The following is a 72,089-nucleotide window of genomic DNA, read 5'->3' on the forward strand; positions in this document are numbered from 1 at the left end:
CTGCATGATCCTACAAGCTTTATAGGATGGCCACCTCATTCTCTATGTCCTCCTTCCACACCAAGGTATCATAGAGCACCGTCTTCAATGCCAATGGGCATCCTGAGGTGGGGTCCATGGCTAGGTGCACCGTGCCGCATCCACCGAGTACATTTTGTAAGCCTGTATATGCTTGAGAATCCCCAACTAACTCATGCACAAGATATCTTGGTGCATAAACGCAAGCAGGTTCTCTCTCTCTCTCTCTCTCTCACACACACACACACACATCATAAATGCAAGCAGGTTCTCTCTCTCTCTCTCTCTCTCTCTCTCTCTCTCACACACACACACACACACACACACACACACACACACACACACACACACACACACACATGCACACACACACACACACACACACACATCATCATCATCATCATCATCATCAAAACCAGGTACACTCCATACTCTAAAGCTTGCAAAACAAAATTATTTTTTTAAAATTGTTTTTACCAGGTTTTGTGTGAGTGCTTGGGTAGCATACTTTGTGTAATGTACATCATATTTGAAATGCTCGAATGAACATGAATTTGAAAGCATACTTGGAAGCAATGCTAGACTAACATCCGCAAAATAATCGATGAGCTTGAAGCCTATTCTTATGTTCGATGGGGATTCAAAAGTACCTCACAAATTAAAAAATTACAAATTCATTACATTTGAAAATGAGTATTGTATCATGAATCAATACGTAGGAGTCACCTTCAACACTGAAGGTGTTTTGGCCCATTTTCGATATTGAAAGTGCTATTTGGGAAATAGGAGAAGGGCACCTTCTTTTATGTTTATAAAATTTCGGGGAAGACTGTGCCAACTCCCTGCCATACTTTATGTATGGTTTTTTGTTAACTTCACTCACACAAACGAGCACGAAAATCCTATGACTTGATGAATGACGTGTAACTTAGATTCAAATGTGGTAAATGAATTTGGAATTATCAACCTTGCAATGTACCTTGAGATCTTCATTGATGTCCATTGATTCCTCATGTCGAATATAATCATAGCCTTGATGTTCATGCTCGTTCAAGCTCTATAAGCCCTTCATATGAACTTGAGAAAGACATGCATACAAAGAGGACGTGCTGCAAAAATGGTATGGGTTGCAATGTCCATCTTCATTCAAGCACTATATGTGAAGAACGGAAGGACACACATTCTTTCAAAGTACGTTGACAACGCACATGTGCAAGTAGTCATCAAGAGGATAAGGGTACCCAAGCATTCTAGTTTTAATTTTGTAGAAAAAGGGGTTTTGGGGGGTTGTATGTGTTGGCTTTAGCTCTTCATTAATCAAGGAGTTTTTAATTCACATGTAAGTTTAGTATCACTAATTTAAGAAGACATGAAGGTAATTTATTACCTACATGTCAATTCTTTCTTATAAATAAGTCAAGGCAACGTCGCGTTGGTTTTGATACGTCATTGCATTTTGAATAATGTAAGGATTTAAATGAACATTATAGATCTACAGAAAATATAAGTTGAGGACAAATAGTAGGAAAAAATAAAAAGCAAGGAAACATTTTTAATTGCTGAAAGCTATGGATGAGGCTTTTTTGGTAGCTAAAATTATTCATTGAAAAGAAAAGTTGACTGGTCTTAATATTTTAAACTTTTTTTAGTAGCTAAAATTATTCATTGGAAAGAAAAGTTGACTGGTCTTAATATTTTAAACTTTTTTTTTCTATATTCAATATCTAGTGCACTCATGCACTACACACGTACACGTGAGATACCACTTGAACATCTCTTTACTTCATTCATGTTTTTAATTTTGTAGAAAAAGGGGTTTTGGGGGGTTGCATGTGTTTGCTTAGCTCTTCATTAATCAAGGAGTTTTTAATTCGCATAGTTGTCTATATAAGTTTGGCATCACTAATCTAACAAGACATGTAGGTAATTGATTACCTCTTTTAACCTCTACGACATTAGATGGTCCATACTAAAATCTCTCTACCTCTCTCTTGGAAAGACAAACAAAAAGTTAAGGTGTCTAAAACCTCTCTACCTTTGTGATTCATACTAATCATTTTGATTAACCCTTTGCCTTTGCAAGGCTTGCCAATTTAATCCATTGCAATTCCTTATACGAATCATTTTTAATAACCCTAAGGCTCGCTTATTTAACCCGAATCACCTTTGCAATTAATCCAGCGATTAGTATTATGAGTGGAGGATTAGCAAAACGCATGCTCCTTCTCTCTCTCTCTCTCTCTCTCTCTCTCTCACACACACACACACACACACACACACACACACACCCACACACACACTCACTCATACACACATGCACAACCTCTCTCTCTTTCTCTCTCTCACGCCAAGCTTGCATGACACAAAGCTGGTCCTACACACTCTCTCTCTTTCTCTGTCTCTCACACACACGCATACAAAAAAAGAGCACAGAACGCGCCACACATACACATGCACACACATAACTCCTCTCTCTCTCTCTCTCTCTCTCTCTCACACACACACACACACACACGTGCGTGCAGATTGACCGAGTGAAGCTTGCATGGCGCAAAGCTGCTCCTTCTCTTTCTCTCTTTCTCTCTCTCACACACACACACATACAAAAAAAGAGAGCATAGAACGCGGCGCAAACACACACATGCATAGCACAACTCCTCTCTCTCTCTCTCTCATGCACAAACAGACTGAGCGTTTGCTTTAAAGCTCTTGTGCCAATCATGCATGTGGGAGGGAGCAGTGTAGCAGAGCTGCTATCCAGTTGTTGGCACCACCACCAACAAAGTATACATGGTGCTTTTCTCTCTCTCTCTCTCTCTCACTCACGCACGCACACACACACACACACACACACACACACACACACACACACACACATGCATACGCCGGAGTCAACAAAGGACTGGATTCTTGCAGACTTACTTTAAGATGGCGCAAGAAGTAGAACGTCATTGGTGAACACCTCCTACTCGTCTCGGCAACCTGCCATACAAAGAGGACATTAGAACTTGAGAGAGAGAGAGAGAGAGAGAGAGAGAGAGAGAGAGAGAGAGAGAGAGAGAGAGAGAGAGAGAGAGAGAGAGAAATAGACCGTAGTACGAAGGGCGAAGAGACTGATGAGGAGCCACCAAGTGGAAAACGTAGGGGACTGCTTAACCAGGGTGTGCGCAACTTTGAACAAATGAGGAAGAGAAGAACGCGTGCCTGCATGATATTCAAAAAACTCTGCATGCCTCATTGACAAAGGGCGGTTGCATGCAGGTTTTCAGCTCTACAACCTGCAAGACAGGAGGCGGCGCTGCTGTAGAGAGGGGCGACACGTGCAAAGAGGGAAAGCTGGCCCATGCGCCTAAAAAAGCTACCACGTTTCAAGAGGAAAAGCAAGCCCTTTATCTTATAGATGATAGAGTGTATATATATATATATATATATTATATGTATTCTATACACTATTCTAGAATCTAATACCTTTTGTTTTCAAAGGTTCCCTTGAAATACCTTTTTCCCCACCTCACCCAAATGATAAAACCTTCTACTTATGTATTGAAAGGTTAAAAACCTTTGAAGCCCTACAACTTGGAGGGTATTAAAACCTTTGATTTTTTGGAAAAAGGTAAAATTAAAAATCCACGGGTGGGATTAGACTATACTCGATTTTTTTCGAGCGCTGCTCATAACTTGTTCATGTCATCGTGATTGTGACTCTTCTATAGATTGCAGATTGTAGTGTTACCCTTTAATTTTGGCCTAGTATAAAAGATAAAATTATATTTTTAGCGACACACACACACACACGCACATATCTTACCTTTTCTTCTAGTTCTTAATTTTTTAAGATAAAAATAATATAATAATATATTTATCATGATAAAAGCAATTGATATTGTACTTTAATAGGTATGCTATATCATAATAGTGTGATTTAATACTTAATAAAGAAGTAAACATAAAAGTACTTTAATAAGTATGCTATATCATAATAGTGTAATTTAATACTTAATGAAGAACTAAACATGAAAGTTGTTAATATGATGAATAATAATAAGATAATTAAATGATAATAATAGATTTCTTTTATTAATTATGAAGAAGCAGATTGTCGTTAAGCACAGTATGTACGATGATCGATGCATATATATATCTGTTATTAATCAACCAAACGTGAGCGCCTTGATTATGTTTTAACACTGCAAGTAGATCGAGGCAGAACGATCAGTTGCCGGGATCAACGATCCTTCCACAAACAGTAAGAATCTCCAAAAGTCTTAAAAGAGAAGTATAATAATTGTGTAGAATCCTTACATAATTTGCATGTGAAATTGTTTTTTTTCCCAAGATTTCTTTAAAAAACAAATAATATGTTGCCGGTAGAAATGAAAATCAAAATTTTGTTCTGCAGGTAGAAATAGGAGGTCCATAGCACCTCCATCTTATCACATTGCATACCCATGTTATCATATGGCCACTTGGATCATACATCACGTAGCATACCCATGTCATCATATATATCCATGTAACTGGTCACATACTTACACTGAGTCTATAGACACTTCAGAAGATAGTTGACTGCCATGCCAGGCCCTGACTCTTGGTTAGTGTACAAGATTGTGATTGGTGTGGTTGGTCTCATAACTTGTTCATGTCATGGTGATTGTGACTCTTCTGTAGATTGTAGTGTTGCTCGGCGGTTGCGGTTGGTTATCTGAAGGTGCCAGATTTAATGAAAGATGTCATAGTTGTTTTTTTGATGACGTGCTAGTGGCTCTCGTCTTGTATACTGTCGGAAAGCGAGTAGAGAGTTGTTGTGGCATTGGTGTTACCCTTGGTCAGGGATGCAGTTGCTCTGCGTGGCTCCCCATTGTACCATTATCTGGTGCAATTCAGTTCTTTCAGGCTTATTTGTGTCACAATTCCTAGTGTGTAGTTTTACACTACATGGCAATACACATGGTTGTTGCATTTTCTGAGGTACTACCATGGTCTCATAGACCCCTCTCCCTCCCTCTCTCCCTCCCTCCCTCCTTCCCTCCCTCCCTCTCTCTCTCTCTCTCTCTCTCTCTCTCTCTCTCACCGGCTGGCTTTGTTTGAGTTGTTTCATCTTCAGAACACTTGTTCAAGATAGGCATGCAAGTGGAGGGTCATATCATTTTCTCCCATACTGTAAGAGCAGGTCTGGTGTAGCATCTCTTTCTCTCTGTGTGCGTGTACGAGTGCGTGTGTGTGTTCTAAGTGATGGTCTTTCTCTTGTAGCCAAGGCTCTTTCCAACTCTCTGCTGGGCGCATTCCCAACCCACTGATTTGATCTTCCCTATCTCACAAAGCTAACAAATGCTCCATGAATATGGATCACCATAGATCCTTGTCTCAATTCGCTGATGGTGTGCACGTAGTCAATGGAAATCCTCATAGAGTGTGACATGTGCCTTTGAGGATAACTGGGCCTGTGGATGAAACCAAATGGTGAAATATACAGGAATTGTGTTTGTAAAAGTTCATCTTCTGTGGAGAGTTGCACAGGCTCAATCCATGCTAAAGGTAGAGCTATAGTATATTGTGCATACAATCTACAACAGAAGATGCCTAGAGCATCCCCGAATGGCAAAAAAATAAAAACTTGGGGATCTACCGCCTCATTGCAGTCTGATACATGTGCATCACCTTGAGCTTTTAAAATCTCTAATAAGGACTCACCCTTCACAGTCCATGGGCCACTTTCCAGCTTTCCAGATTGCCCAAAAGGTGGTCTAAAGCAGGTCTCACAAATGAGATTCTATGGGTCTTAGTGGATGCTACACCTGCCATTCACTGGGACTTTGGAAGCTATCTACTCCACTAGAATAAAAAGTGGCCGTGGTGTTCTCACCATTGTCACAAGGGAACAACGACTAGCAAAGAAACCAGCAGAGTTGGCGAAGGTCATGGCTGGAACCTAGCACTTTGATATTCAGTGCTAACACTTTCCTTTGCTTTTGGTCCTGCCCTACTTTGTTGCCAATTCCTATTTTAGGGTTCTAATGGGTGGTTTCTGTGGAGAGGTAAGGATGCCCAAAAAGGAGGGCTTTGCCTCTTATCCATAGTTTAAGTCCTGAAAAATGTGAAACCCCAAAGATAAGGCCAAAGAAATACCCGTGGCCACAGTCTGCTCAGCGAATGCAGCAAGCCTCTGCCCCAGGTGTCGAGATAAGACTCCGGCTGGTTTGGAAATCTGGATTGGGTCTGGAAAAGAAGAAGCCGGAAGAGCTGCTACTCTGGGCTGGGGCAGCACCTGGAGGAGCTGCCACAGTACCTAAAGCAGTCACGATGGCTGCTAATGTCGGCTGGGGGGAGCATTACCTTTTCAGTTACCTGCTCTATTATGAGATCAGAGGTACATACCAGTGATTTTTTCAGGATGGTTTTGGGTTTTTTTCTCTTTTCATTCAGTATCCCGATCAGAAATGCCTAGGTCTCCTCCACCTGTGTTCAAGCTGTATTTCAAAACCCCTGTGAATTTTGATGTTTTTGTATCAGCTACAAGTTTTATCTGCATGTAGGACTTTCCTACATCGTTTCAACTTTTCATTTCTGTTAGTTTTGCTGTAGCAAACTTGGTTGCCCAGGCATGCTAAAGTGGAACACCACAACTGCAAGTGTCCCAAGGGTTCTACACTGGGCAGTCTACCCACAGGAGCCGTGACACCGGACTACGGAGATGCAAGGCTACTCCACCTCTCTCCACTAGTCTCACACTAACGAAGTTAACCGCACTTACACCCACTCATACACTGAGAACACTTGAATGAGAACAGTGGAAGATTTCATTGACAGAGCGGTACAATGGCCACAATCAAGAAGTACAAGATCAGTGATAATTCCTGGCATTCCCATGGTCTAGCCAGAAGTACAGGGGACCTTTGGCCTTTGGTACTCGGCGGGGGTCACCACCCAATACGGAATACGGCTAATTGATGGTGCCTGCTGTGAGACATTTAATGCGCTGCACAGTGACCAGGTGACACTGCCACACCACTGCAACCAAGAGTGGCATCATAACACTACTGCAACCAAGGTGCTCCAACTGGCCAGACACCCATGGCAGCTACAGGTCGTCCACCACTAGGTATTTCACCATCCTCAATGAATCACCTGGAGATAAATGTGCTTGTCAAGGAACGGTGGAGCTAGATGAAATGGAACCTGCTGACAGAAACTCAGTACGAAGGGCTGTGTGTGAATATATACTCTTTTGTGTGTGTGTGTGTGTGTGTGTGTTGCGTGTGTGAGAGCATATCTTGATACAGAGTTCTACACCCGGGTTGACGATTCATCTAGGTATATATATATATATATACAATGATGAAAACCATGAAAGTATTCGTGGGGAAATCCATGAATATGTATAATGAACACTCTGCGAACAGAATTAAAAATCCTAGGAGAACTATTCAGGGGCCGATGGTGTAGATCCTGAGGCTGGAAATTTGGGGTGTAGTGTCCTGCAAACAGAATTAAAAATTCCTAGGACAACTATTCAGGGAGCCGATGATGTAGATCCCGAGCCTGGAAATCCGGTGGAGTGTCCCCGGGCATATGCCGATGCAGAGCCCGGAACAGCAAGCCTTCAAAAGCAATGTGAAGAGTTTGACAGAGGCGGTCCCTCTCTGCAGCCTGTGCTCAAAGAGAAGAAAGCTCCTCTGACTCCTGGTTGAGCGGAAGTGTGGAGAGTTGCGAGCGCAGCCTCAACTTGTGCAAGTTGCGATTGGGTAGCCTTTCCTTGGAGGTAGAGAGGGCAGTGTGGAGAGTGGCCAACTTGGAGCGGAGGACACTGATGGTGGCATGCGCCTAGTCCAGTGAGCTTCCCATCTCCACCCGAGTTCCTTCCATTGTCACCTCCACCACTCCACTGGCTAATCCACAGTTTTCTTTCAACCTGGAGGAGTTGGCCTTCCTGGAGGATGAGCCTTTAGTTGCCTCCATAACTTCCCACCTCACTGTCACTTCACTACCTCTTCCTCGCCCAGCCTCTCCAACTGCTATCACCGATTACCACATTCCCTTGCCGGTGGTGCCCGATCAACACATTCATTGGGCTTTCCACCAACCCACAGAGGTCAATGGTGGCCATGATGTAGGAGAAGAAAGGTTAAGTGGCAGGCCAGGTGAATTGGGAAATGGAAGGGGTGTTATGATGTGAATGGAAGTGGTGGCATTTTTGACGGAGGGCTTCATGAATAAACTGACCAAAGGCCAATGAGGTGGTATTTCAATGGTGAAGTGTTTGTCTTGGGACCGGGAGGTCCTGGGTTCAAACCCCCGCTAAGTGCTCCATTGGTGCGGGAAAAAAACACCTACAGGCAGTGAAATGCACCTACGGGCGGTGAAAAAACGGTAACTGTGGGAGCATCTTGGGCCTAAGGCCAGTTGGAAAAAATTAAAATTAAAATTTAGAAAGAAATAAGCTGACAATAGAAGACTTCGGTGGCATGCATTGATTTGAGAGGACAAGGGGATGTGGAGATCTCACGGAAAATAAAACGTGCTTCCCCCCCGTTTTCGTGCAGCTTGGTTCTTGCAGGACCCTCTATCTGCGCTTTCCCCTCGACTCAGCTTCAGACTCTGATGGAGGCCCCTCCCGCCTCACCTCAGAGGGACTCTTCCGCAGCCCCCTCGCCCGCCCCTAAGGATACCCCCATCAGGCTTTCTCTTTCGCGAGAAGAGGAAGCGAGCCTCGTCCGCAGAGGTGGAACGCCTCCAGGTACATTCCACTATTTGCCGTATAGTTGGCACCCGCCCCAGCAGAGGGGAGATCCGGGGTCTTCTCCAGACCTGCCTTCTTGGAGATGTGGGCAAGATCTTGGACGTTCAGTTACTGGGCCGCGGACACTACCAGATTGAGTTCGAGACAGCCGAGAGCGTGGCCCAGGTCCTAGCCATGAGTCCCCTTGACATCAGGGGCGCTTGGGCCTTCTTCAGACATTGGCAGCATGGTTTCGACCCAGCACAGCGGCCGAGCAGGGAGAGTGCCTATTCCATGTCACAGTTTGCTTTCCTGGACTTCGCCGCAAGTACCTTCCGCTCCTTTCCAGGATAGGATCATTGGTGGGCTTGGTGCTTGAGACTGGCCCCACAGCAGCTTCAGTGGTGGCTAGAGTAGCTGGCCTTCCTTTGGTCAGAGTTTTGGTTCCTGACATCTCCTCCCTTTCGAAGGTCATTCAGTTACCTAGGATAGGGGGGGGATGGATCGATCAGAGAGTGGAGTTTTCGGGGCTCCCGAACCAGTGTTTTACATGCAGGCAGGTCGGCCACCTGGCCAAGGCCTGCCCTCACAGGAGACCCCGACCTTCATCGTAGCAGCAGACCTCCGATGGCCCGTCCACAGATGCGGCTCGGCAGGCAGCCTCCGGGACACGTGCTCAGTCCACAGAGACCTCTGATTGGCAGCCTGGACAGGGGCGTTGTAGAGGGAGACAGCCACAACAACATGCCCAGAGATCGACGTAGGAGCAGACACAGCCTCAGCATCATTGGGTTCCAGTGAGGAACAGCTTTGCTCCCCTCCAGGAGGAGACCCCAGTGCAGACTGAGGATCAGGAGATGCCAGCGCCCCCCCCCCCCCCCCTTCACCTCCACCCCCCCTCCCCCGTCCCCCGTCCCCCGTCCCCCCCTCCCGCCTCGCTTCCACCCTCGCCTCCTCCCGTTCCCGCTCCCACATTTTCAGCGTCTCCTTCCCCACCCCCTCCTCCCCCTCCGCTCGTCTCAGCTTCCCGGGAGGCACTGGCAGTGCCCTGGCGCTCACCTGCAGTCCGGCGGGCACTGAGCACCGACCTTGCTCGTGTACCGCAGAGGAGACCTACCATGCCGATTCGTGCTTCACGGATATCCTCTATCCGCAGTCGGCTGAGTAGTCTCGAAACTAGACAGTGCTCGGAGGCTTTCGACTACTCCTTTACACGCCTATTTGGAGCGGAGGGCCCCCATGAGCCAGCACCTATCAGAGTTCATGTGGTGATACTTCCGGCCCGAGGGGAGGAGGCACTTGATTCAGCGGTGGCCTTCTCCTTCCCTCTTTGCGGCACTCGCGACCGGGAGTGGACGATCTTGCTCTTAGTATTTTGCAGACACAGGCAGTTGAGTTTTCTCACCATGTGAGCGACTTGGAGATTACAGACATGGTAGGCCGACTCTGGGAGTTGGCACATTTCTTTGATACTGGGAGTGCGGATGCCTCCGGGAATCGACACTTGGTGGTTCGCATAGTGGCAGACCTAGTGCGAGACCGTGGCTATGTATGCATACATGAGGATTCTTTCTCCGAGCGGGAGACAGTCGCTATGGGACACAGCCACACTGGCGCCTGGTCTGAGACTCTTGTAGCACACCGGGTGGGCAGATTCGTAGTCGCTCGGATGGGCATTACTCTCCATCCAAGCCGCTTGCGAAGGCCCGCCGTATGGCTGAGACAACCATACTCTCCATCCAAGCCACTTGCTTGCGAAGGCCCGCCGTATGGCTGAGACAGCCTCCACCTCAGCAGGTCATCCATGAGGATCATCTCATGGAATGTACAAGGCCTTGGCGGTGCACACTATGTACGTTATCGTGGCTGCTAGAGATGCCTGGTTGGGGGCAGTATTGATATTCTGATGATGCAGGAGCACCATTTGAGTGAGAGCAGGATTTGGGGATATGGTTCGGTGATGCCTGGTAGATGGGACACTTTTTGGTCTGCAGGTTTTGGCCCCTTGGGTGGGCAGGGAGGAGTATGTATGGTCATTGCGGATGCATGGCGGCAGGCCATTGTGGATCGCGGGGTCAGTGTGCCTGGTAGAGCGCAGTATGTTATTCTGAGGATGCACGATGAGCACATTGGTGTGCTCAATGTCTATGTGCCCAATCATGCTAGTGCCAGAGCAGAGTTTTGGACCCTTGTTACAGATGCATTGCCCGAGGCCGCACATTGGTGTGTTGGGGGAGACTTCAACATGCTTGAGGACCCGGCCGATAGGGTGGGAGGCAGTCATGTTACAGTGCACGGCACGGAGCTTGCAGCTTGGGAGCGATTTTGTATGACACTGCGGATCACTGATGCATGGCAGCATGAGGCTTTCTCCCGTTCTCAGGACAGTCTTAGTTTTTCTCGGTCGGATCGCCGGCAGGGAGGGACTAATCTATCACGGATTGATTGCTTCTATGTGGGCGACAGGTTCGGGGAGCGTGGTGGCTCCGTTGGCATTCTCGCTAGCACCTCTTTCTCAGACCATGCGCTAGTTATTTTGACTCTTGAGGATAGGACACGGGAGACTAGCTTGCAGTTGAGGATCCCAGAGAGGATACGTACAGACCCTAGTCTGTTTGAGGACATTGAGAGGATATGGCAGGATTGCCAGAGCTCTGACCTGGATGCAGCAGGCCAGTGTGCCCAGGGGCTCATCGAGCTCAGCTCTTTTTTGCACGCTATAGCCTTGACACGGCTGGGAGAGACACGAGAGCGGGAGCGTCGCTTGAGACGTAGCCTTGCTTCGCTCGAGCGCCTTCAGGAGCAGCAGCCTACATGTGAGTGGGTGGCATCCCAGCTGAGCCAGGCACGCCAGGAGGTTAGAGAGGCAGAGGAGCAGAGACACGAGTTTTACTATCATCGCCAGGCCTCTCAGTGGACTCAGCTTGGTGATAGAGTGACTGGGGGGTTTTTTGAGATCACCGGACCCCGCCATGCTCGAGCAAGAGTACGCTAGCTCAGGCAGGACCTGCTTTAGCCACTGAGCTCGAGGAGATTAGAGCTATTGCCACTGAGTTCTACAGAGACCTGCTTTCAGCGGAGCCAGCCACCACGGAGGCACGTGATGCTTGCAGACAGACTGTGTGGGCCCATGTGCAGAGGAGGGTCACAGATCGTATGCGCATAGCTTTGGGTGAGCCCCTTTCAGCAGAGGATGAGCTTGGTGAGGCATTGAGGGCCCTCCCGCGTCATAGTTGCCCTAGGGAGGATGGATTGATGCCTGCCTTTTTTATGCGCTATTGGGACCTTTTGGGGCCAGGCCTCCGCAGGGGTTTTCAGCATGTTTTGGACACTGGGGTGATGCCACAGAGTTTTTCAGAGGGCTTGATTTTTCTTATCCCCAAGGGGGAGGGAGTGTCAGATGATATTCGGCAGTGGAGGCCTATTACGATCCTCAATACTGTCTACAAGGTCCTAGCCAAGGCCTTGAGTTTGAGGATCCAGCCCTTCCTTGGGGATTTGATTCATGCTACCCAAACAGGATTTGTCAAGGAGCGCAGTATCCTTGACAACATTTTCACCTTCTGGGAGGCGACGACCCGAGCTAGATTTCTCGGCGAGGGCTTGGTCGTTATGCTTCTCGATTTTGAGAAGGCATACGATAGAGTCGACTGGGTTTTTCTGGAGGGCACTATGCTTCGCCTGGGTTTTGAGCCAGACTGGACTCGAGGGGTGGCGGCTTTATATTCCAAAGCTCGTAGCCAGGTGTTGATGGCAGGAGGACGGGGGCCGAGTTTTGAGCTGACCAGATCAGTCCGTCAGGGATGCCCTCTCGCTCCGTTCCTTTTTCTTTTCTTTGCAGAGGCTATGAGCATGTATCTGACAGCAGAGGAGGTTGGTTTGAGAGGACTTCAGCTTCCAGTCTGGGGTGAGGACTTGCTTGATTCTGAGTTTGCTGATGACACGGGATTGTTTTTGCATGGCCAGGAGGCCAATCTACAGAGGGCAGAGCAATCTCTACAGGTTTTTGGTGTGGCTTCGGGAGCATTGATCAATTGGCACAAGACAGTGGCTTTTTGGATCAGTATCGCCCCCGCTCCGGCATGGAGCCCAGACCCGGGTTTTAGATGGATTCCTCCTGGCACAGCAGTGCGGTATCTGGGATGCCAGATTGGACTTGATTTGTCACCTGAGCAGTAGATCGCTCCGCTTCTTCTGAGCATTCGGAAGAAGCTTTTATATTGGAGTACAGCTCGGCTTTCCTTGGCTGGGAGGGTTGTGGTGACAAATCAGGTGCTTTTAGGGATTATGTGGTATATCACGTCTTGTTGGATTTTCTCGAGCTCTTGCATCAGCTAGGTACAGAGGCTGATCAGGAACTTTCTTTGGTCTGGGCGGGATGGTCAGCCGGCCCGGGCTAAGGTTGCTTGGGCAGTTATTACTCTTCCGCTGGCCCAGGGGGGCTTGGGCATTATAGATCCAGTTGATCAGAGTAGAGCCTTGTCGGGGAAGCTTATTGGTCGGGGGCTGCTTCCAGGCGCTGAGCCTTGGAAGGAGCTTCTTTTTTAGCGGCTGCAGGCTAGAGCTCCCCCAGCAGGGGACACTTGGGCACCAAAGATACGGTGGATCTTCACAGAGATGAGGAGGACAGGCCTCAGTAGAGGATGGGAGGACAAATTTGCCTTGAGTATCCTGCGAGCTTGGGAGTTGCTGAGACCGGGGCTTTCTCAGAGACCTCCCACTTGTGAGGAGGAGTGGGCCAGACAGCCGCTCATCTGGAGCCCCGCGGTACGCACAGAGTAGGGTCATATGCTGGGTTCTCGGCCTCGTCTAGCCTGGGGACCATTGGCGGCAGGCCCAGCACGCAGTTTTGGACATTGGCAGGTCTTTTGCAGTCTCCCGGAGGAGATCTAGGCGGAGAGGTTGAGTCACTTCAGAGGGGGGTTGATTATGAGGGATGACATTCAGGAGGCTCTCACTGAGGAGTGGTTCACGCCTTTTGAGCCAGCGGCCCCACGGTGGATGGGAGCCTTTACACAGTTGGAGATCCTGATTGCTGTCAGAGCTTGCACTGAGGATGGTAGATGCCTCTACTATGAGATACAGGATGAGGGCAGACTTCAGAGAGTGGAGGCAGAGTCGCCTTTGGTTTTAAAGGATAAAGTATAAATTATTAATGATATTTTAGTATAGAAGATCCATTATAATAGGCATTTCCTTGCTAAGGATAAATAATATTTTACTATAGATGTCTCATTATAGTATAAATTTTATATAGAAGTCTTATTATAATAAACGATATTTTAGTATATAAATCTCAATATAGTATACATTTCCTTGCCAAGAAAAAAAAAAGTATTGCATGATCAAGTGTACGAAAATAAGCTAGCTATCATAGTTTTTCACGTAAAGTAAAATCAAATCTTTTACTATCATCTTAGGTTGCATATTACTAGTTAAAGGTCAGAAATTCAACAACCATGATCAAGTGTATAAATAAGCCAGGTGTCACATTTTTGTGTATAATAAAATCAAGGTACCACAGTTTTCCATGTACCATTAACTATAGTTTTTTATGTATAGTAAAATCAAGTCTCTTTTTCTCATATTAGATTTCATATTATCAATCAAATGTTAGAAACACCACAACCTTACATAGTTTTCAGAAGTTGCCCGTGTGTTGATGAATGAGAAAGGAATGCCTCATTACTTTTGGACTGAAGCAGTAGCAACCGCGGTTTACATTATGAACAGGACTCCCATTGTAGCAATAGTTCATGGCATGATGCCTGAACAGGAGTTTACTGATAAAAAACTAGATTTGGCATACTTGAAAGTGTTTAGCTGCATAGCCTATGTACATGTGCTAGATGAAGTGAGAAGCAAACTAGATCTCAAACCAGAAAAATGTAACTTCATTGGATACTCCCTCGAGCAAAAAGGTTCTAGATGCTTTAACCCCACTACTCGTGAGATGCGAGTGAGTAGGGATGTTGTTTATGATGACATGAATAGCTGGTATAGTCCAATGAAGGGTTCCATAGAGATTGATGTAAACAACAACATACAGCCCATCATTATGCTTATATGGTCAAAGTAATACAACATATAGAACCCATCTACTTTGAGGAGTCACCTGGACATAAGCCTTGGGAAGATGCCATAGATGAAGAGATGGCTGCATTGGATGCAAATGAGACATGGGAGTTGGTGTCTTTGACTAAGGAGAATAAGACAATTGGATGCAAGTGGATCTATAAAGTAAAGCAGAATTCAGATGGGTCTGTGAATAGATACAAGGCAAGATTGGTAGCCAAGGATATGCACAGACCTATGGCATTGATTATGAGGAGAACTTCAGTCCGGTTGCTAGGATGGCAATTGTGAGAGCAGTCATTGCTATGGCTGCAACTAAGAAATGGTTTACATTAGATGGATGCATTTCTACATGGCAATTTACAGGAGGAGGTCTACACGGTGCAGCCACCAGGATACGAGGACCATGCACACCTAGAGTTTGTTTGCAGGTTGCATAAAGCCTTGTATGACTTGAAACAAGTACCTAGAGCATGGTCAGACTAGATAGGAGAGTATATTGTCACTATTGGGTTTCATATATCTATAGCAGATTTTTCACTTTATGTGAAAAGACGGACAGGGACATTGTTTTAGTAGTCATCTATGTTGATGACTTGATTGTTAAAGAGAACAATGATGGTGACATTCATGAGGTGAAGATGCTTCTTAAGAGGAAGTTTAAAATGAAGGATTTGGGTGAGCTGCGGTACTTCTTGGGTATAGAGGTGATTAGATCTCCTCAAGGGATTTGACTTTTGTTGTAGAGGCAGTATGCTTTGGACATGTTGTCCAAGTATGGGATGACAGGTTGTAAGCCAATCTCAACGCCATTGGAGCAGAACATGAAATTGACCGGAGATATAGGTGATCTTTCGGAGGACCCTACTATGTACATGCGCATTGTAGAGAGTTTGATTTACATGACTATTCACCAGGCCAGATTTGAGCTATGCTGTTGGGTTGGTGAGTTAGTTTATGCAGTCCCCGAGGAAGCCACACTTGAATGTGGCTAGGAAGATACTTAGATATATGAAGTGTCACCATTTGGCCATCCGAATGGTTCACTCTTGCTTTCACACTATGTACATATTGGATTGGTGTCCATGGCTTATGGAATGTGCCTATGCATGTGATTGACACGTGTCATGCTGTATAGTTGGATATGATATTCCGCTGGGACTTGATGTTATCATGCCCGGAATATCCGGAGGACTTGGCTTTCCGCTGGGACTTGTGCCTTTGTGTACATGCCCGGAAACACCTGGAGGACTTGGCTTTCCGCTGGGACTTGTGCCTTTGTGTACATGCCTTTGCTCATGCCAATGCTGCATTGCATAGCATCTTTATGTGCTTGCTTGCAATTGAAATTGCATGCTGTTTTCATGCTTGCTTGACCAATGTGTAGTTCCGGGTAAGGGGACGCCCGCCCGTGAACCGTGCGTGTGAAACTGTCTGCTGACATGGTTGTGTGGCATGTGAACAGGTGGTAAGTATTACCCAATCTAGGCTCAAATAGCCCTTAGGACTTAGCCAATATTTATAAGTGAGTGCGTTCCCACTTCATTAAAGTTTGGGCGCCGAAAAGTCACTTATAAATTATGACCGCTTCCAAGTTCACACTCACTGAAGTCCTGAGGCGGACAAGACTCAATGTCCAAGACCTGATCCTCCCTTTGTACTCATAAATGGGCATCTCCCCATGTCCCTTCACCTGATTGGACCCCAATTCACTTACTTATTAAGAGAAATTCGTGTTTTCTCTTCATGAGGATTTTTGGAGGCTGAAAACTCTTTTTCCACCATTTCTCTCCATTTCCAAGCTCTCCATAGCCATACCCAACTTGCTAGGGTGTTTTCCAAGCTTCCAAGAGTGTTTCCAAGTGCTAATCACTCTCCTACTCACTCCCAATGACTGAAATTCAGCAAAACAGCTCTCATTTTTGCTGTAATTTTTGGTCTTTTTGCTGAAAACCCTAATTTCAGCCTTCCTTTCTCAAATTGAACCATAGGGGAAGCTTTCCCAGGCTTCCCTTCATCCTCTTGAAGACTTTTGTCGCGAAGGATTGCGGCAAATCGAAGATATCAACACTTCTAAAGCTTCCAACGCGAAGGCTTCCGCTTGCAACAACTTCTATGAAGACTGGTAAGCTAATTGGACAATGTGTTGTCATTACTTACTCAGTAGAAGGGCAGGACTCCTTGTTTAGCCGCCCTGTGTAGTATTTCTCTTGTCCTATGTGCTCTTGAAGATGTTGCTACTTTGCTTGGTAGAACATAGAGCCAATGGTAGAGAATATGGGCACTGAAGTTGGGCCGGGCATCAAGGCAGCTCCTTGGTGATCTACATCGACACACCATTGTTTTCTAAATGCTGAATTTCATATGCATTGGCATGGAGGATTTGGCAATGGATGCCCGTGAAGCTATGTATTGAATTTCTCCAATAGTAATACAATTTACTCAAGGGAGGGGTCGGCCGTTCCGGCTCATTGTGTGTCTCTTGTCAAATTCAGCAATTTTACTTCTTGTATTTGAGCAAGTGTCCTTCAAATCTTAGTGTATTTAAGTGTATTGATTAGCATTGTGTTCAACCAAGTTACATTGGTATCAGAGCATACGGTTCTCTTTTACTTCTATCGTGAGAGACGATCACCGTGAACACTAGCTATCTCTACACTTAGAACGTTATGGACAGCCATACAATGAATGTTGGAGATGCTAATACAAGAGGCAGGGACAATGAAATGCATGCCTCCAATGCTTTACAGGATGAGCAAACTCATGTGGTGCACAATAGGGAACATGAATATGTGGGACAGCCGTCTCGTGGCAAAGAGAAGATGCAAGAAGAAGAGTCGATAGTCTTGAGGGCTGAACTTACTCGTATGCAGGCTCTTCTCCAAGCACAACAAGAAGAATTGAATCTCTATCGCCGCGAGGATCCATTGGTACATGACCGTTTGAAGACCAAGAAAGCTGAATCTTATATGGATCATGCAATGGCAATGATTGCTCAAGAGTTGCACATGCAACCAAGGGATGCAGCACGTGCATACTTGGCTCGTACCGAGGGTGCCTATGCAGAAAAGGCAACCACCCTACATGTCTTGGAATCCCCACAAGTGCCCGAACAAGAAGTTATGTCTAAGAGGATGAATCTCCATGCTATGGGAGAGGAACAATCAGTGACTTCACGCCATGCAGGAATATCTCATGTAGCCCGTGAAGGATACAATGTTTATGGCAGTGGTCAAAATGTATGTCAAATGCCATTGCCGGCTGAAAATGTACATGCACAACACATGCAACATGGGCCGCAATTTTCTGTTGGTGCAGGTATTCCGCGTATCTCTCATGCCACTCATGCCTTCGAGTGTGCTCGTGAGGGAGAAGCTATGGCTGAAAATGTATCAATGCATGTTGAGGGGCCAGCTATGCCTCATGCTTACAGGGCACATGTATCTATACCTTATGCATCACCTTTTGGTCCAAAAATGATGCCAATTACAGGGACTGTCCCAATGGATAAACATGGGGGAAAACATGTTGAGATGCACACACATGCATCAAAGTCTCGTGACTTCAAAGCCGGAGACAAATCTGTTATCATGGGGAATACGATGCATCAAAGGCACTTGCTTTTATTGCCCAGTTTGATATTGCTTTCAGTGATGAGGATTTCACTCAGAAATCCATGATCCGGCATGTAAGCATGTTCATGAAAGGCACTGCTGCCCATTGGTGGCTCACGGAGAAGCTCTCACCGAATCCCGTTAGATCGTGGGAAGAGTTCAAGGAAAGGTTTTATGCTCAATTCTTGCCTCCCAATGCATTGAATGAGATAACAATGAAGTGGGATTGGGTAAAGCAAAATGAGGGGGAATCGGTAAATGCATATGTACAAAAGTTTTGGAAAGTGCTTTTGGAGGTGTCTCCATTTATGCATGTCACTGAGGCGGAAAGGAAGAGAAGGTTTCAATCGGGATTGCAACCCGTGTACAAAGCGGGATTACAAATGTATCCTGGTCATACCTTACACCAATTAATCGCAGCCGCCATCGCCACCGAGCAATTGGAACTCAAATTGAGTCAATCCAATAAGGCTAAACCCTCATTTCAAGGCAAAGAGAGGGCTGTCCAAAACCTGCAAAATGATGGACAGCCACCTAAAAGGGACCAAAACCAAGCCAAATTAGGTCCAAAAGCTGAAAATAAGTTTGCTAAAAAGCGCCCTTATAAGCCGGCAAACTTTGGTCTTAGTACTGAGAAGAAGGAGCAATATATGCGTGAAGGCAAATGCTTTACTTGTGGCAGCACTGAGCACATGGCAAAAGCATGCCCAAATAAGAAGAACAAAGCTGAAAATGCTAATGTACCGAAGCCTAATGTGCATATGGTTCCGGATGTGCAGGGCAACACTTCACATGATAGCAAAGATAGGGTTGTATGTAAAGCTTGGGGACAGCTCAAAGATCAGCCCGCTTTGTTCATGTTTGATGATTGTGCATCTGAAAATTTCATATCCACTCAGATGGCAGCTGCTTTGGGTATTGAAGTGGAGGACATGGGTCCTCAAATTGAAGTAGGGGCTGCCTTTGTTGGTAGAGAAGTGCAGGTCATGCCTATTTTTGGCAAGTTGCGCATACACATTCAAGGCTATGTGGATCATGAGGATTTTCTTGTGGCGCCTTTGAATGGCTGTGATGTATTGCTTGGAAAACCTTGGCATACACGTATTGATCCGTGCAAGGCTTACAAGACTAACAGGATCACCTTCATACATAAAGGCCGAGAACATGTAATTGATGCTGGTGAAGAGGGTGATACCATTCCCCTTGTATCTCATGTACAAATTAAGAAAGTAATGAAAAAGAGTATTTTTGCGTACTTGATTTTTGTACGAGATCCTATTGAGAAAACTAATGTACATGTAAACACTCTTTGTAATGATAGGCTGAAATTTTTGCAAGAGCACAATGATTGTTTTGCTGATGAGTTACCAAATGAGTTACCACCTGTACGACCGGAAGATCATCGCATTGATCTTGTGCCGGGTAGCTCACCACCTAATAGGCCAGCCTATCGTGTAAGTGCATCCCAAAAAGAGGAGATCATGAAGTAAGTAAATGAGCTTCTTGAGAAGGGTTTGGTTTAGCCAAGCTCTTCCCCATATTGTTCACCCGTCTTCTTGGTTCAAAAGAAGGATGGATCCTTTCGTATGTGTGTGGATTATAGAGCTTTGAATAAGCTTACCATCAAGAATCGGTTTCCGATTCCACGCATAGACGACATCCTTGACAAGTTGGATGGATCGGCATGCTTTAGCCGAATTGATCTCAAGAGTGGATATCATCAAGTGCGTGTAGTGCCTTAGGATGTACACAAAACTGCTTTCAGGACAGCATTTGGGCTTTATGAGTATCTTGTTATGCCTTTTGGTCTTACAAATGCCCCGACTACATTCAATAGAATGATAGATCGCATATTCCGTGGGTACAGGAAATTTACAGGTGTCTTCTTTGATGACATACTAGTCTTCTCGAAGACCGAAGAAGAGCATAAAGCTCATTTGGCTATTGTTTTTGAAGAGCTCCATAAGCATAAACTCTTCATAAATGCAAAGAAGAGTGAGTTCTTCTTGTCAGAGATACATTATCTTGGGTATATTGTGTCCAAAGGTGGAGTGCGGATGGATCCTGCAAAGATTGATGCAATTCGGAATTGGCCCGAATTGAGTTCGGTGCCTGAGATCCGTAGTTTTCTTGGATTATGCTCTTACTACCGCAAGTTCATTCGGCACTTTGCATGGATTGCTTCTCCTTTGCATGATTTGACAAAGAAAAAGGCCGTGTTCAAATGGACTAATGTAGAGAGAGATGCATTCCTCAAATTGAAAGATGCAACTACTCATGGTCCAGTGTTGATCGTTCCGGATTTGCAAAAGCCTTTTTGTGTGGAATGTGATGCATCTGGAAATTGCATAGGGGCTGTCCTTAATCAAGAGGGACATGCCGTGGCTTATGAGAGTCGTAGATTGCATGATGCAGAGCTATCTCTTGGCATTTATGAGAGAGAGCTCTTGGCTGTAATTCATGCACTTACTATATGGAAACATTACCTTCTTGGGGCTGATTTCACTGTGAAGAGAGATCACCAGAGTTTGAGATATTTTCTTACTCAAACTAAATTGTCAGAGAAGCATATGAGGATGGCCAATTTCCTCTCTATGTTTCATTTTCAGATCTTGCACACCCCGGGAAAGAAGAATGTAGTGGCCGATGCATTGTCACGAAAGCCGTATGTAGCAGCTATCTCGGTTGCCTCTCATGGGGACTTGTCTACCATGCGTGATTTGTATCATATGGATGCTGATTTTGCCACTATTTGGGCTGATTTGATGGCTGGTCATGCACATGCCTCATATGTGATCAAAGAGGGTTATCTCATGAAAGATAATTGCCTATGTGTGGTGTCTGACATGAGGCAAAAGGTTTTGGATGAGTGCCATGCTCCTCCATATGCTGGTCATAGAGGCATAATGCCTACTACGCACATGATTGAGCGGTATTTCTTTTGGCCAGGTATGTGGAAGGACATAGAGGCACATGTACGTGCATGTATCACCTGTCAAAAGGTCAAATTTGATAGGCAAAAGGCACCAGGTTTGCTTCAGCCATTGCCTATTCCCACGCAGCCATGGGAAAGTATTACAATGGATTTCATTATGGACTTGCCACGTACCCAACAGGGTAATGATGCAATTTGGACAATTGTGGACAGGTTTAGCAAGCAAGCTCATTTCTTGCCGGTCAAAAAGACCATCAAAGCTGAGCATATGGTTAAAATATATCTTGCACAAGTGTTCAAACATCATGGAATGCCGAAGTCCATTGTGGGGGATAGAGATCCCAGGACTACAAGTCTCTTTTGGCGGGCCTTATTTGATAATATGGGCACCAAATTGGACTTCTCATCAGCTTATCACCCTCAAACGGATGGGCAAAGTGAGGCTGCAAATTCAGCCGTGTTGGATCTCTTGAAATGTTATGTGTCGGATCAGAAGTCTTCTTGGGAGAAGTACTTACCGCTTGTGGAATTTGCATACAACAACACGGTGTATGCATCTACGGGAAAGGCCCCGTTTGAGATTGTTTATGGTAAGGTGGTTTTGCCACCCATCCTTCGCACAAAGAATGAGGTATTTCCAGCTGATGAGTATGTAAGAGACTTGGATATTGCTTTTGCTCAGGTGCGGACAGCCATTGCAAGGTCACAAGTCAAGCATAAAAAGGCTGCCGACAAGCATAGAAGGCAATTGGATGTTAAAGAGAATGATTGGGTATTGCTGAAATTTGAGAAAGCAAGACTTGCAAAGAGGCCTGGCAAAGAGGGTGCATATCCTAAGCTTGCAACCAGGTACTATGGACCTTTTCGAGTAATCGAGAAGATCAATGAAGTGGCTTTCAGATTGGCATTACCTAGTCATTGGCACATACACAATGCTTTTCATGTGAGTCTTCTTCGCAAGTATGTAGGGCCGGAGCCCAGTGAAATGGTCATTGAGGATCCACCAGAAGTGGATGAGCTTGAGGAGATCTTGCAGCCAGAGCAGATTGTGTATCACAAGGAACGCAAGCTTGCTACAGGCAAAGTTGTGAGGTGTTACCTTGTGAAGTTTAAGAACTATCTTCCCATTGATGCTAAATGGGTAGATGAAGAGTTCTTTGGAGATTGCCCGCAGTTACTACAGGCATATTTGGATGCATTTCAGTTGCGGACAACTGTTTAGAAGCGGGGGAGAATGTCACCATTTGGCCATCCGAATGGTTCACTCTTGCTTTCACACTATGTACATATTGGATTGGTGTCCATGGCTTATGGAATGTGCCTATGCATGTGATTGACACGTGTCATGATGTATAGTTGGATATGATATTCCGCTGGGACTTGATGTTATCATGTCCGGAATATCCGGAGGACTTGGCTTTCCGCTGGGACTTGTGCCTTTGTGTACATGCCCGGAAACGCCTGGAGGACTTGGCTTTCCGCTGGGACTTGTGCCTTTGTGTACATGCCCGGAAACGCCTGGAGGATTGGCTTTCCACTGGGTCTGGTATCGCATATACTTGCCTGGAAACGCCTGGTCTTATATGGTTTCATGAACGGAAATTGCTCATGCCAATGCTGCATTGCATAGCATCTTTATGTGCTTGCTTGCAATTGAAATTGCGTGCTGTTTTCATGCTTGCTTGACCAATGTGTAGTTCCGGGTAAGGGGCCGCCCGCCCGTGAACCGTGCGTGTGAAACTGTCTGCTGACATGGTTGTGTGGCATGTGAACAGGTGGTAAGTATTACCCAATCTAGGCTCAAATAGCCCTTAGGACTTAGCCAATATTTATAAGTGAGTGCGTTCGTCCTGAGGCGGACAAGACTCAATGTCCAGGACCTGATCCTCCCTTTTTACTCATAAATGGGCATCTCCCCATGTCCCTTCACCTGATTGGATCCCAATTCACTTACTTATTAAGAGAAATTCGTGTTTTCTCTTCATGAGGATTTTTGGAGGCTGAAAACTCTTTTTCCACCATTTCTCTCCATTTCCAAGCTCTCCATAGCCATACCCGACTTGCTAGGGTGTTTTCCAAGCTTCCAAGAGTGTTTCCAAGTGCTAATCACTCTCCTACTCACTCCCAATGACTGAAATTCAGCAAAACAGCTCTCATTTTTGCTGTAATTTCTGGTCTTTTTGCTGAAAACCCTAATTTCAGCCTTCCTTTCTCAAATTGAACCATAGGGGAAGCTTTCCCAGGCTTCCCTTCATCCTCTTGAAGACTTTTGTCGCGAAGGATTGCGGCAAATCGAAGATATCAACACTTCTAAAGCTTCCAACGCGAAGGCTTCCGCTTGCAACAACTTCTATGAAGACTGGTAAGCTAATTGGACAATGTGTTGTCATTACTTACTCAGTAGAAGGGCAGGACTCCTTGTTTAGCCGCCCTATGTAGTATTTCTCTTGTCCTATGTGCTCTTGAAGATGTTGCTACTTTGCTTGGTAGAACATAGAGCCAATGGTAGAGAATATGGGCACTGAAGTTGGGCCGGGCATCAAGGCAGCTCCTTGGTGATCTACATCGACACACCATTGTTTTCTAAATGCTGAATTTCATATGCATTGGCATGGAGGATTTGGCAATGGATGCCCGTGAAGCTATGTATTGAATTTCTCCAATAGTAATACAATTTACTCAAGGGAGGGGTCGGCCGTTCCGGCTCATTGTGTGTCTCTTGTCAAATTCAGCAATTTTACTTCTTGTATTTGAGCAAGTGTCCTTCAAATCTTAGTGTATTTAAGTGTATTGATTAGCATTGTGTTCAACCAAGTTACATGAAGTCCATAGTACACTATGGACTTTTTTATGGGACCGGAGTACAGGTGCAGGTGCATGCATATACAAATGCAGATTGGGCTGGTAGTATCTGACAGGAGATCTACTAGCGGCTTCACGTTTTCTTTTGGGAGTGTTGTTGTTAAGTGGAGCAGCAAGAAGCAACCAAGGGTTGTTTTGCCGGGTACAGAGACTGAGTACATGGCACTTCTATGGCAGCATGTGAGGTAGTTTGGTTGTAGAAGCTACTGGGGCAGATATGAGTGAGTCCATGTATAGGGATGTTGTCATATATTGTGACGACATGAGTAATATACAGTTGGCGAGTAACAGAGTGTATCATGCTAGGACAAAGCACAATGAGATGCATTATCACTTTGTGAGGGAGAAGGTTCTAGCAAGTGACGCGGATTTGGTGTATGTCAGCACAAAGGATCATGGGTACAGAGAAGCTCCGCAGGTGTAGGAACCTCCTTGGAGTGCAGGGTATGGAGTTGAGCTCGAGGGGGAGTGTTCAGATATCGAGCTCAACTAGTGTGGATATTGGTGACACGCTAGAATGACAGCTCCACACTTATGCCACTGGCATGGTTTGTATGATAGGTTGTGTGACAACCACATTTAAATTACTGGAGTATGGCATAGTTTTAGCGCCGCCAGCTCATATAGTTGGGTTCATACAATGGACCAACCTTTGTATGTTATAGTAGGAGAGTACTTTTCGTTATAGTATGTACTCTTATGTCTTTATGTTAATGATTGTAGAGAAGAGAAGAGAATAGAAAAAAATTCAACCATCCATCTCTCTTGTGTGTTTGTCTACTCTTGTCTGTGTGTTTGCTTGCAAGGAGCTCAAGCTTATCCTCCGCCCCTGCATTCTTCTCAACCTAGCCATCCTTATCTGAGTGAGAAGTTTTGAAAAATGGCTGGTAGAGGTGGTGTGGGACAAGGGGTTGGGCTAGGGAAATTGGCCCGCCTGCCCACCAATGGAGAGGTAAAGTGAAGATAGACTTGCACTGGCGAAGAAATGGAGAGCCTCGGTAGTGGCGCCAACAGGAGTGCCTAGGGTAACCGAGGCAAGGTCGTCAACCACGGCAACAACTCCAACATCATGGTGGTCCCCACCTGCCAAGCGGTGAAAAAGTGGCCTCGGGACTGGAGGAAATGGGTGATGGACTGTAGGAAAGGCACCAGGGTGCGGGCAGAAGCTGGTCGTGATTCTCCATGAAGCAAATCTAGACTCTTGGAGGCTATGTGAGGCATGTTGTAGGGAAAGTGCGACAAGAGTTGGGTTGTAGATTTTGAAATGGTAAGGGGGAAGGCGGCGAGCTTGGATTGATGCAGAGACTTGGATAGTATGGCCTGAGGGTAGGAATTCTCTAATCTGTCCAAGTAGTGAAAGTCTGGCATTCCTCAGTGTAACTAAAGAAAGACAAGCTCTTCAAGGGATTGGCTACATCAATCCATTCCCACTTACCAGGATTCCACTGGTGGGAGCTCGTCCAACTAGGCCCGTTTCTCGTCTTGGCACACTAAGTTCATAACCTTGTGTATTGGCGCAAGTTGCACTTGCTCGCGACGGGCAATGCCAATGTCTACCTTGCTAGCCCGAGACACGACTCTCTGCCTCTTATCGCCTATTAGGCATCGACCATCAGGGATCTAGGGATAAGTCAAAGGCCTTTCGAAAATCCACAAAACAGCAATATACATGTTGCTTCCGCACCTTCACCTCCTCAATGGTGGCTTGGAGAATAAATATGTGATCCAAAGCAAAGTAGTTTCTCCTAAAGCCTGTGGCTCTCTGTCCATGTCTCGTTGTTGCTCGTTGCTACAAGACTAATCTCAGCCTCCAAAACTGCCCCATAGATCTTGGCCATAGTATGGCTTATCATATTGGTCCTCTAGTTGTTGAGATTAGTGGGGTCTTGTGCTTTATGGATGAGGATGATGGTATGGGTGGGAAAAAGGTGGAGATAGTCTTCACATAGGGTCCTATTGAAGGGTTCTGCAAGAAAGGAGGCTAGGATTTTGTGCCCATGTGTGAAGTGTTCCCCCCAAAGGTTCTCATAATCCTTAGTCCAATATTGCACTACCTTTCTGGTCTCATAGACCCTCTAGGTCTTTGAAGACCTTTATATATCTTCTCTCTCTCTCTCTCTCTCTCTCTCTACTAGAGCTTCATCGCCACAAAGTCTCATTGATTAGGGAGTTGAGACCCCATGGGAGACATCCACCCTGGCCCTAGATGACCATCACTCAGTTCTTCCGACCACGAGAGGACACCCCACCAGCCATGGATGACATACCCACGGCCTCATCGAGCCACACATTCTTGAGTGATCGACCCACTGCCAAACCCCACTCTGGTGTGACTCTAGACCGGGCCACGGCACTACAGCAAGCCTGATGCCCTAGACTCCTTGGACCTCGCCAGCAACACAGACATCAGCCCCAGCTTGAGGAGATCTTGGAGAGGCACAGAGCCACCTTCTCACACCCGGCGGATCTTCTACATGCTAACCCTATGCTCGATATCCTTGATGGCCCCCTCCCCCTACGGGAGGGTTAGCTCCATAGGTTGTATGATGATGACGGTCCCTCTTTGTATCATATGGCATTCCTAGCTCATAGCTCTCGTCTTTGTTTTGTTTTGTACCATGATGAGATTACATGGACACTATTGTATCACTTTTGGTATCATAGACCCACTAGGTCTTTTAAAGACGTTTAATATAACTCTCTCTCTCTCTTGTGCATGCATCTTGCACACAATATAGGAAGCAAAAGCATCTTGTAGGAGTGGTCTTTCATAGAGGTGCTTTGTATCGTTATTAACATTATATGCTGATTTACATAATACTATTAGCCACCTTATTTTTTTAATAGAATGTTGATTGATTCTTATTCGTAGTTGGGATGCAAGGATAGATTCATTTCCTCTGGCAAGGTGGTTTTAATGTGTGATGTTGAATGTTTCAGATCACAAACTGATCTATTAAGAATTCCTGCACAAAGACTCTGGATATTCATTCAAAGATCATCAAATGGGATTACTTGTGAGAGGTACTGTGTTTTTTGACAATGTGATTTTTTGATTATTGAAAGATCGTGGGCTTCTTGACTTAGTGGTTAGAGGACTCTCTGTATATTTTTAAATGCAATAGTCTTAAGCTCACAAGACTTCTGCATCTTATTTGAGGTATCTGATCATGTGTGGGTCCTAAAAGTGATTTATTTGAATACCACATATCACCTTTCTGCCTCTACATCTCTAAATCTACCAGGTTTTAGCTGACAATGAGCAAAAGGAGCGAAAAAGGGGGTAGTACAGTCATGGTATGGGCCACACCTCCGAGCACAATGTGTCAACGTGCCTACTTAAAACCTCTTGTTGCCCACTCTTCATCATGAATACAGGGTGCCATAACCTCTTGAATATGCTTGTTCTCATAAATCTACTTACATTGTGCCCAATCCCTCTGGCTCAAGTGTCTCTAATAGAACAGCTTCTGAACCTCCAAAATCTCCACTCTGGACGACACCAACTATCTTAGGGGATGGCTCATAAACCACTCTCTTTTAGCTCAGTGACTTTGATTCGATGCAGCTCTGCTCCATCCAAAGTTTCTTGTGAGTGTAGTTTTTGGAGCATCCAGGCCACCGAGACGTGTGTTTCAAGCACAAACCATGGATGCCAGTATTGTCTCCCATTTAGATTATGGCATATATATACAAGTGTCCCAAGGTCTAGTACTCAAAAGTGTTTTTGGATTATCAGGAGCTTCACCGTATTGTGCATCTAGTTCACCGCTCTCATGATTGGAATTTGTTGAAGACTTTTTTAAACAGTGTAAGGTCCCTCCCAAGCCATGTATGTGTCTCTTTTAATATAAATTTCAAGAAGGGAAGAGAGTGCACTTAGAAAAGAGTGAGACAATAAGGCTAGAAACATTAGGAAAGTGATAGAGTAAAAATATTAGCTCCAAAAATCCTAAAAGAAATAAGAAGACAAGAATAGTTATATTAAGAGATAAGTATCTCCAAAAATAGAAATTCGAATTTAGGTGATAGGAGGTCATATTTAGAGTACTTTTACATATTTAGGAGTCCAAAACAAAATATATATACACCTTATAGAAAATTTTCGTTTATCGTTGTCTTTGCTTGTTAATAAGAGTTTCAGAACTTGATATATGAGAATAGAGAGTCTTCTAATACCTTCTCTTACGATTGAAATCATCCGATCATCCCCAAGCTTTAATTCCTCTTACTCCTACTCTGACTTTTCTCTCTTTCGAAGGTCTATGGCAAAGTAGCCTTCTCTTGTAGGCTGCGGCATACTATTCTTTCTTTAAAAGAAAAGCTATGGAGTAGTAGTCTCTTCCTCATAAAGGTCATAGCAAGCTAGCTTTCTTTACCAAGAGATTAGATAAGAATGAAGGGATATATGCATCTCAAGGTCTAGAATCACCTTGTGGCTACTAGTTGTATTCTTACAGTTTCCCTGTGTAGAGACCTTGACAGAACCAGCGAATTGTTTCGGCCATAACTCTCTGATAAAAACTCAGAATATGGTCATGTAACCTCTCAAAAGAACCAAAAGGCATCTGGTCTACAAGCCAAGGCGAGTAGAATAGGCAAACACGTCTGTTTAGCTGCAAACGCACCATCTTCAGAAACGCGTTGCTTTTCCACATTTTTAGTGTGCATGGACTAAAAATATGTAAAAGCACTATGAATATGATCTCTTATCACCTAAATTCGAATTTCTATTTTGGAGATACTTATCTCTTAATATAACTATTCTTGTCTTCTTATTTCTTTTAGGATTTTTGGAGCTAATATTTTTACTCTATCACTTTCCTAATGTTTCTAGCCTTATTGTCTCACTCTTCTCTAAGTGCACTCTCTTTCCTTCTTGAAATCTATATTAAAAGAGACACATACATGGCTTGGGAGGGACCTTACAAACAGCACAGATGTGTGTGTGTGTGTGTGACCCATAGTTGTCAAAATATCTGAATGGATTTTTTTTGAAATGGCCAAAAGGGAAACAAAAAAGTATTTATGCACTGGATTCTCCTTGCAAAAGAACATTATTGTGGGCTGATTTTCATCATCAACCCAAGTGTGCTGTACGGCTGCTATCTCCCTCTCCGTCGATTTGTATCGGGCGTCTCTTCTTGGACCTCTTTCTCTACTATATGAACAGCTTCCCTGCTACCTGCAACCTGCGCAGCTGTTTACCCTGCTGCCTGAGAGCTGCACGGCTCCCTCTCCTCCGTATGGTGGCTATACTGCAACTCCTCCCTCCACCTATGGCTGTAAGGCATTTCTCTCTCATCATCGCAGTAGAACAGCATTTGGGGATGCTCCGAGCTTATGTATTGCTGTCCAAGCTGTGGAAGACCTGCATAATGCATTGAGCTGCTGGTCCATACATTGGGCAAGTGTGGGAAACTGCCCACATTGATTGAAGAGGTTTTTGAAGACATATGGGAACTCTTTTGAAGGCCATGGAGGACAATTGAAGGTCTGTGAAAACAAACTGAAACATTTAAAGCCAGTTGAAGACAATTGAAGACAAGCTAAGATAATTGACAGCTACTTACAGTTTTGGAGGCTACTGATCTGATTTGGAAAGTTGGTCCATTGTGTCGAAGGTTGTATTTGTGCATTGGACAGCTCTTTGGAGACCCTTGAAACTTTTTGAAAGCCATTGGAGAGCACTTTGTAGCCCAATGAGTACGCTTTCGAAGACTTTGAAGGCTATGTTGAAGCCTTTGAAGATTGTGAAGACTTTTGAGGAGTGGCCTCACCCTAGAGCTTTGGAGAACAGCTTGCCTGTTTGGCAAGTCTGTGAGAGCTTGAGGAGAACTAGGGTATTCTATAGGGGAGTCAGATTGGCTCATATATGCTTGTGATGAGGTTTCCCTTGCTCGATAGGGATAGCCAGCAAAGGATCCCAGTGAACTCGCTTCAACAACACTTTGGTTGATCATTGTATTTATTGCTAAGTTGCACTAGAAATCTGGTGATTCGCTGATTGCCCACAAACTTGTACTACAAATACCCCTTTCGCAAAAAATACCTGGAGGGTGGGGTGGGAGAGCAGGTTGGCCCATCTTCGACCCCTTGTGTGGTGTCAGTGGTCTCGTATTTTTGTGTTATGGTTAATTAAAGTTTGAGATCTGTGCTCCCTGTGACAGTTTACCATGGATAACCTCTTCTGGTTTGCCAGAAGTGCTCCTTGGGATCGGATGAGCTCACGTGGGCTGCATATATGAAAGTATTTCTCACCTCCTTCAGCACTAAGATATCCAGGCTGATACCAATTTATGTGTTTTTTGTGGTTGCAGGTCTTTGTAGGCCAAGATATCTCAAATATATATCCAGTTTTCGAGGCGGTTTTTGTGTGACTACACAAGCACATGCATCAATGGTTGAGCTCCAACCCACTGGTGGTTGTCAGAACAACAATCACTGTGCATATGTTTCAAGTCAAGAAAAAATCTTGAAGCACTTTTCATATCATCACCACCCTGATTTAAATAGGCCCCTCATGGAGCAGAAAAGGCATAGTAGCCAAATGTCAAAAAGTGATAGGGTCACAACGGACACAGTTTATACAAAAACCTCCAGAGATCCCCGATACTCTACAATCAACGATCAAGACATTGCAGAACTGAGAAAAATTGTTGGACAGAAGGGCATTGTTACTGAGGAGTCTGAGCTAGAAGCTGCCAACACAGATTGGATGAGAAAGTATGTTGGAGGCAGCAAGGTGTTACTCCGGCCGCGCACAACACAGGAGGTGTGTAGCTGTATCTTCTTGGTTCCAAATATTGCAAGCTTTTCTAGCCTTGTGCATTAAGAGGCTTTTTTTTTGTTGCTTTGCACAGGTTTCTGAAGTTCTTCGATATTGTAATTCAAAAAAGCTAGCAGTGGTTCCACAAGGTGGCAACACTGGTCTTGTTGGTGGGAGTGTGCCTGTTTTTGATGAGGTATACTGTAGTTTGCATTCTGTCTGGCTTTACTTAAGGTCTTAAAGACCAAGTCATATAAGGATGTTTTGTGTTAAACGACAGTCATAAAAATTGTATGCAACCTCACATTGTGGAATGCACCAATTATTCTGTAGGATGCATGATGGCATGCCTAAGATAGTGAATCCTTTTTAAAAGGTCCTCCTATTAGTAGAAAAATTGTTCGACATCTGCACAATAGGGCCAGATACCAGCCCTTTAGAGAGGAGAGAAACTGTACGAAAGGAGGGGAGTGACCCTTCCATAGCTGGCGGCTCTCGGAGTGAGACTACATAGTGGTTTTGGGGGGCTGTGTGTGTGTGTGTGGGCTGGGGATTGTCTTGCCAAGTGCTACCTACATTTCCTTGGGTGAGGAATTCCAAGTGTGGAGAAAGGCTGCGGGTGCTTCTGCCTTACCTGTGAGCGGTTCTGAAGGTGCTTCAAATGGCCCTAGAGAGTGTATGAGGTGAGGAATTGTTGTGAATTCCAAGTGTGGAGAAAGGCTGCAGGTGCTTCTGCCTGACCTGTGAGCCATCCTGAAGGTGCTTCCAATGGCCATAGAGAGTGTATGAGGTGAGGCTATACCCTGAATAGCCTTGCTGTACGGCACAGACCAAATGTGCCGTGCTGCGATGCTACTGATAAGCTCCCATCTCTAGTTGGTGGAAGTCAGAAGTCCACTAAATAGCAGACATTTGGAAGCTCCATTGTGAACTTTGAAAAGGGGAGGAAAGATGCCCGTAAGTAAATTGTGAGCTTTGGGAATTTCCACAAGGGGATTTACTATCCTGAGGAGGTCACAAGAACAGCAAATCATCACCAGTCTTCCAAATGAGTCAATATTGTCGTGGCATCAGTGGAGTACAAGGATTTCTTTCAAATGTCCTTATTTCAAATGGCATGCATTAGCACGGTTACAGTTATACAAGATGTACTCTTGCATTGTACAATTTCTTGCATCATGGGTTATAATCATAGTAGCAGGAGAATCAGGGATTGGGTGAGGTAAAGTTTTTCAAGAGTCACGAGGTGGTGCATATGTAAGAGAAATAAAAGAGAGGAGCAAGCAGTTTGTTTGCTGTATTATGATGTGCAATGTGTTGTATCATAGCATGCTTCAAGGTGGCTGACTACAGCAAGAAATACTCACGATTCCAAAGATGTGTCCACACAGGTGCTCATACAAGACTGCCCACACCATGGACTTGCCCAAGCGTGTGTTCACATGCTCCTGCCCGGAAGTTACTCAAACCATTTTGCATACCTATGCACGTGAGTATAAGACCACTCTCAAATCGGAAAGAGCTGGAGACCGCCCCCCACCCCCCCCTCCCGCCTGCGCACCTCCCCAGCCATCGCCATTCTCCCCTCTTCCCCCTCCTTTGCGCTTCCACCGGCCCCCTCCTTCTGAGCGCTCCCATCTGCCTTCCCCTTCTCCCGCATGCTGCTGGCCTGCCCCTCCTCTGTGTGCTGCCTCCCCGCCATCACCTTCCCCTCCTCTTGCATGCTGCCTCCCTTCCATCGCCTTCGCCCACCTGCCCCTCCTCCTTCATCCTCCTACTTCGCATTCCCTCCTCCTCCTTGCATGCCCCTCCGCATCCACCACCTTCCCAGCGCCACCCCCCTATGTGTACAGCAGCCTGCCCGCCCTGGTTTCGCCCTTTCATCTTTCTGCTGCGCCCGCCCCCCCCTGTTCCTCCTTTTGTTTCCTGTGTTGCCCCTCATCACCTTAGCCTCACCCCTTCTTCTCGAGTGCCTTCGCCTCTTCACCCTTCAGGTTCCCTTCGGTTTCTGGTGCATTGGCATCAGTCGGCTTTCTCTGGTCTCCACCCTTCCAGGAGACCAGAGAAAGCCCCTCCTTGCGGGCCCCTCCGCAACCACCGCCTTCCCCGCGCCGCCCTGTGTACAGCAGCCCGTCCCTGCCCCGCTCCGGTTTTGCGCTTTCATTTTTCTGTCCCCCCCCCCTGCCCACCCCCCCCTTTTTCCTGTGTTGCCCCTCATCACCTTAGCCTCACCCCTTCTTCTCGAGACCCCTTCACCTCTTCGCCCTTCAGGTTCCCCTTTGGCTTTGGTGCGTTGGCATTAGTGGGCTTTCTCTGGTCTCCACCCTTCCAGGACTCCTCCATGGCAGCCGTTTCGTCATCCCCGACCAAGGCCGCTGCCCCTGCTTTTTCTCCTAAGCGGACCCCACACACACGGTGCTCTCCGACTGTCCCCCATATGGTCTCAGAAATGGAGATGTTCCACACACATTCCAACCCCGCCTCTCATCTCTATGGTTGTGAAGCTGATGTGGATGTGTTCATGCCGATGTTTCTAGAGAACTCTCCAGTAACTGGAGGAACTCTTTATGCATCCCTGTCCACGTGCTGCTTTTAGAACTTTCCGATGAGATTCAGGAGCATCACACTTCGTCAATGCTAACTCCAACTTCAAGCTATCTGCATCCGATTAACCACCTAGGTCGTAATGGTGGACAACTCTTGTTTTATGAATATTGATGCTGTGTGGACTTCCATTGAGGACAAACCTGTAATGATCAGTCTGGGGAGCTACCCTTTGACCAAAGGCGTCACCACCTCACATCTTCCCAGCTCTGGGCGTGCACTCTCAGCTTGCCAATGAAGAAACCTGACCAGAAACCAAGGAGGCTTATTTCCTTCTCACTTCCATCTTCCCCTTCTGGCCCAAAGAGAAGCGGAAGTCACCATCAAGACAGAAAAGGGTCTCATCAACAACTACCATGCCAACCGTTGCTATTTCTGAAGAGCGCTCATCACTGTGTGAACACTGAAGAATCACCCAACTTTTGCTTCTTTAGCTTAGCCACCTTCTTCTTCTCCCAGCTTTTCTTAGTTTTGACTTCATCCTTTCCTGTCTTCGAGATAAAGCTTACTTCACAGAAAGCAGCCTGTCACCTCCACATGTTCAGCGCACATCAGCCAGCCCACATCACAAGGCGTCAATGTCCTACAAGCAAACTGTAAGGTCTTGACTAGACCATGCCCATGGATAACCTAGCATAGAACCACTGTGGATCAAGGTAGAGGACATACCTGGAATGTGATTATTTTGAGCAGTGCCATATTTTTATGATGTTTTTGGTACTGTATTGCTTGTAGGTAATCCTGAGCCTTGGTGCAATGAGCAGTATTATTTCCTTTGATGAGGTAAGGTCTCCAGCACCTCTCCATTGCACACAACAGCCAGCCCCCTCCACACACACACACACACACACACAAAAAAAAAAAAAAACGACCCACAACACAACACTCTCACACAACATAGGTTTGCTTATCTAGGAGTAGACAATGTTGGTCTGCAATAAAAGCCAATATATTTGATTGTAGTCTTAGTGCTTCTTTCCTACCTTCAGGTGAATGGAATCCTTGTGTGTGAAGCTGGCTGCATTCTTGAAACCCTTGACCATTACCTTGGAGAAAAAGGGTAAGCATAAGCACAAAGCCCCAAAAAAAAACTTTCTCTACATTTGAAATGATTTCATTGGAGTAGACCCCTTTTTTATAGTGTCTCACTGATTATGTAATTGAATGTTTGCTTTGTTTAAGATATATGATGCCCCTGGATTTCGGTGCTAAAGGGTCTTGCCAAATTGGAGGAAATATATCAACCAATGCTGGTGGGATACACTTGCTACGTTATGGTTCATTGCGGGCCAATGTCCTTGGTAAGCTTGTTTCCCTTTTATCTCACATGCTTTTGCCATGTGGGTAAACCTTTTGCTGCACATGTACGCACACTTTGGGTAAACCTTTTTGCCATGTGGGTAAACCTTTTGCTGCACATGTACGCACACTTTGGGTTTAAGGTTTCGAGAACATGCAAAACTAATTGGAGATTTATTTTTTCTAGGGCTCGAGGTTGTTCTTGCAAATGGTGAGGTGATTGATGTTTTGAGAACCTTGAGGAAAGACAACACAGGTTATGACTTGAAGCAGCTTTTTATTGGTATGAAGACCCATGTGCTTTCGGTTTACCTAAATTACTGTATTCATGGATCAAAATTAACAGATTATTTTTTTGTTTCATAAGGCGCTGAAGGTACTTTGGGAGTGGTGACAAAAGTATCTATATTGACACCACCAAGGCTTTTCTCCAAAAATGTGGCTTTTTTTAGTTGTGAGAATTATGCAAGTTGCCAGGTATTTCCATGCTTTTTTATGTCTTTAAATTAAAGACTTTTAGACAGTTGGCATATGTAAAAGTTGCAAAACAAAACTAAATCAATCAGCAGACATTAAGGCACCCTTTTTATTGTTACAGAAAGTTTTGAAAGAAGCCAAGAGTAGGCTTGGAGAAATTCTCTCTGCATTCGAGTTCTTGGACAGGCCTGCATTGGATATGGTAACTCGAGTGTGGTTTTCCCATCCTCATTATTCTATTTTGGCATAATTGGAGGTGTTGATTCATTTTATCTGAGTCAAAAGGCTTAATAGATGCATGAAAGCAAGTTGACAAGTTGAAGGTTAGAGACTTCTGACCTCCTTTTATGATGATACTAAGGAATGCAGAAAGAGGGCTAGGGAAGCCTCTAGCCTGGGAAGGTGAACTAGCCCTAAGACGTCTCATGCAACAAATTAGATGCACCCCTGGGAGACCTCCTTCATCACAACTCCATGCCCACATAGGGGTCAGGAAGAATGAGAAAGACTAGAGGTCAGAGGCCCTCACACTCGATGACCTCAAAGGGACAGTGTGACGAGTGAGCCTTATTACACAGAGGCATCAAACCGTCGGTGATCCTGAGACTGTCATTGTTGAGACAAAGGAGCAGATGCTGCATGGATATTGATAGGGGCATAGGTGTTCTTTTCACACACAGTGCTAGGTGCACCTTTATCATGCTTCACTAAATTCTTCACCTTTTTAACTTATGCAAGTTTGTTTGAGTTCCTCAATCAATCAGTAAGGGTCCCCACAGTGTGCAGTATTACAGTCTGGTCCAGTTGGACCATCCAGTTGGCTAAACCACCAGTGGCCGCAACAACGGATTTCCAAAGAATCTCTAAGAAGCGCACCAACCGATACATGGGAGGAGCACCCGCCAGCTGGCACCACATTGTCACGCTGATTGGCATCTTCCAAAGATAGGAGATACTCACCGATGGCATCCTTGTATATGGTGTGATTCTCCAAAGCATTAAAAGACACCATAGTTGTTTCTTGTACCGGTACGAACCCATTTGTACCGTACAGTACGATACCGTACGATATTGTACGGTATCGTATGGTACAAGGTTTTTTTTTAAAAAATTCCCCCCCAATATATATTTTTTTCCAAATGCTTAAAAAAAATATAGAAACCTTGCTTAACAAAGATCCCAAATGCTCGCAATACTTCGCAACTTTCGTGTCCATTCAGTATTCCATATGGGGTTGTTGAGAGACCTAAAAAATCTGGCAAGGTAGACTGGTAGTGTACACTTGATTGGTAGGATGAGAGAATCTTGCTACATCACTTGGAGATCCCTGGTATAGGTAGGCTAGACAGTTAGATTCTCAAGTTATGTATGAGGGAGAAGGTTTGGACATGGCCATTTTGATCTAGAGAGGAATCCCTAAACCTATCATTCTAGATGCACTGCTCGTAATTATGCAAGGACGGTCCCTTAGTCATAAATGCTACACTGGGAGACCTTTGGTATTGCATTACCCATCCAGGTTCTTTTTTGGAGACAATTGGGAGATCCAACTGGGAGAGACACATATCCATGTTCTGGTTCCTCAAGCACTGTTCCCAACCTTCCCTCACATTCAAGCTTGAAGGTCCATGGGTTGTAAGTGGAAAAAAAAAACCGTATTTTATCGTACGGTATCCGAAAATTTCATATCGTACCAAAAATTCCCGTACGGTATCGTATTTTCGTACCGTGACAACTATGAAAGACACATAATGGAACCGTTGGGAATCCTATTCTACATACATCTTTTCAGCTTAGTCTGCTTTGTCATTGTCATTTTGTCTTGTTCATTGAGTCATGTAGTCACTGTGTGATTCTGTCCTGTGTGTTGTCCATTTCACTGTGACCACTGATGGGTGTGCCCGGTGTAACAGCTTCTTGAAAGTAATACAATTGATGTTTACAGTATTCTTGTGCATTGTTCTATGCTTATGTTCAAGTCTGTTTTAAGTGTTACATTGTGTCATGAGTATCTAGGACTCCCGGACATAGTGTCCAGGAAGCCAACCCTGCTACACGAAGTCTGCGGACATCATCTGAGAGATAGGGGCTCTATGGGGATCCACAGTCTTATAGCATCTGCCAGTTATGTGAGCCAAGCATACTGAGATGGAGGAGCACTATCTTTTCATATGCTCTGTCTATATGCTGATCCACAATCTTACAGGTCTTACAGGATCTGCCCCCTATGCGAGATAAGGGAGATTGAGATGGAGAAGCACTATCTTTTCAGATGTCCTATTGACTATAAGTTTAGGGGTAAATATTATTGCCTATTCCAAGAGGGTTTTGGACCATTTGGTATGGTAGTAAAATATGTTTAGGCCTCTTCCTCCTTCCAGGTGAAGAGTCTCTGGGAGAGATTTATGACTCTTAATAGGATACCACTCAGTTAATAGGATACCACTCAGCTACAGACACTCATCACCTTCTTTCAAATTACAGAGGATAGTAGGTTAATGGGATAGACAAGGCTTGACATTTGGGCAGCAGTGTATATCCAAGACTTTCCAATATGCTTTCCATGTAAAGCCCATCAGCGATTTTTTTTCACAGTAGATCCATGGAGGAAAGACACAGTAGGGAATGGCTCTTTGAAAACTGAGGTTTGTATGCAGATTGTTGTGTTTGCACAACTTTTCAGTAATTTGGAGTCGTGATAATTTTGGATTCTGTTTCTAATGAAGGTATTAAACCACTCAGATGATTCTCGGGATCCTTTGCCGGCCTCAAAGCAAGACTTCTACTTACTGATTGAAACAACTGGAAGCAGCCAAAATCATGACAGGTATGTTATCCTTCTCTGGTCTTGCAGCAAGCTCTCACATTGAGAGGATAGACAGGAAGCCCTCACAAGGTTGTTTGAAATAATTTAACACACAAACATAATAATTCCATAAAAAATAAATTGTTAAAAAAAAACACAGTTATCATGCCACCACCATCACGACCTCCCCAATCAGCGTTTGTGCTTCTATAGAATGTATTCACAAGCATTATGATACCAGAGATATGGTCTGCAAGATCCTTGGCATTGGCAAGTTCCCAACCCTATTGGGGATGCACCTCCTAAGGCTAGGTACAGAACATGGCACAAATTAGCGGTTGGATGGCAGATGGCCGAGATGGGCCTGCATTTTCATTCTATCTAATAAAATGCCAATATAATTCCCTTGCCTGAGTGGCTATTGTACCATGCTGCCCAGCAAGGGGTGTGAGCTCAAAACCCTACTCGCACATGCACACAACACGTGTGCACAGACACACACATGCATATAACCCTCAGGTTAACTTTCTTGAACATGCCCTTGTTATGACCAGGGAAAAGCTTGATGATTTTCTGGAGAGCTGCATGGAGAAAGGTCTAGTTCCTGATGGAACAGTCGCTCAAGACAGCCAGCAAATCACATCCTTTTGGCGTATAAGAGAAGTAAATGACTGATTTTTCTCCTACGTATATTATTTTTTCTACTTTCTTTTCTTGTGACTAAGGTTTCTCGAGGGTATAGTCCTCTAAAAAAAGCATTAGTTTAATATTACTAAATAATTTTGTGTTCTTTTCTTCAAGATTAGAGACTTCTTTTAAGTAAAATAAAATCATACAAAGGGAGATCTCAACCAATCGGGGGCACTATGTCTTGGAATTAGGGTTAGCATAGAACAACAGCTATGGACTGGGTATGTTTTCAGCAGCTGCCTCTAGAGGCTCAGGAGAGGAGACTCAGTGGGATGAGGGGCAGAGAGTTGATAAGACAGGACATTGAGGCGGCCATCCCCCGGGAGTGGCGGACCCCAGTACAGGACCCTCCACCTCCACAGTGGATGGGTGTCTTTACTCGGCATGAGATCCTTCTAGCGGTCTGCGGCACAGCGGAGAGAGTCGCCCCACTCACTTTCGAGGTGGGAGAGGGTGGCCAGCTTCAGAGGACACGACTAGATTTGGATGGGCTCCAGGGTTGTATTCTTCAGAGGGTGCGGGTGGTCGGCTTTCATCAGAGACAGTGGCATGTAGACCCCTCACCGGCCTCGATAGGGGAGGACTGTTCTTGGAGATTATGGGCTTGGGACAGCAGGCCTCTTATTCGCCTTCAGTGGGATCCAGGTGAGTGGTTTTGGCGAGATCCCTACTTGGCCCCTACCAGCCCAGGCATCCCCTTTTTTCAGTACACAGCGAGGCTGGGGCGGCGGATTCAGAGGCACAGGATAGCGAGCACCCCGGCGGCGGCCGAGCATTGGCGGCGACAGGGGCTCTCCCATGCCTTTCTTAGGGACTTCTGGCAGCGCCTTTGGGCCAGCTTCCGGCCCCGGAAGGTGACGCTTTTTCTCTGGCTCACAGCGCATAGAGGACTGGCTGTGGGGGCTTGGCTAGCTTTTGGCAGACACCCAGCGTCCTGCCCTCGATGCGGCCATGCACAGGAGTCGCAGCGGCACTGCTTATGGGATTGCCCACAGGCACAGCAGGTCTGGCAGCGCGCTCTCAGGATGGTTTTTGCAGGCTCACCAGGTGAGATGCTGGTGACGTGGGGTGCGGTGGCGTGGGCCACGGACAGCGGCCCGGCCCTTGGATATGAGGACGTCCCTGGCAGTGCGACCATCCAGGTCTCTGACAGGGCGATGGCGGTGGTTCCGACGCCAGACTTCTCTTCGGCAGCCCCTCAGGAGGGGGTCGGGCACAGATGGGAGATGATCAGCAGCATGACGGCTTGGCACATATGGAGAGCCCGATGCAGGGAGGCCATTGACCGCCAGGCGACTCCACCGGCGGAGGTCATTCAGGCCCTCTGGGTGGACATCATTCACACCTTGAGAGGACATTGGGGGAAACTCCACCCAGGGCGACTCGGATCGCATGAGAGGGCGCCGCAAGGCTTTCCTCCGCACTTGGCAGCCTGGCCCTTTCCTCACCGCGAGGGGCGAGGATGTCACTTGGCACTACAGGCCTCCAGTCTGGCTTTTCTCACCTCCCATATGTACTACTAGGTAGCCCCCCCCAGAGAGCGGCCAGCCACGGGGGTGGAGCTCAGGAGTTCACTGTGTTTTTATCCCTCCTTGCGAGGTGAGCTTTGTAGCCCTATGGCGTTTTCTCATTAACTAATAGAAGGATCTTTTTCTCGTGGGGAAAAAAAAAAAAAAAAAAAAAGGAACAACAGCTATGGAACATGGAAGCTGTCCATGCTGTGCGTGTGCATAGAGAGAAAGAAAGAAAGAAAGAGATATTAATGTCTGCGGAAGGCCAAAGTGGCCTATGAGACCAAAACATAGTACACAGCTGATGGTGTCTCATCAAAAGTAAGACAAAAAGGACTAAAAAAGTCCTAAACAGCTATGAAAGGAAAATACTCCTACTGAGGTACAACAAAAGTGTATAATATCTACAACTAGCATAAGAGTGGTGTAATCTGCTCATCTCAGTATCTCTCTCATGGGATGCTGTAAGATAGAGAAACTAAAGTGGTGGGGCAGTCGTCTCCTGTGGCGGGTGATGATGGCTCTAATCCACCGGTGATGAAGCGGCCATGGACGAGGTCTTGGTAAGCGTGGGCGTCAAGAGAGAGAGAGAGAGAGAGAGTGAGAGCACAAAGTTCTAGAGATAGAGAGAGAGTATATGCACAACTCAATGATAATTCTATTGATTGATGTTATAAAAGCTTCAAGGAGTACAATGTTTTCAATAGGCTTAAAAACCTTATCTTTGACACATCACACTCATTGGGGCAATGACACATGGCTAAACATATGACATTGGTGCACACTCAAACATAAAAGCGGCTATAAGAGGTAATTCACACACATGAACACACTAAGCCATCTAAGGGCGGTTTCACACACACATGAGCCTCCGAATACCCAACAAACCACTCTTCAGAGAGGTGGTGAGACCAACACACAAAGGAAGTAGCTACCTTCTAACTCCATCACATATGTTGTAAGGGAGTGATCTAGCGATGCGCACCTCCCGTGTCATGCTAATCCTCCAATCCGCACGTGACTGAAGTAGAAAAGTCCGTTCTTCATCACCCCCTCTAGCTCCTAACAGGATAGAAGATAACATGGAGCCTTTTATAAGTGAAGGCGATACAAACATATGAAGGAAAGAACACACAGAGGGATTATTTAACTCAGATTTCGGGGGACTCCCCGGGCAGAGAACCCATGACTCACACAAAAACAAGAAAAGGCAAATTTTTGGAAGTTTAATGACTTCCATGCCGATGATATGTCGATTTAGGCCCACGTCAACGCAGTTGCTGTGCACCGTTTCTGCTGACATCAACACATCGTTGTCTTCACATCTGTCAGCTCTGCGGCCATAGGTACAATCACCTTCTCTTTTGACCGCTGTTGCCTCTGCCTACTGCGCCGCTGCTCGCACCACCTGCACAACCTTAGCTAGCACCGCCGCTGTCTCTATTCACAACCAGAGGCACGTGTGCGCTGGTGTGCAGATTTAGGCGACCAGCAGCACCACTAAATTACAGCCACCACGTGGATGTTGATGGTTGATGTAGAAACCCCAGCTGTATACTATTTCTTGGAATTAGGGTTAGCACAAAACAACAGCTGTGGAGGATGGAAGAGTCCATGCTGTGCATGTGCACAGAGAGAGAGAGAGAGAGACAGAGAGAGAGAAGTTCTAGAGATAGAAAGAGAGTATATGCACGACTCAATGATAATTTTGATTGATGTTATAAAAGCTTCAAGGAGTACAATGTTTTTTTAAGGCTTAAAACCTTATCTTTGAGACATCACTGCTTCTCACACTCACACATAAAAGCGTCTATAAGAGGTGGTTCACACAAACTCTTATCCCTTTGAGGGGAGTGAGCCTTTGCAGATAACAAGTGGCATGAAAAGTCAGAGGCAATCCTCTTGACCTTGTCTGAGGACCATCTGTAACGGCAGGGTGATGTTGGTTCTTGATGACCTCCTCCTGGTGGTGAGGAAAGGCGCCACCAAGGCCTTCCACATTCCATGAGACAACTCTCATGGTAAAGAGGCAGAAAACATGGTGCCAGATCTAGTTTGGCGCCTCTCATAGGTTTGCACTGCCCTTATGAGGGGCAGAAAGTTCTCAGCTGTGATGGCAATAGAGGAGCATAAAACATCATCGTCATCATCACCAAGATGCTGCAAGGCATGTACATTTGACTCATCTGCGTGCACACTCTACTGTACATCACCATGCAAGGTGTGTACATATGACTCGTTTGCATCCTCATGCAATAAATGTAGGAAAATTTTTTTCTCAATGATCCACCCTCCTGTTATTATTGCAGGACGAATGCGCTCTATTTTGTGAGGCCCCCTATATGAGTAGCAGCTGTTGTGGTGAGCACCCGGGCACCTGGCAATGTTCCCAGTTTAGACACTGGCTAGATGGTTAGGACACGGCCTATCTAGACGTGGCACTTTGCCAAGTAGGATGCATTCTTGTGCAAGCTATGAAGAAGCGGGTGAAGCAGGCAGAGGGGCTTATCTGCACAGGAGAGGGGAGAAGAAGGCGAGAGGCAGAGAAGACGGGAAAAACAGAGAGAAGGGGAGCGAGGTGAATTGCATGCATGAAGGAAGTGTGCAGACAAGAGGGGTATGGCGGGCAGAAGGAGAAAGGGAAGAGTGGCCGCTGAAAAGAGGAGAAGATAGCAGGCAGGTGGAGAGGTGTGCACGTCAGGACATACGGGGAGCTACCATAAGCAGACATACTTAGGCCCCCAACCCCATCATCTTTTTTAAATCTTCAGTGTCTACTAAATCGTTCAAGTTTGTGCTTCTACCACTTTGAAAAATGTCTCATTTCCAATTTGTAGTGTTGATTACCAATCATTAGTATGCTTCAAAGTAGTGTCTCCACTCGAACGCACATGCACACATGCATGCATCGTGGTTTATGGGGACTTGGTCAAAATATGATGCGTACATGCTTGACATGTTCCTTTCATGTAAATAAAATGTGCAGGGTGTGACTGAAGCTTTATCAAAAGCAGGGGCAGTTTATAAATACGACTTGTCAATACCAGTGCCACATTTGTATGGTCTTGTGGAGGAATTGCGCAAAAGATTGGGTACTTTTTGCAAACTATATACATTATGGAATTTCCTAGAGCTCCTTTGTATGATATGTTGTGCTTTTTCTCTGAAAATCAATTAATTTTCTTTGCTGCAGGGGATTTGGCTATTGTCATGGGCTATGGACATCTTGGGGATGGCAATCTGCATTTGAATATTTCAGCTCCCAAATATGATAAGAAGGTTAAATTAATGTTAATGTGTGCACATGCACGTGCAAATCTGGCCTGCACACCTGCTTCAGAATCACTACAAAACCTGAGCACTTTGGTATTGCCCATTTGTGGCTTTATATTTACTAGCAATAAGACTAATTTCCTGCATGTTTTTGCAGCTATTGGCACAAATTGAACCGTTTGTGTATGAATGGACTGCTTCACACAAAGGAAGTGTCAGTGCAGAGCATGGACTTGGCTTTATGAAGGCACATGCAATTTACTATAGCAAGCCCTCGGAAGCAGTAAGATTACTTCTTGTACACTAGCACTTGCAAAATATAATAAATATTTTGGATTTAAGTCTAAATATTTCTATAATATATGTTTTAGTTTAACGCTCTTTAGCCATGGCCAACTTGTATCTCTTGTGATCATGCCCTTGCATGAGGTAAGGATATGGATTGTACATTTCAGTAGACATACAATGTTTGATATGTTGCCATAGCTGCACAAAAATCACCCACACACACGTCTGTATACATGCTATGCACATTTTGATACTTGGGGTTGGCTAATTGAGATTCTTCACCTGATCACATGGCAGGTGCAATTGATGGCTAAATTCAAAACCCTTTTGGATAGCAATGGGATTTTGAACCCATACAAAGTGCTGCCAGCATCGTCCTTTAAATGATAGGCATGGTCAAGCAAGCAAGGTCTGTGAAGCTTTGATGCATAAAGTACCCTGTTATATGCATGGCCTGTACAGCTCATTATGGATAATCAGCTAATTTGGAACTTACAAGCAGCTTGTTATGCCTGTAAGGGGCAGCCAAGCTGGGCCATATTGGAGGCACCATGTACTCGTTATGTACTCTAGCCATTCTTTCAATCCATAAGAAAGGTAGTAAGATTTTTAAATTGTTGTAAATGCTGAATTCACCTTTTGTACACGTATTTTGAAAATGAGGTAATAAAACCTTGTGAACTTATGAAAATAGCATTTCAGTATAAGAACCAACTCCCAATCCCATGTGCACATCCTCTGAAAGGAAATTGCATCCTCATCCATGGAATTACCTTTCCTTGACAAGAAAATTACTAAAGTAGGATGTAATTGTTTGGCTGGATTTTCCTAGTGTTTTAATATGGATTGAAAATTTCAAATCATGGCAAGTACAAATTTAATATATCCAAAATGTTCCCCTTGTTTACTCTATATCAATACTATATATTAATTACTACTCAAGTGCAAGTAAGTAGAAGTAGGGGTGAGTCAGCGGAATAGCTAGCGGCGAGAGTTCGGAGCTCTACCCGTTGGCAATGCGAGTTCAAATCTAGCTCACCCTTCCCCACCACCAGGCCGGAAATTTGACTCCCAATTTGGGCTTCAAGAGCCAATTTGGGTGTCAAAATACGCCTGTAGATTAACGAAAGGGTGTTAGTGAAATCTTTAAATAGAAGCTAAGGTGTCAAATGACACCCTATTTTTGACCCTTAGGGGTCAAGGGTATATAACATATACATCTATATAATAATCACATAAATATGTTTATAATACATACATTATACATCTCCTTCTAAGCCAACCTGGCAACCACCGTCTACGACGTCCTAGAAATCCCCCAAACGGCTTCCGACTCCCGACTCCCGAGAGCGAGATCAAGACCGCCTACAGGCGGTTAGCCCGTCAACACCACCCAGATGTAGACTGTAGTACCTCTCGAAGAGAGAGAGGCCAGCACCAACCGGTTCTTGCGACTTACGTTGCGCTCACGGATCCCCAAAGCCGGGCCAGGTATGGCCTACAGGCTACAGCTGTCTATGGAGGCGTTCCAGTCAGGCGGCTACAAGGGGAGGTTCTCAAGAGCGATGCATGTGAAGATACCCACACCATCCTCCACTTCCTGCTCGCCACGTAGCCCCTACTCCACAGGTAGAGGCAGAAGCTGGTATCGCGCGGCAGGAAAGGCGCCGCTCTTGAACTCAAGGGAGAGCCGAAAGCAGAAGAGAACATATGCATGCTTTTCAGGCAATAATATAGATCTGCGGGAGCAATTTTAAAAAAAAAAGGCAAAAAAAAGGCAGCACCGCCTGTCTAGATTCTGACAAAGGACGCCAAAAAAAAGCTCGGCGGATGCCTTGTCTCTGATGCTTCTGCAAACCCTAGCTACTAGCAACCGAAGGAGGACCAACTGCCGAATGGCTTTTGCCCTTTGAATCGCTCCCTGGATTGTCCGTTTCAGGCTCCCCTCCAGAGACTGTAGCCTGCAGGTTCTCACATTGCCCCATTTGGCATTTGAGGTGCGAAAATAAACATTTGCTATTTAAATTTTACATCTTTACAGTGTTACACACACACACACACACACAGAGTGACAGAGTGTTATAGACATTCATACACACTGCATGATGTGTGTGTATGTGTTTGTCACTTTTGCTTTCGTGAGTGTATACAAAGGCTTTCCCGAGGCTATTATACTTATAACCTTAAGTTCTTTTTGTGTGTATGTGTATGCGTGCAGAGATAGAGAGACAAAGACATTGGAAGCAAATTGATGGCTCATCTTACTTGTTTGCAGTTCCCAATATGTTTGTGTCTACTACTTTTGGTGCACCCTCAACATCCAAGGGCATGGCTAATAGCAGCAAATGTGAAAAGGTAAGTTGACATGCTATTAGTTGACAAGTTGTGTTGATTGATTTTGATATGCTTTTGTGCTAATCATTAGTATTTGGGTTTTATGTTGGTCATTAATGTACAATGTTAAAATATTTGCAGGTGTTTCAACCTACTCTTGTGCAATTCTTTGGCAACAAGAGAGTGAATAACATTATGAATGTAGAGAGACTGAAAAAGAAAAAGGTAACCGAAGAAGTCATGGAGGAGCTATTTGGTTCCAGTGGAGACTCTGAGGATGATGACGAGTATGATGATCTAGAAGTAGAGGAGTTTGAGGATGAGCTTGGTATAGATTTGGAGATTTTGGGAGAAAGCACTCAAGAGGAAGCTCTCAATGCGACTTCGATAGGCACGGAAGAGAGCAAAGCAACACAAACAGAGAAGAAAGGTTCAATACGTAAGTTTCGGCAAGAGTGGACACGTAAGTATGCTTTTCTTAAGCACATAGTCCGTGTTAGACTGGAGTTTATGAAATGCCTTTGGTGTGAGCAGTACAAACTAAAAGGTCCTTGGGGTAGAGGTAACGGCTGCAAGACGATTATGTTGAGTGCAATTAGAAAGCATAGAAAGTCTAAAGAACATGCATGGGCTGCATCACGATTTCGTAGTGAGAGTGGCGTACAATTGCCTGCACACATGGAAGTGATGACATGTAGAAATACCTCTAGAGTAATAACAGTTATGAAACTTGCATACTTCAATGCAAGAGAAGACCTGGCCTTGAGGAAGTATGAGAAACTATGCGACCTTGCTTATGCCTTGGGTTTGGAAAGTATGCCTAAATGAAACGACTACTCTTCTTACACAAATAGAGTAGCCGGAAAAGACTTCATGTATTGCATTTCTGAATACATAAAAAATCATCATCTTGCTGAATTGCTACAGAGTCCTTTTTATGGTGTTACACTAGATGAATCAACAGACAGAGGTATGGAGAAACATTTGATTGTATATTTTTGCTTTATACCATTGAATGGAAAGGGATTGAGCAAAATAGAGTTTGCACGTCTGCTTCCTGTATCTGATGATTGTGCACAAACCAAGTATGATGAATTGAGTAAAGTGCTGGCTGAATTTGGACTTGAGAAGCATCGCATGGTGGGCATTGCTACTGATGGCGATAGCTCCATGCTTGGTTGTAATGAAGCTCCATGCTTGGTTGTAATGAAGGTTTGGTAGCAAAGTTGAAGCGTGATATTCCCCATCTTACAAGCATTCATTGTATTGCACATAGGGAAGCTCTTGCTGTTGTTGCAGATGCAGCAAAACATTTTCGTTGTCTTTCATGTATTGATAAGGTTGCTAACAAGGTTTATTCTTGGATAGCTGCTTCTAGCATACGACATTCGGAGTTTCAAGATTTGCTTAAGGAGATGAATGTGCAAGCTCTTGAGGTGCTTCAAATACATGATGTAAGATGGTTAGCAAGAGGTAATGTCATGATTAGATTGACACAGTTGATGCCTGCAATTCGTAGCGTTTGGCAAGAAGGTGCACCTGATTGGTATGCAAAGCTGAAAACATATAAGGTTCTTTTTTGCATTCACATGCTTGCCCATGTTTTGCATGACATGAACATGTTGAGCCAGCAATTCCAAGCAGATATTGTTGACATGTCTTCCATTAGTACATGCATTGATGTATGTATAGCTTCGTTGAGGAGAAAGTTTTTGCTGCAAGAGTTTGGAAAAGGTAGTCTGTACCTCAAGAAGTTCATGTCTGACACCGAAAGTGGAATTTTGCAACATGTAAATGAGGAGGGAAAAATATATGCACATGCGCTTTCTTATGCGAGAATTCCAAGCAAGGATAAAAAAGGAATTCCCTTAGATCCCTTTGCAGGTGATGTAATGACTTGTGTTGATCTTGCGAAGAGTTTTGTGCAAAAGGTCATTGATTGCATAAATGAAAGATTTCCAGATGTATTTTTGTTCAATGCAGTGAAGTTGTTTAGCCCACAATATTATCCTCGTGATGCAAAAAGGCCGCGTGATACTTCAGAAAGGGAGGAAAAGGTAACCAAATGGCTTGATGAATTGTTGAACAGATTTGGAGGATTTTTTGTGGATAAGCAAGCTTGCAAGAATGACTTATTGTCATTTATAGATGTGTTGTGTTATGGTTGTGAGAGTATGAATATGATGGATGCTTGGCGTGTCTTTTCTACCAATATGGAATGGCAAAACACGTATCCAAACATGATGAAGCTCTGGCAAATCATGTTGGTGATACCAGCCTCATCAGTTTCATGTGAGCGAGGATTCTCTAAGCAAAATGTCATTAAGACATATCAACGCCAATGTTTAGATGTAAAGACTCTTGAGGCATTGATGAGAATTTCACTTCTTGGACCACATGTCAATGATGTGGATTGGGCATGTGTTCATGACATGTGGAAAGATATGAAAGCAAGGAGAGTATGTGATGGATTATGATCATTTTGCATAAGTATGCTGGTCTTTGCAATTCGTATTTTAGTAGTTGATGGTTTGATGATTTGTTGGACAGCATTGAAAACATCTTGGAAAAAGTAATTGCTTCAGCGGCCAGCCAATCTGTTGTTCTATACTTCTTGGCTCAGACTCGATATTTTCATAATGAAAAGCTTGGCAAGGTTTTCACTAATTTGTTGGATTTCGACACATTTGTTGTTGTTTCTTTTATTGTCAGCATGTTTATGCTTTTGCCTCTTGGTAAGAGTATTAATTGTTTTGGGAGCTGTTGTACTGGTTTGTTTTTGCAGGTTTGAGAGCGGTTGTGCTGGTGTTTTAGGAGGTGTTGTACTGGTTTTTTTGGGCCTATGGACCTATTAGTGATAATGTCGGTGGCATCGCGAAAATGGTAGGAATGAGCCACGGAATTCATAAGCGAACTGATGCCCTGGATGCTGCAGGAAACACAGCAGCTGCTATTGGAAAGGTGGGTGGTTTTGTTGTATACAGCATTGTGTTCTGTTGAATGGAGGGTGTCACCAAGCCAAATTATGCAACATGTGTGAAAATTTCTACAGATGCCTCCCTAAAAGAGATAATTCTTCCTGGTGCTTTGGTGATGTTAACATCTCTCATTGTGGGAATCTTGTTTGGAGTGGAGACATCGACAGGAGTTTTGGCTGGAGCACTAGTCTCTGGTGTGCAGGTATGTCTCATAATTTTCTCTGTCTTCAAATTTTCCATGTCTCGGGTTTGTTAGCAATTGGAACAGTTAGTGTGTCGAGCATTGAAATATTGTCTTCTCATTTTGGTGGGCTCATAAACAAATCTACCGAGTAGTTCTCTTTACATATTCTTTTTCTGATAGCTCATCACAAGGCATCACAAAAATTTTAATGAATTTTGTGATGCCTTGTGTAATGAGCTATCAGAAAAAGAATATGTAAAGAGAACTACTCGGTAGATTTGTTTATGAGCCCACCAAAATGAGAAGACAATATTTCAATGCTCGACACACTAACTGTTCCAATTACTAACAAACCCGAGACTTGGAAAATTTTAAGACAGAGAAAATTATGAGACATACCTGCACACCAGAGACTAGTGCTCCAGCCAAAACTCCAGTCGATGTCTCCACTCCAAACGAGATTCCCACAATGAGAGATGTTAACATCACCAAAGCACCAAGAGGAATCATCTCTTTTAGGGAGGCATCTGTAGAAATTTTCACACATGTTGCATAATCTGGCTTGGTGACATCCTCCATTCAACAGAACACAATGCTGTATACAACAAAACCACCCACCTTTCCACTAGCAGCTGCTGTGTTTCCTGCAGCATCCAGGGCAATCAGTTCGCTCACGAATTCCGTGGCTCATTCCTGCCATTTCCGCGATGCCACTGACATTATCACTAATAGGTCCAAAAAAACCAGTACAACATCTCCTAAAACACCAGCACAACCGCTCTCAAACCTGCAAAAACAAACCAATACAACAGCTCCTAAAACAATTAATACTCTTACCAAGAGGCAAAAGCATAAACATGCTGACAATAAAAGAAACAACAACAAATGTGTCGAAATCCAACAAATTAGTGAAAATCTTGCCAAGCTTTTCAATGAAAATATCGAGTCTGAGCCAAGAAGTATAGAACAACAAATTGGCTGGCCGCCGCTGAAGCAATTACTTTTTCCAAGATGTTTTCAATGCTGTCCAACAAATCATCAAACCATCAACAACTAAAATACGAATTGCAAAGACCAGCATACTTATGCAAAATGATCATAATCCATCACATACTCTCCTTGCTTTCATATCTTTCCACATGTCATGAACACATGCCCAATCCACATCATTGACATGTGGTCTAAGAAGTGAAATTCTCATCAATGCCTCAAGAGTCTTTACATCTAAACATTGGCGTTGATATGTCTTAATGACATTTTGCTTAGAGAATCCTCGCTCACATGAAACTGATCAGGCCGGTATCACCAACATGATTTGCCAGAGCTTCATCATGTTTGGATACGTGTTTTGCCATTCCATATTGGTAGAAAAGACATGCCAAGCATCCATCATATTTATACCCTCACAATCATAATACAACACATCTATAAATGACAATAACTCATTCTTGCAAGCCTGCTTATCCACAAGAAATCCTCCAAATCTGTTCAACAATTCATCAAGCCATTTGGTTACCTTCTTCTCCCTTTCTGAAGTATCACGCGGTCTTTTTGCATCACAAGGATAATATTGTGGGCTAAACAACTTCACAGCATTGAACAAAAATACATCTGGAAATCTTTCATTTATGCAATCAATGACCTTTTGCACAAAACTCTTCGCAAGATCAACACAAGTCATTACATCACCTGCAAAGGGATCTAAGGGAATCCCTTTTTTATCCTTGCCTGGAATTCTCGCATAAGAAAGCGCATGTGCATATATTTTTCCCTCCTCATTTACATGTTGCAAAATTCCACTTTCGATGTCAGACATGAACTTCTTGACATACAGACTACCTTTTCCAAACTCTTGCAGCAAAAACTTTCTCCTCAACGAAGCTATACATACATCAATGCATGTACTAATGGAAGACATGTCAACAATATCTGCTTGGAATTGCTGGCTCAACATGTTCATGTCATGCAAAACATGGGCAAGCATGTGAATGCAAAAAAGAACCTTATATGTTTTCAGCTTTGCATACCAATCAGGTGCACCTTCTTGCCAAACGCTAAGAATTGCAGGCATCAACTGTGTCAATCTAATCATGACATTACCTCTTGCTAACCATCTTACATCATGTATTTGAAGCACCTCAAGAGCTTGCAGATTAATCTCCTTAAGCAAATCTTGAAACTCTGAATGACGTATGCTAGAAGCAGTTATCCAAGAATAAACCTTGTTAGCAACCTTATCAATATATGAAAGACAACGAAAATGTTTTGCTGCATCTGCAACAGCAAGAGCTTCCCTATGTGCAATACAATGAATGCTTGTAAGATGGAGAATATCACGCTTCAACTTTGCTACCAAACCTTCATTACAACTAAGCATGGAGCTATCGCCATCAGTAGCAATGCCCACCATGCGATGCTTCTCAAGTCCAAATTCAACCAACACTTTACTCAATTCATCATACTTGGTTTGTGCACAACCATCAGATACAGAAAGCAGACGTGCAAACTCTATTTTGCTCAATCTCTTTCCATTCAATGGTATAAAGCAAAAATATACAATCAAATGTTTCTCCATACCTCTGTCTGTTGATTCATCTAGTGTAACACCATAAAAAGGACTCTGTAGCAATTCAGCAAGATGACGATTTTTTATGTATTCAGAAATGCAAAACATGAAGTCTTTTCCGGCTACTCTATTTGTGTAAGAAGAGTAGTCGTTTCGTTTAGGCATGCTTTTCAAACCCAAGGGATAAGCAAGGTCGCATAGTTTCTCATACTTCCTCAAGGCTAGGTCTTCTCTTGCATTGAAGTATGCAAGTTTCATAACTGTTATTACTCTAGAGGTATTTCTACATGTCATCACTTCCATGTGTGCAGGCAATTGTACGCCACTCTCACTACGAAATTGTGATGCAGCCCATGCATGTTCTTTAGACTTTCTATGCTTTCTAATTGCACTCAACATAATCGTCTTGTAGCCGTTACCTGTACCCCAAGGACCTTTTAGTTTGTACTGCTCACACCAAAGGCATTTCATAAACTCCAGTCTACCACGGACTATGTGCTTAAGAAAAGCATACTTACGTGTCCACTCTTGCCGAAACTTACGTATTGAACCTTTCTTCTCTGTTTGTGTTGCTTTGCTCTCTTCCGTGCCTATCGAAGTCGTATTGAGAGCTTCCTCTTGAGTGCTTTCTCCCAAAATCTCCAAATCTATACCAAGCTCATCCTCAAACTCCTCTACTTCTGGATCATCATACTCGTCATCATCCTCAGAGTCTCCACTGGAACCAAATAGCTCCTCCATGACTTCTTCGGTTACCTTTTTCTTTTTCGGTCTCTCTACATTCATAATGGTATTCACTCTCTTGTTGCCAAAGAATTGCACAAGAGTAGGTTAAAACACCTGCAAATATTTTAACATTGTACATTAATGACCAACATAAAACCCAAATACTAATGATTAGCACAAAAGCATATCAAAATCAATCAACACAACTTGTCAACTAATAGCATGTCAACTTATCTTTTCACATTTGCTGCTATTAGCCATGTCCTTGGATGTTGAGGGTGCACCAAAAGTAGTAGACACAAACATATTGGGAACTGCAAACAAGTAAGATGAGCCATCAATTTGCTTCCAATGTCTTTGTCTCTCTATCTCTCCACGCATACACATACACACAAAAAGAACTTAAGGTTATAAGTATAATAGCCTCGGGAAAGCCTTTGTATACACTCATGAAAGCAGAAGTGACAAACACAAACACACACCACGTGCAGTGTGTATGAATGTCTATAACACTCTGTCACTATGTGTGTGTGTGTGTGTGTGTGTGTGTCTGCGTGTAACACTGTAAAGGTGTAAAATTTAAATAGCAAATGTTTATTTTCGCACCTCAAATGCCAAAATGGGCAATGTGAACCTGCAGGCTGCAGTCTCTGGAGGGGAGCCTGAAACGGACAATCCAGGGAGCGATTCAAAGGGCAAAATCCATTCGACAGTTGGTCCTCCTTTGGTTGCTACTAGCTAGGGTTTGCAGAAGCATCAGAGACAAGGCATCCGCCGAGCTTTTTTTGGCGTCCTTTGTCAGAATCTAGACAGGCAGTGCTGTCTTTTTTTTTTTTTGCTCCCGCAGATCTTCTATATTGCCTGAAAAGCATGCATATGTTCTCTTCTGCTTTCGGCTCCCTTGAGTTCAAGAGCGGCGCCTTCCCTGCCGCGCGATACTAGCTTCTGCCTCTACCTGTGGAGTAGGGGCTACGTGGCGAGCAGTAAGTGGAGGATGGCGTGGGTGTCTTCACATGCATCGCTCTTGAGAACCTCCCCTTGTAGCCGCCTGACTGGAACGCCTCCATAGACAGTTGTAGCCTGTAGGTCATACCTGGCCCGGCTTTGGGGATCCGTGAGCGCAACGTAAGTCGCAGGAACCGGTTGGTGCTGGCCTCTCTCTCTTCGAGAGGCACTACAGTCTACATCTGGGTGGTGTTGACGGGCTAATTGCCTGTAGGCGGTCTTGATCTCGCTCTCGGGAGTCGGGAGTCGGAAGCCGTTTGGGGGATTTCTAGGACGTCGTAGAGGGTGGTTGCCAGGTTGGCTTAGAAGGAGATGTATAATGTATGTATTATAAACATATTTATGTGATTATTATATAGATGTATATGTTATATACCCTTGATCCCTAAGGGTCAAAAATAGGGTGTCATTTGACACCTTAGCTTCTATTTAAAGATTTCACTTTGACACCTTTTCGTTAATCTACACGCGTATTTTGACACCCAAATTGGCTCTTGAAGCCCAAATTGAAAGTCAAATTTTCGGCCTGATCGGGGGTGATTGGAAAGCTATAGTCGATTGTGTGCAGTCCAAAGTGAAGAGAGTCCAAAATCTTGTCCATTCAAAAAATGGAGCCGTTCTTGCTAGCCTCCTCTCATATCTACCAAGATTCAAAAGTTGCTAGAGAAATGTGTGCCAAGAAATCCAGAAGTCAAACGCACAAATAAACTATGCAAGAAATCTTGGATGTCAATACAGCGCCATAGCAAGTCTTGGATGGTCTTATTAGAGCATGAACAACTTGGGGCGTTGAGTAGTAGTAATCTTTCTTTTTGCCAAAGTATAGATAGTACCCTTGTAGTACATCTCTAGAAGAATACTCAATTGTTTTAGTAGCACCTTGCTTTTTCATGCTTTTTGTAAAGTTTGTTTCCACCATTTTGTTGACTTATTCATATGCCATAACATGTTTGCATGCTCTGAGAACCAAAGCCATGAAATGAACAAGTAGTAGACTCTTGCTATGATTTGTGAGAAAGGAAATTTTACTAAAACAAGTGTCCCCTATCTTTGTAGTGTCCAATCTTCCAATGTATTGTGTTGAGAGTCATGTAACACATTCTCAAAGGGTTGTTCCAATGTGCTACCATGAATGTCTATAATGCATACCCCAAACCCCATCATCTTTGAGCCCATGGAAAAGATAAACCCCATCACTTTGAGCCCATCTTTGTTCTAATGTGCTACCATGAATGTCTATAATGTATACCCAAACCTCATCATTTTTGAGCCCATAGAAAAGATAAAATGCATCCCTCAAGGGATGTGACATCTTGCATAGTATATATTCCTTTAACAGACAAGAAATGAGATAGTCGAGGTGTCATAATCACCAACGGAGTAGCAAAAATGCTACTTCAATGTATATTTTCGTGCTTCAATGAATTTCCTATTTGTGCAGGCCTTCTAGACCAATGCAAATATTGGATCACTTCTTTCTAGTCAACAACAATCAATCTACTTGTGTATGGGTAGCCAAGAATCTTGACGCACCTATCTAAATAGTATATCCCAATGTTGTAGTTGCCATTTGCCAAATGAGCATGTTTGAAACTTTGTACACATTGCTACTACCATGAGTGTCCAAGGCTATTCGTGTGCGAGAAAATATGTAACAATGTTGCTCTTCTTGCCAATACATGATAATGAAAATTCAAAACATTCAGCTCAGCAAGAATTTTGGGCGAACAGACTCTCTTATATCTTAAAAGTCTCAGTGCTTTTTTTACGATGCTTTGTCCCACACCACTTTCATTGTCTCTACAATATAAAACTAGCAATCTATGTTTTTTATCATATCAGAAGCGGAAAGAAAAATTGAATGTATGCCAGTAATCTAGTTTTGCTTGCACTTTTTGAATGACCCATTCAGTGGCATCTCGGTGAGACACATTCAATCCTAATGGATATCCAAGTATCAAACAATGTCAGTGGGTGGCAGGATCTCTCTCGACCATAAAATGATGTGCCAATCCGCTTCCTTCAAGGGCAACAATTTGGATTTCTTGAAGTTTATGAAAAGCCTTGTAGCATCACCAAAAAGCTCAAGAGCTTGCACAAGTACACTGGGATCATGCAGGATATTTTTAGCAAAAAAGAACGAGTCATCAACATAAGCCTAAGCTACCAAAGTATGACCCTATGGCAGTTGCAACCCAGTATTGTCCATTGTCAAAGAGTTTATGCACATAAAGTAACAAAGGATGAGTTGCAATTGATATAACAAAGCACTCAAAAGGCAACCTTGCTTGATCGATTTTCCCAATACCCAAGGTGAGGACAGTCCTCTGCCGCCCCGTATGCACCATGCATGCTATCTTGATATAGGCAATAAATGACAGTGCACATTTTTTCTCCAAGCCCAAGTTTTATCGATATTGCAGCAATGTAATCCCACTAAACTGTATCAAAGGCCTTCGCCACATCTATTTGCATTAATAAGACATCATGCTATGTATGTTTGTCATATTCTATTCCCACATATGCATTACATATATTATCTGTTATTTGTTGTCTAGAGACAAAGCCATATTGTGCTGGATGCATGCCCCTATCCAAGATCGTTTTGATCCTAACAATGATCATTTTAGTGATTAATTTATAGATCGTATGCGTTAATGTAATAGGTAACCAATCAAAGATATTTTGACACATTTGTTCTTTGGCACCAATTTGACTAACCCCTCCTGCCAAGAGGATGGCATAATACCATGTAACCATGATTGATTGATCATAAGCAAGAGTGGATGTTCCACTATTTCCCAAAATAGAAGAAAGAATTCCATAGTTAAACCATCCCAACCTGGTAATTTCTATTGACTCAATGATTTAACTGTGGCTCCGAGTCTTAATTTCAAGAAAGGACCTTCAAGATCTTATGATTCTTGTGTATCCATGATTTCTTCCACATGAGAAAGCATCTCATCACGAGAACAAGAAGCGCTATCTGTCAGATGACAAGGTGTTGCAAAACACTGGTGAAAATGAGTAACATAATATTTCTCCAACTGCATAAGATTGTGTGTCCATTCATCGTCATTGTTTAGCATTTGAATTCTTGAAATGCATTGCTTTTACCTTGTTGTAAGCAAACTTTTGAAGAAGGCTTTTGAAGAACGATCCTTGTCCAAAAGAGGTTTCTGTCGTGATCAAACTTGCTTTCTTTGATCATTTTTGTCCACTTCATGGCTAGCATAATGCATTTGCAATTCTTCTTGAGTGGATAAGACAAACCACTAATTCTTTGTCTTTCTTTCCCTAAATACCATTTTCTGTAGTTGGTTATTACTCCTTGCATGTGAACTACAAAATGATAGTAAGCAGCAACTATGTCCTCATACATTTTTGCTTAAAGTGCATCGACAATATCACACACCATATTCTGAAACAAGAGGTGAAACCTCTTTTTTGCAAGTTGTACATCATTGATGGGAACATCAAAATAGAGATCCAACCATAAAGGAGAAAATCAAAGAGTCCCAGGGTAGCCAAAGAATAATCAACTCCACATACGGCATGTTACTAGATCTGTGTGATTAGCATTTAAACTCTACCAACGGTCCAATTTGGCACGGTATTTAGTAAAGGCATTATGATGAATCATGAAACCTTTTTTCTATAGACAAGTTTCTTTCAAGATATCCATTACATTCAACTGACGCATTACATTTCTCCATGATACTTGTTTAGCTATAATCATATGATGTGAGTGACCACGGGTGTTGTCATCATACAATGGCAAATTATATTCGTCCCACATAGAAACATGCACACACACACACACACACACACACACAAACATGTATATACAATATGTACATGTGTGTGTGTGTATACATACGTGTGTGTGTGTGTGTGTGTATATATATATGTATATATATATATATGTGTGTGTGTGTGTGTGTGTGTGTGTGTGTGTGTGTACATACGTGTGTGTGTGTGTGTGTATATATATGTATATATATGTGTGTGTGTGTGTGTGTGTGTGTGTGTGTGTGTGTACATATATATATATATATACACATATGTACACACACACACACACACACACATACATATACAGATATACACACATATATACATATACATATACATATACATATACATATACATTTGTGTATATATATGAATATATGTATGTGTGTATATATATATATATATATACACACACACACACACATATACACATATATATATGTATGTATGTGTATATATGTATGTGTACATGTGTGTGTGTGTGTACGTGTGTGTGTGTGTGTGTGTGTATATATATATATAGAGAGAGAGAGAGAGAGATGTATACATATGTATAAACTATATATATACACATATATATGTGTATATATATGTATTTATGTATCTTTGAATGCATATGTATATGTGTGTGTGTGTGTGTGTGTGTGTGTGTGTGTGTGTGTGTGTGTGTGTGTGTGTAATGAAGGGATCTAGGCTATACTCATTAGCATGGAGGTCACACATGTGCTGCTCGCATCAGAGAGAGTAGCCACCTAAACATGGGAAGACAGCCATAGAAGCATGCTGGTGCCTTTTATAGTCCCAAGGCCCACGTGCCCCTAACACTACATGTGTAAATTTCCCCAAGCGCCCCATGTGCCTACACCCATCCCCCATGTGCATTTGCATCCTAAAATCCCCTTTGTTACAAACCATACCCTCCTACAATGATTTTTTCCTCGAAACCAAAGGGTGGTCGTACACAAAATAGACACATACAAAAGTCTATAAACAAAAGTCTAAATCGTCCTTGACTAGGTATCGAAGCCAAGGGCAAATCAATGCTGAACCATGTGTCATGTCGAAGTTTCATGACCCTCATAATCAAATGGCGGAGAGGAAGATAGGATGCTGTCAAAGATGATGCAAGGATACAATCACCTAGATCAAAAGGAAATGCAAGCCATGTAAAATCCAAAGCAATGGCTCTCCAACCACTTTGGTCAAAAATGAAAAATGTAGAGAACAAATATCAATGATGAGGGTAACTATGCCCTTTGCCTAGATCAAAAGAAAAACTGAGGCATGCAAACTCTAAGACAATGGCTCCGTGACAATCTGGATAAAATGGAGAGAATAAGAAACCACCATCAATGATGAAGCTAGCCGTGTATCCTCTAACATCAAATGGATAGGCATTGTCCACATCATGGACTCCCGAAGCCAATGTAATAGTAGCTCTCAGGTCGAAAGGAAAGCGAGGGAAAGCTCACTAGCCCATCCTCATGATCATAGTGCGAATCTGGAACTCAAAGTATCCATCGAGAAATCTCAAAACCCCTGGCCAGAATATCGAGAGATCCTAATTCAAAAGAACCGCCATGTAGGCCAAGACAAGATATATCACAAGTGCATCTGAATGTCGTGCTACATAATCATCTATCATACATCTCAAGTGGCATATGATGTATGCAAAAATGAATGTCCTGGATCCAAAGAAAATAGGATCATGTCAACAATCATGGAAGCCAAAGGAACACATCTCATTTCTTGGCATGTGCAAGAAAAATTGTGAACCAATTTTGTCGTGTCCATTGTATCAATGTGTGTATGGGCACGATCCAAACCATGCACCAAATCCTCATGTACAAAGTCTTCTATGCGTGTTTGATCCTCCAAGGCAAAAATATGATCAATAGGATCACCATAAGCATCATCGTCACTAAAGACCCACACATGAGAGATAAGTGGAATCTCCCATGAAATCACTAACCATGGAATCCCTAAGGTCACTAAAGTCATCCTCATAAGTATGGCCTATCTCCATCAACACTGGATCTAATAAAATGTTTAAGTCAAATGCAATACTCTCTAGATTCATATGTGTAATCTTGTCTCCCCTGCAAGGTCTCTCCAAAGTAAGGTTATCACTACTCTCCTGTTCAATGCCTAAAAGCTCAAATATATATACACTATACTCACACAAACACTACTAGATATGCCATGAGAACTAGTGGTAATATCATGAATGTCCCCACATGTGAAAGTCCTAGAAGAATAGTCTAAGACATCTAATACAAGAAACTCGGGCCTATGCTCATAAGAATCCCATGACTTCCCATGTGAAGTATCACTAACCTCGTAAGTACTAATGGATGTAATGGATGCATCACTAATTAAATGCTAATCCAAATGATCATTAAATGCATCATTATAATCCCCAAAGAAGGTAGGTAGGCGTAGGTGTATCAACAATTATAATGATGCTTGTAATGCTCGATGCCATCCCTACCCTGCCTTCCCTACCCTCGAGATCATGCCCACATGATCTAACTCACACACATCACTATCACATACATCATAATCATGTGCGTATGTGTCCATGTCATCATGTGCATATATATCACTATCATCGTGTGCATGTATAATAGCATCATGTGCACATGTGTGTGATACATCAATATCATCATATGTGTGTGTGTGTGTGATACATCATCACGTGTATGAGTATACAATCTAACATCATCATCAAGATCTATTCCAATGTAGTCTACACCATCATAAACATAATCATGGCGGCTCAAAAGTGTACTAGGTCTCTCATACAAGTCACCAATAGAAGACTCATCCCATGCAAACAATGTTAAATCATCTATGTCGAGGTTACCAAGCAATAAGTCGATGAAGTCCCCGTGTGTGGACCATCTAGACTATCTAGCACATATGTCCACCTCATAGAAAGAATGCCTCAAGTGACTAGGCAACAAGCCTGCAAGCTTGAACATCCAACAATAGCATGAGTATGCCGCCTCATCATAGCATGAGTTGACATATGAGGATCGAAAGATCTAAGCCTTAAAGTGCCAAAGGTATTTGTGAACTCGATAAACAAAATGTGGTCCAAGACACGAAATGGCAAGTTGACGTAGCGAGCACGTAGCCATGATAATAGTGCATGAGCACATCTAGTGCACCTTTGTACATGTACCCCGACATGAATAGACACCTCGAGCACATACATGTGCCTCCTTCTATAGTGACATGCCTATTCCCACCCCCCACCCATGTACCACCTCCCCTTGATCCTAAAATTGACATTGCAAGCTATAAGAAGGGGAGTGGCACAACAATTGCACCCATAGATATCACATACACAACCAATGTGGGCAAAAAATTTCAAACTTATGTCAAATTTCCACAGAGTTGGAGACCCCGTATCCCACCTAGAGGTCTTTAACCAAATCTATCACAGCAGGCATTTGAAATTTTTGGTGATGCAACAAACAACGGTCCATATCTTTGGACTTCGCCTTAAAGGCAAGGCGGTGCAATGATTCCAATTCTTGGACCCTCAGCATAAAGACACTTTCAAAGCAGTGAAAGAGGCCTTCACTCTTGTATTTGCACCATAAGGGCCCAAATGGAGCCCCGTTATCCAATTGTTCTAACTGGAACAAAAACCAAACGAAACCTTACTGGCTACATAGCACACATTAAGTATCTCGATTCGCGTTGCGAAGAAAGGGAAAACTTGAGTGATAAGCAATTAATGGACTATTTCCTCTTGGGTTTGCACAATCCAAAGCTTCACAACTATCTGTTTTAGTGAAGGACCCCTTACCCTTTGATCAAGCCTACAAATGGGCAATCTTTCTTGATGACAACCTGTGAGAAAGCCATTCCATGCAATTGGCCACCCAAATCTCATTTGTAACATTACCCTCATCTCTTCCCGGGCACCATGAATTAATGGTGGCAACGCCCCCAACCAACCACTCGCACATAGTGCCACCACGACCTTCTACCGTGTGCATCTTTCTATTCCAACCATTGCCTCTCAAGGTAAACCCCATTGATCATGGCAAGATCAAAACCTGGTCCATTGCTAAGCCTATGGAGCCCATGCGCTTCGACAACCCTCAGGCACCCATAACACATCATCTTCCTTTTCCTGTGCCTCACATGGACTGGGTGCATATTATTGGTGAGCTTCCTATGGTGAGATTTTTTGCTATTTTGGTGAACTTATTTGTCATCACAAACCACAATTACAATATTTTCTATTATTTTGAGCTTTTGATTAATTATAGTGAGTTTTTTTGCTATATATTTGTATCTATACATATCCTATATTATCAATTATTTAACAATAGTATTAATATGGCTATAAATATCCATATGAAATATTACTGATCATTGTGATTGGAGTAATCATATTTTAGTTCACTTCATCGCCGCACCACACCATACGCACAAATTCTATGATAAATTGCATCGTCACACAACAAAGCCACATCATCGCCTAGGCATGCACTCTATGACAAATTTGCCATCAATGATAGGCAAGCATAGCAAATGTTGTTTTACAAAATCTTATCACATATACTATCATAAAATATCAGCAAAATGACATAATCAACCTAAAACATGTCAGCCAATATGTCGATAAACAGATTCCCCTTCCATGGTGAAGGTGAAAACCAACCATCTGCAAAAGAAACTCGATTCATACTAGAAAAAAAAACTAACACACATATAGAATTATAATTTTGCCAACATGCAAAACATCAAACATCACTACACACAGCAAAGTCTCTCAAATAGCCACATTACATCATTGGTGCATAGTCAAAGTATCATATCCACATCACACCATAACCACAAATTCTATGATAAATTTCTCATCACAACATAGCCACATCGTAGCCACGCATAGCAAATATTATTAGACAAAATCTTGTCACATACACTATCATTAAATCTTGGCAAAGTGACATAATCAATCCATAACATGTCTATGAGATCATGAGACTAAAAAGTCGACGAGATCAATGTACCCAAGTATAGAAAATACTGTTAGATAAAATCCTATCACATATCGTGACAAAATGACAGCATAAAATCCTATCACAACAAGTACTATCATAAATCTCGACAAAATGATGTCATCATCCCAAAACATATTTGTCAAATCATGGGGGGGAAAGTCTATAAGATCATGGGTCATAAAATCTATAGCTCTCCTCAATCCCCTCATCTCGCCTAGGCAACATGCACTCTGTAGTACTGAACTCTCTGATAGAACATCCCAATCACATGCGCCTCCACCTAATGAAGGTAATAAATGCATATATGACATAGTAATACTTTACCGCATGGTAAAAATTTAATTTAATCATCATGTGATGTAGTAGCTCACCCTCTCCTTAGTGGACCTCCGAGTGTAATGTGTAGCTAATGGATACTCTACTTCATCTTCTTGAATCCTCGCTTTGTGGCATGGTGTTGGACCACTCCAAAGTGGTCCAATGAGCATGACACTATGTACCAACCCGAATTGGCCACATAAGCGTTTACAGAAGGAAACCTTAGATGACAAAGCAATGAGAATTCATTCCAATCTAGCACCTTCAACAATACAATGACAAAAAACAATAAATCTTTGTCTACATTAGTCAGAGGCTCAAGTCAAAGTGATCGTGAAATTTAATACAAACCCACTTCTCAACATCAATAGACTCTATCAAGAAATGTCTTGGAAAATCCACAAAGAATATGCGCACAACTTCAATTGTTTCTTCTCTATAATGACGCAACCCACTGGCTTTCACTTTTTGTAGAACCATTGCAATTATATAAAAAGAGCAACATTTAAAAAAAATCTCAATTCAAAAAATTCAAGCGAGATACATGTGAGTAAATGGCAAGGTAAGTACAAACCCAACCTCCTGTGAAATTGTCAAGTTCACAATGTTTGCTAAGAGAGACATTACATGGCTTCTATTTGTGACACAGCATCACCATGGAAGCACACACTAAAAGAAAAATAAGTTGAGTGAATTTCCCTTTGGGAATCAACCACACAACATAACAATGTCTCAAATACAAACATAAACTTGGAAAAGATCATGAAAATCATGTAGCTCAAATAATCAAGCCTCTTCTTAATAGAACATTCCACCACTCTACTTGTCATATTTTCCCTTAAGCTTCTCTTAGATGTCAACCCCACCTCACCAACATTCTTCGATTGATTTATGTGATAATGCTCTTAACAATTAATTTTTTTTTAAAACATTAAAAACTTCTAGAGGTGGTTGCTGGATTAGGGTGCCCGGTTTTGTCCACTCAGGCACCCTGTAAACAGTAAAAAAAACAGGCATTTGTGTACCTTTAGTGGCTAATCTCTCCTAGCTAACGAATTTCCTTTCAAGTTCTTTTGTTGGAACATGACACACAAAGTTGGGAATAAAGTTGTATAATTTGATTAAGCATTAGATAGTCGAAAGACCTCATTTCCTTAGGTAAAAAGTCAATGTAAACATCTTGTCCCAAATTTGGAATGATTCCATAAAATGCTAATATCTTTTACATATAAACTTATATGAGATTCCCAATTTGGTCCTTATATCTTCACATAATATAAAGCTTAACTTAATGTGTTTGTCTATTTTCTTTAAATATTTCAAGATCTTTAAAGTGTTATAATATATGCCACTTTTTATGCCTACAATAACTACCACTTAAAATGCTCAATCTTATAAATCAAAAGAGCGGTAAATAGTGAGACACTAGTAGAATGTGGTGGTTAATCCAATGGTTGGATTTTAATGATCTCTTTTCTAAAATTCTTCCAGGATATTAGAAGGCCTGCAAATATTAATAATCTAATTAGTAAAAGTTTATTTTTTATCTAAAACCTATAGGAACTAGTGTACTTGTAATGGTGTATCTATGGAAAAAGAATTGGATCACTCCAAGTATGAAAAGATCATTTTTTAATCATTTCATCATATAATTTATTAATTTTGATTAATTAGACTAATTCATATTAATTTAAGTTATATTTGGTTCATTTGAGTGCATGTGTATTTTCTATTAGTTACTTGATCTCATTTGAAGTACCTTGTCCCCCCCCCCCCAAATTTGCTCTCTAAGCATTGTCCCCGTCCAGTATAAACTGGAAAAAACTGGACACCCTGATCTTGCAATAACCCCTAGATACATGCCATTTTACTACTGTAATTCAAAGTACCTTTATAGAATATTGCTTCATCCCTTAGATACTCTCCTATTGGGTATTCCAACCACCAAGGGCAATACTGCATCTGCCATTCATTCATGCCATGGTCCTGCATCCATTTTGATACATGCTTGTCTCCCCATCTATATTGAGCCATTCCTCTGTCACTTTGGGACGAAGACTTTAAAGAGTGGTCTCGTCATGGACCTTAACCAACCACCTTATACATACAAACTTAGAATTTGTTAGAATCAAAAGCAAAAAAAAAAAAAGACATATCATGGTATGTGATATTTCACCTGTATAGGACACACTTGGATGACTCCTCAAGCTGTGGTTGATTCTTTTCACCTTCTTTGTTCTTGAATTTCCCCCATATCTCTACAAAGGCCTTGTCTATGTGCTCCTTTCTCTGTCTACCAAACCAAAGGTCAAAGCCCTCTGGAAATCCATTTTCAATGTCTGCTTTTAGTTTCTTACAGCGGTCATACACAAAGCACCAATAGACCTCCTTACGCATAAGGAATTCTCGAGGGATCACTTTGACGCTTCTCTATAAACCCTTCTATCACCTCTTCCAATAGCCTCTCGAGAATCTCTTTCTTGAAGACAATTGGATGATTTGGAGGTCGATCAACAATAGTGACACTATTCTCCACTATAGGTGCAACATCCCAATTCATCTCTAGTCATGACTCGCATCATCCCCCTCATTCTCTTCATTCTCTACATTGTTTCCCTCCAAAATAATGGGCATCAAACCACTACACTTATGTCTTTTTCTTGAGGTGGATGAGCCCATTGACTCATGGGCAAAATGCCCATGGCTTGCCCGTCCTGATCTAAGAGCATAGCTCGTACTTCCCTCTATGGTGTACAAGAAAACCCAAATTAGATTCGAAAACCTTTCATGCATGAAAAACCTCATGAATGTAACAACAATAAAAATCATCACTTACTCTGAAGATTCTTTCCTTCTAGGAGGGGATGCAACCATTCTTAGATGCTTGCTAGGACGATCTACAAGGTGGAATTAAAAAACTCTCTAGGAAACCTGTAAAGGCAAACACCCTTCATATATAACAAGTCTATTTTCACAACCCTCACATTGCATTGTCCTCCCTTGCATTGTCTCATGTATGTGAATCCTCTATACAAGAGATAAATCATACACATGTAGCCTCCCTATCTGATCTAGTTGCTACAAATAGAACTCAATTTCAACACACTATATTCTTCACATAACTACCTTTGAACTGACTATCCTCGACCAACTAACTAAACTGACACAGCTGAAGCACACATCCTTCCTCTATCAGCTGACACCTCTAGATGCTCAAATCACTCTCACCACAAAAGGATCCAACCTTATAAGCACTCAACAAACTGCAGCTGACACACAACTGCCTCCAAACTAATTGTCCCTGACTAACTAACTAAACTAACACGGCTAAAGCAGACTTCCTTCCTCTGTGTCACCTTCCACCTCCTCTAGATGCTGAAACCTCTCTCACAACACAAGGATCCAACCTTATAAGCACTCAGGTAACAATAGTTAACTCTTGGCTACCACAGAAAAACCATTAGAACAACCCTTCTAACTCCTTATTGCTGTGGCTGATAGCCCCTAGAACAGGCTTATAAGCACTTCACACCAACTCAGATAGAATAGAACAAGTCCTCTATACCCACAACTGACAGTTCTAATGATTAACTAATTCAATCTGAGTCTATCCTCACCTATGAAGATGACTGACTCAGTTCTGACACAACAAACAATAGATTTGTTCTCATAGGAGTTCCCTCCTCCATCATCTGAGCCAAAACAACACAAATAAAGCTCCACGGCACAAGAACTCATTAAACCATAGAGAACTCAATCTCAACACACTAGATTCTTCACACAGCTACCTCCGAACTGACTGTCCGTGAGTGACCAACTAACTAAACTAACACAATGGAAGCAGACATCCTTCCTCTGTCTCAGCAGTTGACACCTCTAGATGCTCAAACCACCCTCACCACACAAGGATCCAACCTTGTAATAAGCACTCAGTAGATTGCAAAGTTGACACACAGCTGCCTCCGAAGAACTGGCTATCCTCGACCAACTAACTAAACTTACATAGCTAAGCAGACTTCCTTCCACTATGTCAACTGACACCTCTAGATGCTCAAACCTCTCACCACACAAGGATCCAACCTTATAAGCACTCATTTGACAAACATCTGACTCTTGGCTTCCACAAAAACACCATCAAAACAACCCTTCTAACTCTTGACTATTGACAGCCCCGAGACCAGGCTCACAAGCACTTCACACCCACTCAAGATCAGAGCAAGCCCTCTATACCCACAACTGCTGATAGTTCTAATGTTTAACTAATTCAATCTGACTCTATCCTCACCTTTGAAGATGACTGACTCAGTTCAGACATAGCAAACAATAGATTTTTCCTCATAGGGGTTTCCTCCATCATCTTAGCCAAAAAAACACAAATAAAGCTCCATGGCAAAAGAACTCATTAAACCACACAGAACTCAATCTTAACACACTACATTCTTCACACAACTACCTCTAAACTGACTGTCCTCGACCAGCTAACTAAACTAACACAGCTGGCTGCTGAAAAACCAAACAGAAACATAGACATACTCTCCCTAGAAAAATCAAACCCAGCAGATGTAACTGGGCACATGTATCTTTAGAACTGATCCAAAATTGAACTGCAGATACATACCCTCCCTTGAGAACTGATGCAAAATCAAGCTATGAATCGGTTTTTGTCCTAGTGCACGCACTGATGGTCTCCCCTTTGCCCGGACACATGATCCATAGTTAGCAGCATGCCAACGAGCAACAATGAGAAGAACAAGGCCCACTCCAATTCAATAGTCATAGAAGGTAGAGTAGAAGATTGTCTGTAGTACCACGAGAGAGAGAGAGAGAGAGAGAGAGAGGGGGGGGGGACTGCGAGGGAGAGGAGTGAGTGGGTGGCAAGATTTAGAGTGGGTGTAGTAATGGGTATGCAAAGTGTTTTCGGGCTTTAGCAATTACGCGGGTTGTGATTAAATAAATGCGGTGTTAGTTTTGGCAGTTTCCTGGAGAAGGTATTAAATTGAGTTTCCTGGAGAAGCTATTAAATTGAGTTACTAGTATTTATTTTATGTAAGATTCCTCCCTAGCCTCTCAGGAATGTCCAATATTTTCCCCTGTAGTCAAATCTCTCTTCAAAAATATAAAAGATCTTATTTCTACCAGTTTTAGCCTAGAGAGAGAAAATCTTCTAGAGAGTGATAATTCAGTTTTTTAATATTTTTGGATAGAAAAATATCTCATCTTATTAAAATAAGTTCCCCTGAAACAGAAGTTCAAAAAGAATTTCAGAAGGTGCATTAGAAATTAAGTATAATCTGTTTAAGAGGCATTATCCTGGGGGTGAAGATTTTTTCAAAATTTTAAATTAAGGTTCCTATGGACCAATAAGATTCATCCAAATTTAGGGAGGAGATAAATGAAGAAATAAAAGGAAAATCCCCCAAAAATGAGTAAATACTCACATAAGATGAAGAGTTGACTAAGGATAAGGTTAATAGTTAAAAAAGGGAGATATTTAGAAGTAATGATGTATTTTTGACACCTCTGCATGGGGGAATTCTCCTCATGAAGGAGGTGCCTATTTCACATGCTTGAATGAGTTTTAAACTCCCAAATAATGAGATATTTTTATCTCTCCTCTCTCCTGTTTCAACTAGATCCAAAAAGTGAGCAAAACTGACCTAAAAATGGTCCAAAATTGACCAAACTGATCTGGAAAATTCTAGAATGAGTTTGCTTGGTTAGAGGCTCACTTTTTCCTATAAATAGAAGTTTTCTCCTTTGTTGAAACTTAATAGTGTTTTTGCACTGTTACCCTGCCTCTCCCAAGTGCCAAAAACAATGAATTTTACTCATAATTCATTAGTTTTTGACCTTCCCTCTTCCAAAAGATTGGCAGCCACTCTTGTCTCAAACAAGAGTTGAACCCTCAAACCATCAAGCCAAAGGAAAGCTCTCAAATTCATTAGTAAGTTGGTGATTCTTCTCTTTTCCATTTATTTTATGGTTTTTAATGCTTTTTCGTCTTCTCTAAAATTGCAAATGATGTTATGCCTCATTACTAAAAGGCATTCCCCTCTCTTCTCTAGTAAATCCAACCATTCTTTATCCTAGGTGAATGATTAATGAATAAAGTCAAGTTTTTATAATGTTTGTCTTAAATAAGTAGAAAAATGTTTACTTTAGAATAATTTCAATACTCTTGGTGCACTTTTAATTAATTTTAGAGACTTAAAAATTAAAAAATGGTCAGCCATACAAAGGAGGTTATGGCAAAATTTTTGGAAATTAGTGAAATAAATTTCATCTTTTATTATTCTAAAAGAGTAATCCTTATGGTTTCTATATTCTAAAAGTGTCATTGTCATGCATAGAGATGAATTTTTATTATTTGCATAAAAGAAATTTAGTTTTATTATAAAAGTGTTACTTTTATCATATTTGATTTTTATGCATAAGAGGATGCATAAAAGAAATTTATTTTTATTATAAAAGTGTTACTTTTATCATATTTGATTTTCATGCATAGAAGTATGCATAAAAGATTATTTTTTTTATTAAAAGTGTTACTTTTATCATATTTGAATTTCATGCATAGAGGTATGCATAAAAGATTATTATTTTTATTATAAAAGTGTTACTTTTATCATATTTGATTTTCATGCATAGAGGTATGCATAAAAGATTATTATTTTTATTATAAAAGTGTTACTTTTATCATATTTGATTTTCATGCATAGAGGTATGCATAAAAGATTTTTTTTAAATTATAAAAGTGTTACTTTTATCATATTTGATTTTCATGCATAGAAGTATGCATAAAAGATTATTTTCCTATTATAAAAGTGTTACTTTTATCATATTTGATTTTTATGCATAAATGGGTGCATAAAAGATATTTTTTATACTAAAAGTGTGATTTTCATCATAAATGCATAAAATCATAAATGATTTTATGCATAAATTAGATGCATAAAAGAAATTATTTTATATTAAAAGAGTGATTTTCATCATAAATGATTTGTATGCATAAACATATGCATAAAAGATACTTTTTTTTATATACTAAAAGTGTGATTTTCATCATAAATGATTTTATGCATAAATTAGATGCATAACAAAAATTCTTTTATTCTAAAAGTGTAATTCCTACTAAATTGGATTTATGAATGGAAAGATGCATAAAGAATTTATTTTAATCCAAAAGTGTTATTCTCATCTATTTTAATTTTATGCATAGAAAGATGCATAAAGAAATCTATTTTTAGTTCAAAAGAGTTATTTTCGTCAATTTTGATTTTATGCATAGGAAGAATGTGGATGTGGATGTATGAATGTGGAATGTGGATATGGATGTATGAATGTGGAATGTGGGTATGGATGTATGGATGTGAATGTGAATGTGGATGTATGAATGTAGATGTGGATGTGGATGTATGAATGTGGATGTGAAAATGGATGTATGGATGTAGATGTGAATGCGGATGTACGAATGTGGATGTGTAGGTGGAATAATGAATACAAATATGAATGTGAATGGATATGAAGTCGATATGAGCAAATGGATGAGATGAGATGTCATGTGAATCAGAATGTGAATGAATAATATAAGATCTGAACGAATGAGACGTAATGTAAATTAAGAAAGATAGGAATGGATGTTATGTGAAGTGAATGAATCTGATGTGATGGGATGGAAAATGATGTATCTAGTCAAGAATGGATACACATATGATTTGGATTTGGATTAAGTGGAACAATCTGGAAAGATGTGAGTTCATTATAGAAACTGTATTTGTGAACTGTTTGTAAATGACTGTTTTATGTCAAGAATGCTGGGGAAGCATTTTGACTATCTTGAGAATAAGGTCGTGGAGACCTAATTGATAAAGTTGTAACTGCTGACGGAGAGTCAATAGAGGACGTCTCGCATAGCAAGGTCGGCCGAGGTCTTGACCAGCCTCGGTTCGATTTAAATGGTGAGCTTCCAGTACGGTGGAAGAGGGACCAAGGAAGCGGCCTATGAGTGAAGCGCTAGGTGACCTGCGAGTAGAGAGTGCTGACCATACGGTGCTCGGGCTCTAGGTCACCGAAGATACCCACACGTGCATCGTGGAAGATATTGGAATAAGGAGTAAGAGATGTTTTCTAAAACCGGGCATGGATCTGGGTGATTGACCTTGCTGGTCCTCAACGGATGAGTCCATGGCTCTTTTATATGGATCTGATGGTTGATCTTGCTGATCTTCCACGGAGATTCCATTTTGTTATGTGAATATATTGCCGGTTACTATGAGCTAGGAACTATCGAAAAGGCCCCTGAGTGAACACGTGGTGAGCGTTCTGATTGCCAATGATGCCATAAGTACACCGATGATGAATGATTGGAAATATGGATTCAACCAGAGATTTTGAGGATTGTGATCAGTGACACAATGGTTTCATTAAAGGATTGTTTTAAAGATAGCTGATGTTGAGAAAAAGGCAATTTCATATTGGGTGTGTAAGTGGTGTGACTAGTTTATGTTTACATGAACATCCGGCTAGGGGGCCTGGGAACTCTTTTCCCTAGTACCCGGGACAAAACCTAACCAAATTCTAAATTGGATCCCATCACTACAGTGGTTGGGTGGTTGGCTAACCCATGGGACTGGATGGGGTTAGGCTGGACTGATGGATCCGTAAATAGAGACTCAATTTCTGTTTAGTTCGATAGATAAAGTAAATCCCGGACAAAAATTGTTCTATGGAAAAAGAATCAACGACTGTGCCTCTCGATGAGGAAAAAAGCATTGGTCTCTATGATCCAAGTGCAATCTGTCCCTTGATCTGACTATGGAACTTACGAGTTCGGCCAGATCAGTTCAGTTAGTTAAGGCTTTTGACTACGTTAGGGAAAAGTTATCCTGGTGGAATCGCCCGTGCTTTCCGAGCAAAGGAAGTTTTTTCGGGTTTGTTTTTGGAAAAACCGATGGATTAGTCTCTTGTCCGGCTATCCGTGGGCGAGGCCCCGAGTGTGGGACCCTGCCCTGCGCAAGAAGTGCTACTTCCGCTGTTAGCACCGAGAATCCATTGCGCGGTGGGGACGGGGATCTTACATTTTATTTACTACAAGACAAGAAGCTAGCCACCACGTGAGTCAATGCCCCTTCATTATTAGGCACATCTAAAAGTATTAAGCTTAACCTATTTAATAATAAATAAATACACATATTTATTTACCTACCTAGAAAAAAGCTCACC

General features: G+C 42.9%; 2 protein-coding genes across 7 annotated transcripts; both read left to right on the forward strand.

Annotated features, from left to right (window-relative positions):
- The first annotated feature begins 4,101 nt into the window (after window positions 1-4,101).
- On the forward strand, window positions 4,102-44,628 carry D2HGDH (FAD-linked oxidases family protein). 6 transcript variants are annotated; one of them, XM_086812547.1, is made up of 17 exons: window positions 4,136-4,264; window positions 4,418-4,609; window positions 27,161-27,244; window positions 30,541-30,995; window positions 31,084-31,185; window positions 34,329-34,376; window positions 34,583-34,653; window positions 34,776-34,894; window positions 35,080-35,175; window positions 35,260-35,369; window positions 35,491-35,571; window positions 38,096-38,196; window positions 38,730-38,838; window positions 43,363-43,468; window positions 43,570-43,655; window positions 43,807-43,932; window positions 44,235-44,628. In XM_086812547.1, exons 3-17 carry the CDS (start codon window positions 27,226-27,228, stop codon window positions 44,322-44,324), a joined length of 1,719 nt encoding a protein of 572 aa, XP_086668673.1. In that variant the 5' UTR covers window positions 4,136-4,264; window positions 4,418-4,609; window positions 27,161-27,225; the 3' UTR covers window positions 44,325-44,628. The 6 variants fall into 6 exon arrangements, with proteins under 6 accessions (XP_086668672.1, XP_086668675.1, XP_086668673.1 ...); XM_086812546.1 differs by lacking the exon at window positions 4,418-4,609 and having other exon boundaries at window positions 4,102-4,264; XM_086812549.1 differs by lacking the exon at window positions 4,418-4,609 and having other exon boundaries at window positions 4,102-4,264; window positions 35,080-35,148.
- Window positions 44,404-49,271, forward strand: LOC147629287 (uncharacterized). The gene is made up of 6 exons (XM_086812883.1): window positions 44,404-44,534; window positions 46,213-46,292; window positions 46,413-46,734; window positions 47,640-48,501; window positions 48,822-48,927; window positions 49,086-49,271. The coding sequence occupies exons 1-6, from the start codon at window positions 44,489-44,491 to the stop codon at window positions 49,269-49,271; spliced, it is 1,602 nt and encodes a 533-aa protein (XP_086669009.1). The 5' UTR covers window positions 44,404-44,488.
- The last annotated feature ends 22,818 nt before the right edge of the window (window positions 49,272-72,089 follow it).

The sequence above is a fragment of the Cibotium barometz genome, chromosome 18 (genome assembly GCF_041138505.1).
Source record: "Cibotium barometz isolate CiBa-2024 chromosome 18, ASM4113850v1, whole genome shotgun sequence".
Lineage (NCBI taxonomy): Eukaryota > Viridiplantae > Streptophyta > Polypodiopsida > Cyatheales > Cibotiaceae > Cibotium > Cibotium barometz.

What these genes read in the sequence shown, in the direction of transcription:
- LOC147629287 (XM_086812883.1), top strand. Translation starts at nt 44,489, where the DNA reads ATGTACTCGTTATGTACTCTAGCCATTCTTTCAATCCATAAGAAAG. An exon ending in ATAGCAGCAAATGTGAAAAG is followed by an intron (nt 46,293 to 46,412) that starts GTAAGTTGACAT and finishes AAATATTTGCAG; the next exon opens with GTGTTTCAACCTACTCTTGT. An exon ending in GTTTCGGCAAGAGTGGACAC is followed by an intron (nt 46,735 to 47,639) that starts GTAAGTATGCTT and finishes ATTCTTGGATAG; the next exon opens with CTGCTTCTAGCATACGACAT.
- D2HGDH (XM_086812546.1), top strand. An exon ending in AGAATTATGCAAGTTGCCAG is followed by an intron (nt 35,370 to 35,490) that starts GTATTTCCATGC and finishes TTATTGTTACAG; the next exon opens with AAAGTTTTGAAAGAAGCCAA. An exon ending in CTCCCAAATATGATAAGAAG is followed by an intron (nt 43,656 to 43,806) that starts GTTAAATTAATG and finishes ATGTTTTTGCAG; the next exon opens with CTATTGGCACAAATTGAACC.